This window comes from Suncus etruscus, chromosome 16 (genome assembly GCF_024139225.1).
Source record: "Suncus etruscus isolate mSunEtr1 chromosome 16, mSunEtr1.pri.cur, whole genome shotgun sequence".
In the NCBI taxonomy this organism is placed as follows: domain Eukaryota; kingdom Metazoa; phylum Chordata; class Mammalia; order Eulipotyphla; family Soricidae; genus Suncus; species Suncus etruscus.
Genome location: NC_064863.1, coordinates 6,631,827 through 6,700,826, shown reverse-complemented (window position 1 = coordinate 6,700,826; position 69,000 = coordinate 6,631,827). Strand labels below are relative to the sequence as shown.

Sequence of the window (69,000 nt, the reverse complement as noted above, 5' to 3'; positions counted from 1 at the left end):
GGGCACGGCATGCGCCCCATACCTCTGATGAGGGCGCTAGATTCTTTGCTCAGCCCCAGCAGCTATGGAAGGAGGCACCTTCCATATTGGCATATAGGCACCTGCAAAATGGGCCCACTGCTTCTGCGGCTCCTAATTGCCTGGACCCAAGACAGACGCTTGCATCTGACCTTTTTCTTTTTTTTTTTTTTTTTGAGGGGGTGGGGGGTTATTGGGACAACACCTGGCAGTTCTCAGGGGCTACTTGAAGCTCACTGCTCAAGGCCCGCTCCTGGCTATTGGCCACAAGGTTGAGTCCTGTCCTCATATTTTCACAATACTTGACCATTGTATGACCAAAACTCAATTTACCTTTCAAATTAAATAGCAACTAAACAAATGCTATCTTTTTTTTTCTTTGGTTTTTGGGCCACACCCAGCGGCGCTCGGGTTATTCCTAGCTATCTGCTCATAAATAGCTCCTGGCAGGCACGGGGGACCATATGGGACACCGGGATTCGAACCAATCACCTGGATCAGCTGCTTGCAAGGCAAACGCCACTGTGCTATCTCTCGGGGCCCAACAAACGCTATCTTGAAACAACTTTGTAACTACCTCACGATAATTCTGTTTTAAATTTAAAAATAAATAACTTGGGGGACAGAGAGAGAGAAAGAGCACAGCTGTAGGGCATTTGCCTGGCATGCAGCCAATCCAGGACAGACGGTGGTTCGATTCCTGGCATCCCATATTGTCCCTTGAGCCTGCCAAGAGTGATTTCTAAGCGCAGAGCCAGGAGTAACCCTTGAGCACCACCAGATGTGACCCAAAAAGAATAATAACGACTCAAGACTGGAGCAGTAGCATAGAAGATAGAGTGCTTGCCTGGCACACTGTTGTATTAAATAATTAAGGATGGGGCTGGATGGCGATGGATGGAGGCCTTTGTGCTTAGGCCCCAGCCATGTGGCTTCATCCCCCATGCAGCCGGTGGGTCCCAAGCCCAGGTGATCGGCGTAATGAAGACTCACTCACAGGCAGGCTTAGGAACCATCAGCTTTATTCATGCCCTAGCCACCACGTGTGTGTGGCCTATCTCATAACCTTTTAAGCATTCAGCCATTCCAGGCTACCCTGCGTCTAAACCCTTTCAGCCATCTTCCTCAGAGCGCCCAGCAGGGCCAAAAGGCAAAGACCCTTAATCCACTGGCTTCCGGGTTTATTTACCTATTCCAAGACCCCTCCCAGGAATGGGCCGGGTCTTGCAGGTAAGGTCACACCTAATATCCGGTTCCCAAGACCCCTCCCAGAAATGGGTGGGTCTCAGGTCGCTACACGTAAATCCAGGGTGGAGTAACAGCACACAACTGATCCAGGTTCAATCTCCAGCACCCCATAAGGTCCCTTAAGCACTGGCAGGAGTAATTCCTGAATCACAGAGCCAGGAATAATTTTTGAGCATCTTTAAGCATGGCCACAAAACAAAATTTTAGTAAGTGTATATATATATGTATATATGTGACATAGTCATACACACATACCCCCAAAAAGGGACTACCAAGTGGACTTAGGAATTAAGATCAAAGCATGATGGGGCTGGACCCCCCAAAAAAAACACACAAGCAGGATCAGTGCCCCCAAAGGCTCCCAGCTGTCTTTTGGACAAGGTCTCACAGGAAACATCCTGGCAGGCCCACTGTGCCCTGTGCGACTCTCCTGCAGTCCATGAGAGTCACGAACTTTCTTACACTCAGCTGGACTTCTCCCAAAACACCACACTGAACACCCTTTATCTGAGTGAGGGCCTGCTCCTGGGTTGGACTTCATCCCGAAGTAAACATCTCCCTGTCTTAACCTCTCATCCAGAGATGTGGTAGCTAGGAGGAGGTGCAGAAGTGGGGTGTGGGGTAGGGGTGGGCCTTGTTGAGAGATGGATCTCAAGTATGGGGAGGAGTGTCAGGAAGGTTGATGCAAATTAGGAGCAGCCAGATTTATGTTGGCCTTACCGGGAAATAATGTCACCGGCATTTACAGGACACGTCCAGAGAAAGCTAATCAAGAGGGGAACGCAGGGCTGGAGAGAGAGCACAGCGATAGGGCATTTGCCTTGCATGCAGCCAATCCAAGACGGATGGTGGTTCGAATCCCAGCATCCCATATGGTCCCCCGAGCCTGCTGGGAGTGCCAGGAGTAGCCCCTGAGTGCCACCGGTGTGACCCAAAAAACAAAAATTAAAAATGGGGAGAGCAGAGATTTGAGGGTCTGGGTGGGCAGGAGTTGACATAGCACAAGTCACTGCAAAGGGGTATGAGTTTTGCAGGTTGTGATGGTGAATTCCCCCCCCCCCAAAGCCAAGGGCTGAGATCGCACAACTTTGAAGGACGAATAATCGTCCACTTGAAACAAGTGTACTTTGTGGTGTGGAAATTGCTCCTAAAGGAATCTGTTAAGAGAAGATAAAAGGCTGCATAGCTGGCAGATTGAAAACGAGCAACTGGCATGAACTTGAGGAAGTGAATGACTCAATTCACTCAATAAACCTAATTCAGAGAAGGTGGAATGACAAGGCAGGAAGAAGCTGAATTGAGGCCGCCACAGAGTCTCCCGACCAGCCTAGGGCTAGGGCCATGAGCCCCACAGCCACCCCCACAGATCTTCCCTGAGGGTCACTGCCTGCCAGGTTCAGACCCTGCAATGTCACTGCCCACTGGCATCAGGAAAGGCTGTTCCCTTTGGCCCAGAGATTCTATTTCCTGCCGCCTAGTCCCAGGAAGGATCCCAAGACTGGGAGAACCATGGGCCCACCTCATCCTGGCCAACCAGCCATATGTGCGTAAGGGTGTGCATGAGGGGCCTGAGCGATAGCACAGCAGGTGGAGCATTTGTCTTGCATGCGGCCAACCAAGCTTGATCCCCAACCTACCATATAGTCCCCTGAGCCTGTCAAGAGTGATTTCTGAGCATAGAGCTAGGAGTAACCCCGGAGCAAGAGTGTAAGCAGAGTGTATGCAAAGATGTACACTCAGAAGGAAGGACGATGGGCCACTTAAGTGTGGAGTAGTATACAGCTGTCAAAATGATATAGATAATGAAAAGAAGTGCTGAAACTGGATTGCAAAGGATGGAGGAAATGAGAACTTCAGGGCAAGGTAGGGGACCTGGGTGTGATCGCTAGCATCCCATATTGTTGGTTCACAATTTACAACTTGATTTCACCTAAAACAAAGATTTTCCTACTTACCATCTTGTTTTACATGTCTCAAGCACACCTAAGTGGGACTGGCTCAGGATAGAAGGTCTGTACTCCCCTGCCCAGGGGTGGTCTCTGGACTCAATAAAAATCTGCAACTCTGGCAGGCAGCCGGCTCTCACTCCACGAGGCAGAAAGCCACCTGACCACGTGTGATTCACCCCTTCAGCCTGGTTTGGATTATTTCCTGCAGCAATCCCTGCTCCTGACCTGTTTTCCCAGAGCATGAGATGACCGCATGTGGAGCCATTACACCATGTGTCCTTTGAGCGCTGCCAGGAGTAAATTCCTGAGCATTTCCAGGTGTAATGAATATTTCTTCCCAGCTAAAAGGAAAGAATGAGTAAAGTGAGAACTTCATATACTTGATGAAGTTGCTTTGTTGAATCCTGTGATAACACTTTTGAGCCTTCTCTCTCTTTCTCTCTCTCTCTCTCTCTCTCTCTCTCTCTCTCTCTCTCTCTCTCTCTCTCTCTCTCTCTCTCTCTCTCTCTCATGCTGATGCTGGTCAGATAAGATAAAAGTGGAAATTGTGGGGCCAGAGTGATAGCACAGTGGGTAGGGCATTTGCATTGCACATGATTGACCTGGATTTAACCCCTAGCATCCTATGTTTCCCCAAGCCTGAAAGGAGTGATTGGCCAGGAATAACCTCCAACATCTGTGGCAAGAGAAGAAAAGGAAGGGAAGTTGAGAGGGAGGGAGGAAGGGAAGAAGGAAGGGAGGGAGACAAAGCAATGGGTTTTAGGTAGCTTTCTTTTTCCAAAAGCAAATAAAATCAATTTACTACCCTTCTTATTCTCAGATTGGAAGCATGCCCTTAATTATTTGAGGGAGGGTCACACAAACTGTTGCTCCTGGCTCTGCACTCCCCCAGTCAGGGGAACTCTGTGTGCTGCCAGGGATCTGACCTGGGTGCGCTATGCAAGGCAAGAAAGTCATCTGCAGGGCCGGGAGAGATGGCACAGCGGCATTTGCCTTGCAAGCAGCCGATCCAGGACCAAAGGTGGTTGGTTCGAATCCCGGTGTCCCATATGATCCCCCGTGCCTGCCAGGAGCTATTTCTGAGCAGACAGCCAGGAGTGACCCCTGAGCAATGCTGGGTGTGGCCCAAAAACCAAAATAAAAAAAAAAAGTCATCTGCAGTAGGATCACTCCAGCCCGGACTCTTTTTTTTTTTTTTAATAACATATTTATTTAAACACGGTGAAACCAAACATAATTGTAGTTGGGTTACAGTCATTAAAAGAACCCCCCCTTCACCAGTGCAACGTACCACCACCAGTGCCCCATCTTCTCCCACCCCCACCCCTCGCCTGTATTATAGACAGGCTTTGTACATCTCTGGCATTGTTATAATTCTCAACACAGTTATTTCTCTCACTGTGCTATTTCTCTAACTCTTTGTGGTGAGCTTCATATCTTCAGACCCTAATTCTCTGGGGATTATTGCAATGTCTTTAATATTTCTTAAAATTAGATGAGTAGGTGAGTGAGACTGTTCTGCATCTATCTCTCTCCCTCTGACATTTCACTCAGCATAATAGATTCCATGTCCTTCATGTATAGGAGAATTTCATGACCATCTCTCCTGACAGCTGCATATTATTCCATTGTTTATATGTACCACAGTTTCTTTAGCCATTCATCTGTTGAAGGTTATCTTGGTTGTTTCCAGAGTCTGACTGTTGTAAATAGCACTGCAATGAATATATAGTGTGAAGAAGAGATTTTTGTATTGTGTTTTTTGAGTTCCTGGGGAACTCTAGGAGTACCCTAGAAGTGGTATAGCTGGATCAAATGGGAGCCAATCCAAACGCTTAACTCCTGCTCTAGACCAAAATCACTGCCTTGGTTTCTCTGGCTACATCTTCCTGGTCTTAGTTTTACATGTGCAGAGCCCACTTGCTGCACTCGCTGCCCTTCATGTGCATCCTGTGGAACCCAGCCCCTTCCTTTGGTAGTCAGAGTTCTGTGCGTCACCCTGATTGTAGTCTAATCATGCCTTGAGTAACTACTTTCCATTTTTTTTTTGTAATCTCCATTTACTTATCATCCAATTGTGCATTCATCCAATTAATATTTCTGTGTGCCGGAAGCTAGGCAAACAGTGAGACTCATTAATAAGGGCTATTTTGTTTATGCAACTACCATGGGCATTCTACCTGCTACTGACTTTGGGGACCTAACTTCATGATCATGTGTGTGTGCGTATGTGCGCATGTGTGTGGAAATCACAAGCTCACAAGCTAAGTCTACACACATAATCACTGATTTTTTTTCCTGCCATAAGAACATTGAAGACGAGGCTGGCACAATAACACAGCTGGTAGGGCATTTGCCTTGCATGCAGCCAACTCCCTGGCATCCCATATGGTGCCCTGAGCACCACCAGGAGTAGCCCCCAAGTATCACCAGATGTGGCCCAAAAACAAAAACAAAACTCCCCAAAAAATAAAAATAAAAAACATTGAAGCCCTCTTCTGTGTGTGATACTGCAAACTGTGCAAACAAACTGTGAGGTCAGCATATCTCTCTTTGTCTTTGTTTATCTCTGTCCCTCTGTCTCTCTGTCTCTTTGTTTCTGTCTCTCTCTGTTTCTCTGTCTCTCTCTCTCACACACACACACACACACACACAGTAGCAGTAGAGCAGGCTTGACTGGTTCTGCTCTGCCCAGCTATCACTACCGAATCTTATCTGGGGTCAGACTCGCTCATCACCATGTTAGCCACAGTGCAGGCCACCAGGGGTGCCAAGGTCTGAGGGGGAGACTTCCAGCTCCTCTCAGTTACCCTGCAGAGCTAGATAGAGTCTCTGTCATTTTCCCTGTAACAGCACTTGAGAAGCGGCCACTTGGCTCAGGCCAAGCAGCCCAGAGGGAGGGCTTCTGGGACCCTTCCCACCTGGGCTTGTGGTTGCCTGTCCACAGCAGGGAAACTGCAGAGCAGAAGCCACAGGCTGGGGCAAGTTGCCAGGAGCCATGCCCAGGGCATCATAGGCTGGCAGGAGCTGTGGGAGCAGAGGCCAAGGGCAATGAGTGTGGGCAGCAAGGAGATTGGCTGTCGCTGAGTCACACACAGCGGGAGGTAGCCCCAAGTCTACCTTGTTGGGCAGAGAGAGAGAGAGAGAGAGAGAGAGAGAGAGAGAGAGCCTGCCTGGATGGAGCAGTGCGGCCCAGAGCCTTAGGTCTGCACGCACCCAGGTCAGTGCTCCTCAGGGAGTAAGCCGAGCAGATAAGAGGCATGTGATAAAGTGGGGTGTAAAGTAAAAATATCCACGTGTCAGTGAGTTAAAGATTCATTGGAGTTAGTCTGCTTTTTTGATTCATGGTCTCTGTGTGTGTGTGTGTGTGTGTGTGTGTGTGTGTGTGTGTGTGTGTGTGTGTGTGTGTCTGTCTGTCTGTCTGTCTGTCTGTCTGTCTCTCTCTTTCTCTCTCTCTCCTTTTAAACACTGGCTTCCAATATTGTTACTGAAAGTGCATCATGCTTATTACTTTACTTCCTTTCAGCATCCACTTGTCCAGAGTGATCATTCTCAATGTTCATAGTACTCCCTTCTCTGCCCTGACTTCGAGAAATCCATGCCAAGCTTCCTACCGTGGACTGGTCCTCCTGTTGAATGAAACTTGTGCTTTACTATGCAACCACAGGCTGGAGAGCCAATAGCACATGTGCCTCTTGGCTTACATGTGTCCAGTCCCATTTTGATCCTAGGCACCACATTTTGATCCTGGGTCCTGCCAGGGCTCACTTCTGAGCACAGAGCCAGGCGTTAATGACTCCTGAACACTTGAGTGTAGCCCCTGGTGGGATTCAGGGGATCACATGGGGTGCAGGGCATAGATCTGTGTTAGCCGTGTACAAAATAAGCGCCCTCCTTGCTACAGTGGGACCAGGTCTGAGTGCAAGGTAGACCCCATCAGGCAACGTCTCAGACTCCTCCCTGATCTTCTGCAGGCCAGCAAGACAGCTTAGGGGGAACAACCCACCCCACCCCCTGTCATTAGCTTCCCAAAGCAGCTCAGCACCCTTGGGTCAGGAACCCACTGGGGGTACTTCTCAGACTTGGCCCAGAAGCAGCGCCTACTCGCTACGCTATTTCTCGAACCCAGGATTGTGTGTGACCTTTAAGGATGAAAGACAGTCCCCGAGAAGTCAGGAGTGTTGGGACTATACTCAACCTTGAGTGGACTGCCCAGTAGGGTACAGGGAGAGGCAGGCAGGCAATTCAGCTCAAAGCTGGGGGTGGGAAAGCTTTCGTGAGGCACATTTCAGGATCAGGAGAAATGGGGGTCTAGGGAGACAGACAGGATTGCCTTCCCTCCCTGCAGGGAGGACCTGCAAGGCTCAGTATGGAGGGTGCCACACAATGGATGGAAGAGGCTCCAATACCCCAGTGCCTGTGCCAAGGCGGAACCTACCATTCTCAGCTGCATCACCGGGTAACCCCCAGGGACCACACCTGGTAGGGCTCAAAGCCAGGGTGCAGGTCAACTCCTCAGACCCCACCAGCCTCTTGTGTGTTGAGCCTGAGGTTCTTATGCCTTGCAAGTAGGTCTTCACTGGTGACATCAACATAGGGACAGTGAGCCAAGAGAGGGACTCAGGTGGAGCTGTGAGAAGTGGGGGGCTTGGGGCCAGAACAATAGTACAGCAGGTAGGGCATTTGACTCACATGCAGCCAACTTGTGCTTGATCCTTGGCATCCCATATGATCCCCTGAGTCTACCAGGAGTAATTTGAGTGCAGAGCCAGGAGTAACCCCTGAGCACCCCATTGTGGCCTGAAAGCCAAAAAAATGGGGGGGCAGGTTCTGGAGGAAGAGGCCAACCCAAGTTCAATACCTGTCATCCCATATAGTCCCCTGAGCCTTTTAGGAGTAATTTCTGAGCTCAGAACCATAAGTAACATCCTGAATGCTGCCAGATGCTGTCCAAAAAGGAAGGAAGGAAAGGAAGGAAGGAAGGAAGGAAGGAAGGAAGGAAGGAAGGAAGGAAGGAAGGAAGGAAGGAAGGAAGGAAGGAAGGAAGGAAGGAAGGAAGGAAGGAAGGAAGGAAGGGAGGAGGGAGGGAGAGAGAGAAAGAGAGAAAGAAAGAAAGAAAAGAAAGAAAGAGAGAAAGAAAGAAAGAGAGAGAAAGGAAAGAAAGAAAGAAAGAAAGAAAGAAAGAAAGAAAGAAAGAAAGAAAGAAAGAAAGAAAGAAAGAAAGAAAGAAAGAAAGAAAGAAAGAGAAGAAAGAAAGGAAAGAAGGAAGGAAGGAAGGAAGGAAAGAGAGAAAAGAGAGAGAGAAAGAAAGAAAGAAAAGAAAGAAAGAAAGAAAGAAAGAAAGAAAGAAAGAAAGAAAGAAAGAAAGAAATAAAGAAAGAAAGAAAGAAAGAAAGAAAGAAATAAAGAAAGAAAGAAAGAAAGAAAGAAAGAAGAAAGAAAGAAAGAAGAAAGAAAGAAAGAAAGAAAGAAAGAAAGAAAGAAAGAAAGAAAGAAAGAAAGAAAGAAAGAAAGAAAGAAAGAAAGAAAGAAAGAAAGAAAGAAAGAAAGAAAGAAAGAAAGAAAGAAAGAAAGAAAGAAAGAAAAAAGAAAGAAGAAACAAACAAGAAAGAAAAACCAAGAAATCACATCATTGGTGCTGAGGCAGCCTGGGTGATGGGTCATACATGGGGGTTCTAGTTGAAGAGCCACCCCATTGGGGTGCCATATTCCATGGACCTCCACATTTCTTTCTGCTCTCCAGATCCTCCGCTCTCTTTACTCAACCCCCTCTCTGCCTCTTGGGAAACAGGGTTTATGGCCAGAAGCTTATGCCGTTGCTGGAAAGCCAGACCCCGCAACTGGTCCTCTTTTCCGGGACCCGCAAATAGCACCTGCATTCATGTTGGGTTCCTTTCCAGGGTGCCCAGCACCCCTGTTTCTGCTCTTTACCCCTGGGCCATACATCAGTCCCCAAACCCTCACCTAACCTTGAAAATTGGTCAGAAGAATTGAGTTAGCATTCCCCCATGCTCTCTGCACAGTCCCTGCAGCTCGGGGTGCCTCTAGAAAAAGGTTTGGGGAGGTGCATGGCCTCTGACCTGAAGAGAGCCAGCCAGAGGAGAACAGATGCCCATCAGAGAGGAAAGTGCTGGCAGCAATCGCCTGAGCACCCCAATTCCCACGACCACCCCTGTCCTGGTCCTGGAGATTTTCTCTCCTCGTTCTGCCTTTAGCACCAACCTTCCTCACTGTCCTTCAACCCTGAATTCTGCCATGTGCTAAATTAGCCATCCCTCATCCGGCCCTGCCATCCATGCCATATGGGCTGCTTTGGGCATTTGAAAGCAGGGTGGTATCCTCACGCAGGAGTGGCGCCTCGCCTAGCTGATGCCATCTCTGCCCTCCGTGCCACAGAGGAGCGACGCTCGCCTGCCCCAGATGCTGAGCAGAGGTCGGAGCAAGGTGTTAATCATTTATCTCATCAACAAGGCTATTGTGGGCTGAATGTTTATCGTGACAGCTGGATGCTGTGTAATCATTAACACTGTTCGCTTTGACAGTTTCCCGGGGTGCGTGGGGGGGGGGCTGATCATCTATCTTGGGGAGCTGATCCATCTATGAGGTGTATTCTGTAAGCTGCTTCCACCCGAATAGACCAGCCAAACTGAGCAAGCAGGTAAGCCAGGCTCACAAACTGGGAGCAGCTTTGGAAATGATTTCAAGGATGGTGGAGACCCTCGTAAAGCCTTTGGCACAGGATATGCGAAAGCAGAGCAGGTGTGTGTGTGTGTGTGTGTGTGTGTGTGTGTGTGTGTGTGTGTGTGTGTGTGTGTGTGTGTGTGTGTAAATCCATAAAGAGAGGGTACTTATGGCGTTCAGTAAGGAGTCTGGAATGTCGTGTAGACAGAATGCTGCTGTTTCAGAGCAATTTGGGGTCTAACTCTGATTCTACCTGTGACTGATGATCCAATTCTCACCTTCTCTCTATTCTCCCTTCCCTCTTCTCCTTCCTCCCTTCCATCTTCCCTTCCCTCTTTCTTTTGGGCTCTTTCTTTGAAAGTCACCGTCTCCCGCAGCCCGTTTCCAGTCTCTAGACTCTTGTCGTTTGGTTGGATGCTTTGGTTTGGAGGCCACACCCAGAGGTGCTCAGGGCTTACTTCCAACTCTGTGCTCAGGGATCACTTTCATACGGGGTCAGGGATGAAACTCAGGCAGGCCACAGGCAAGAGAAGACAGCACCCAAGGGTGCTGGCAGCCAGACACTTGGGCCAGGGCTCCCTTTGGCATAGCTACTCATGTTCTATTTCCTCAGCCCTCTAATCTCTGGTTTTACAGCCAGCCTTTGAGTTCAGCCGAGATTGAGCTGAGCAGAGGAAGCCAAGGCAATGATAACTTGGGCACCGGGCAGTGCAGAAAGTGACAGCCACGGTGACTCAGAGACACAAGGAACAAGGTGCATGCGGCATGTCCTGTGTGGACCAGAACCCCCACCCCAGCTTTGCTCAGCACATTGACTCAACCCTGGGAGGAAGTAGCCAGGTTTGGGGCACAGGGTTCCCCTCACTGTGTATGATCATTGGGAAGGGGTGATGTGAGTTTGCTTCCTTATCCTGCAGTCAGACTTATGGGACCCTAAAGCTGAGGATAGAAATGCCAGTGAGCACTGCCACCTGTGGCATGTGGGCCAGGCAGTGCCCCAGTCTCAGACACCACAGCCACAGAACACACCACACGCCTGCTGGTTCACACAACAGCACCAAGACAGGGGAGGAGCAGGGGAAGATGCCAGGAGCGGTTGCTGGGATCTGAGCCGTCTGCACTAGATTGGTTTCCTCTTCACTTTCCAATTGCCCTTCTGGGAGGAAAACAAAAGCAAAACAAGAAAACCCATAGAGTTGATGGGGAGAGGCGGATTATCCGCCTCTACAACTAGAGAAAGAAGTTTCTGGAAGGTTGAATGAAGCTTTAGGGCAGGGGTCTTCAAACTAATGCCCACGGGCCACATGCGGCCCGCAGAGGAGTCTGATTCGGCCTGCCAGCAGTGAGCACTGTTTGGTTGCCAAGATACCTGCCAGCATAGACACTCAGTGTATATCCAAATATCAGGAACCATGCACTCAAAATGGTCACCATCTTTGGTAGCACTTATGCCTGTGAACAGACTTTTCAAGAATGAAATATCTGAAATCTTCAACCAGATCAAGATTAACTGATGCCCACTTGCATCACTTGTTACGGCTGGCAGTGACAAATATGGAACCGGACATTGACCATCTCATTAGCCAAAAGCAGGCCCACAGTTCCCATTGAAATACTGGTGTGTGATCTGTTTATTTATAAATGGTTTTCATTTTATTTATATAAGATATGTGCAGTGTGAGTAGGAATTAGTAGCTCATATAGTTCGGCCCTCCAGCTCTCTAAGGAACCGTAATCCAGCCCCCACTTTAAAAAGTTTGAAGACCCCTGCTTTAGGGCATCAGCCAGCCTGGGAGATTTCAAATACAATTCTAGAAGAATCCATAGATCATACAGGAGGAGTGTGGGGTGAAGACATTTCTGGCTGCAGTAGCCAGCACTGGAGTGGACATGCCATGCCAGGCACTGCAGTGTAAAATCAACCCACGTGCCAGATCTCCAAGCCCAGGTGAACGAGTCTGAATCAGGGTCGAGTGTGAAATAATCCAGACCAGGCTGAGGGTGAAACACGTGTAGTCTGGCAGTCTTCTACCTCATATCTCCAGCCAGCTACCTTCAAGAACTGCCATTTTTATTGAGTATAGAGGCCACCCCTGGGTGGGGCAGTTAGGACAGAGTAAGGGCAGATAGCTCAGGCTATCCTGAGCCAGTCCCACCCAGGTTTACAGACCCAATAAGACAATCTATTTGGGTCTAAATCCAAGTTGTAAACAAACATAGAAAAGAACCAGGGATGATCTTTGTTTTGGGTAAAATAAGGTGTAACTTAACACTGGGGCTCATTGGATCTCCTTGGCTGTGGTCTCGAAGTTGTCCTCGGGGGCCACAAAGGTCTTTTCTGTCCCCCACATCTCATGTTGTCTGGGTTTGGGTAAAGCCCAACTCCATTCCTGCTGCTCATTTTCCAGCAGCCTCCCGAGCCTGGTGGCAGCCCCTGACATCCCCTGGTGGTGCTTTGGTTTGACTGGCACGCAGAATCTGTTGGCTTTCAGCAGGAACACACCCAAGACATGACTGAGCCCTGGGGAGTCATAAAAGGCTTAAGTATAAAGACCGAGGATCCGTGGAGAGGAAGGAAATGTTGGTTCAACAGCACAGCGCACAGGGGCCAGAGAGATAACACAGCAGTAGGAGTTTGCCTTGCCTGCGGCCGGCCCAAGAGCAACCCGGTTCGGTTCCTGGCATACCATATGGTCCCCCAACCTGTGAGGGGCGATTTCTGAGTGCAGAGCCAATAGTGACCCCCCGAGCACTGCTGAGTATGGCCCAAACACCAATCAATCAATAATGTTTAAAGAAAAAGAATAGGGGCCGGAAAGATAGCATGAAGGTGGGGTGTTTGCCTCGCATGCAGAAGGTCAGTGGTTCGAATCCCAGCATCCCATATGGTTCCTGAGCCTGCCAGGAGCGTTTTCTGAGCAAAGAGCCAGGAGGAACCCCTGAGCACTGCTGAGTGTAACCCCAAAACCAAAAAAAAAAAAAAAAAAAAAAAAGAGCACCACACAATCCCAGTGCAGGTAACCACAGACTCCGAAGCTTACAGCCAGCCTTGCTGCAGTCTAGTCCTGCTAGACTGTCATACAAGTTGGGGTTCACTAGCCCCACAAACTATAGAGGCCAATGCCTTAAAATACTGCTATCGATGTCTATAGCCAAATATGTATGAAAATTATCTATATTTCTGTCTACATATACACATGTTTTTTTGTTTTGGTTTGGTTTTTGGGGCCACACCCGTTTGATGCTCAGGGGTTTCTCCTGGCTAAGTACTCAGAAGTTGCCCCTGGCTTGGGGGGACCATATGGGATGCCAGGGGATTGAACCGTGGTCCTTCCTTGGCTAGCGCTTGCAAGGCAGATACCTTACCTCTAGCGCCACCTCGCCAGCCCCCACAGGGCCATTCTTAGGGAGACTTGCAGTGCCAGGGCTTGAACCAGGGTCAGCACATGCAAAGTATGTGCACCTGCTATTAGCACATGCTAATCCTTGTTCTACCTCTCAGACCCTGCCTGCATCCATACATGTACCTGTATCAATATCTGCAACAAGTGTCTAAATCTGGGTTATATATAGCTGCATATCTGTATATTTCTATATCTGTATGTCACCTATATTATGTGCATGTTTGTATATCATGTACATCTACATATATACATCTGTGTATCTGTGTGTAATCTCTATTATCTGTATATCATATATGTACAGATATTATCTACATAGCTGCATATCTGTGTATCACCTCATATATGTATCATTTATATATCTGCATTTCTACATATTATATATCTGCATATCATCCATAGATCATCTATACACACATATCTTTATATCACTCATTATCTACATATCCGTATATCATGTATATATTTATATACCATCTATATATCTTCTTATCTGTATTTCATCTCTATATATTTGTACGTGTGCCCATATCTGTGAATCTCTCTTTATCTGTGTCTTCATCTCTTTCTCTGTGCCCATCTGCATCGCTAAATTACAGCTTTACCTGAGTCTAAAGGATGCTTGGGGCATAGCTAAGGTCCCAACCTGGCGCCTGCTCTGAGATCACACAGAGTACATGCATGAGAGCCATGAAGGAGGCGTCCGCCCAGAACCCCTGGGCTGGGACCAAGGGAGTCAGAAGGACTGGGCTGGACCTCCATCTGCCCTCTCCAGAAGATGCAATTTCCTCCACACTAAGGCATTCTGCCTTGTCCGTGTAACTGCAGGTGACGCTATGTGTGTCCCCGGTGAGAGTGCAACAGGGTGGCTCTGTGCTCCAACAGTGAGACGGAACCCAGGATTTGGAAAGACGGGCAGAGGGCAAAGAGTGAGGCTGTGAGAGTCAGATGTGAGACCCAGGACCAGAAAACCAACCTCCGAGTCTGCTTCCGTCAGTCCCACAAAGCTCACTCTTCCCTCTGTATCTTGCTAGTAGAGGGACATTTTACACTCCTGGCCCTTGGAATCTGAATAACAGTGACCCTTCCACAGAGCCGCACAAAACCCCAGAAGCGAGTGAGTGGGGAGGCAAGAGTGGGGGGCAGTGGAAAATTCCGTTTGGAACTCCTGGTACCTAAGATGTGTCTGTGATATCCCAGTGCAAGAATGGGGCACACAGCCCTGGGGTCCAAAGAGAGCTGGGGGAATGGTTCATTGACACACAGTAGGTGTAACCCCCACATAGGAAGGACAGAACACAAAGAGCACGTTGGCCTCAATGTGCTCCAGTGCTGGGACTGCAGATTCAGAGAAGGGGTAGTTGGCTTGTTTCATGCACAGAGAGTCTCAGCGAGGCACCAGGATGTAGATCAGTTATGTGGGGACCAGGGGACACGTGGGAGTAAGACTGCCGGGCTGGACTTGGCCATGAGGGATGAGCCCTTGCCACCCAGCCCGGTGGAAGAGAAGGGTTATGAAGGGCCATCCTAATCTGCTCGAAGTGCTGATGTCCTGTGACTGGCACACATGAGGAAGGGCACCAGGGCGAGTGACAGGAAGGGCAACCAGGGAGGGTGGCAGAAAGGGCAGCCCATTGAGGGGCCAAGCCAAGCTTCCCTTGGGGCTGCAATTAGAGGAAGACTGAGGAAAGGCATGACCCCAGCCAGACTCTAGAAAGGGCGCTTAGGTTGGGAGGGCATTGCCTGCCCTAGTCGGAGTCACCTAGCCATCAAGGTCAGAGCAGATGGGTGCTTGCAGGGGAGGGCGTCGGACAAGAGTAGAGGCTGACCACTTAGACATGTGCTGCAGAGGCTGACCCATCAGAATGTGTTTGCAGAGGGGGTAACCAATCAGAACTGGCTGCAAAGGAAGCTGCTCAATTCGAATGTTACTGCAGAGGGGGATAGCCAAAAAGAACACGACTGCAGGAGTTGACCAATTAATCCGAGGATGTGCTGCAGAGGCTGGCCAATCAGAATATTTCTGCAGAAGGGGGCTGGCCATTCAGCACAGAAGGAGTCAACCAACCAGAGTGTGATTGTAGAAGGGGCCAGCCAATCAGAGTGGACTGCAGAGAGAGCTAACCAATCAAAGTGTGATTGCAGAAGGAGCCATCCCATCAGAATGGACTACAGATATATAGAGAAAGATGACCAATCAGAGTGTGATTGTAGAAGAAGCCAGCCAATCAGAGGGGACTACAGAGGAAACAAACCAATCAGAGCAGGTGTTACAGATGCTAGGCCAGAGAAAGTGATAGGGGTTGGGTGCATAGACGCTGTCTCTACAGGCTGGATAAAGGCCCTGTTGGCACAAGGGGCCTTAACCAGGGATGGGGGAACAGCATTCCCATGGTGGGATGCCCAGGGCAGGGAGGCATGGTGGCACTGAGAGAAGGTGTGTCTTGAGGGTCCTTCCAGTTCCCATGCCTGCTCCTGGGCTTCCAGTTAGGAAGGGGACGGGACTGCCGAGACCAGAAGAAGCTCCAGCCTCAGAAAGAACAGAGTTCTGAGGCGGTGTCTCAGCCCACAGAGACCCCCACAGAGCTGGGCCCCACATCAAGAGATGGGACAGAAGCTGACACCCTGCACCCTCTTGCTTTCCCCTCTGTGCCCCTGTTTCTCCATGCGTCTGGGATGAAAGCGGGGTTGTGTGAGGACCCAGCGACTGCCCAATTCTGGCTCAGGCTCACTACTCCTGGGCATGAGCTGGTGGACCCAGAGGGATAAAGAGGAGACCACCTGGAAAGGGGGCCCTTCACAGACGGTGCAAGGAAGCAGGAGGGGGACCATGTGAGTTTGAGTGGAGACCCCTAAACCACCTCAGAAAATGTCTCTAGGGTGTGGCTAGAATAAATGCACTCACTTCATTTGTGCCTGCCCACACACGCAACCACTCATTCATGTATGCATGCATCCTCCAAAATACTATTCTGATCCTTCCAGTCTACTAGGTTGCTGCTTTTTTATTCCTTTTGGTTTTGGGGCCACACCCAGCGGTGCTCAGAGTTACTCCTGGTTTTGCACTCAGAGGATCTGTCAGACTCAGAGGACCCTTTGGGATGTCGGGGATCAAACCTGAGTCAGCGACGTGTAAGACGCATGCCCTCCTCACTGTGCTATCACTCCAGCCCCAGAAGCAGCTGTTTTCTAAACCTGCAATTCCAGAGGTGCCCAGCCCCAGTGCCTGTGACAGCGATCCCTATCCATGCCCACCCAATCTCTGGGCTGGGAATCTACCAGGCACCTGCACCTGCGTTGCACCTGGGTCAAAGAGCCCACAGAGAACCTCATGGAGCCCCATGCAAGACATTGTCCAGGGTCAGGGGTGACCTGCCAGGTCTCTAGGCAACTCTCGCCCATCCCATCTGAGGCCCCCGGACGTGAGTATGTCCCTGAAGGTCAGAGCAGGGTTGCAGGACAAAGCTAGAAATCCTTGGCAGTGCCAGGGTTCGCCAGGAAGAGATCTGCCAGCATCCCACTCAGCTTATGCAGGAGGCCCCCAGACACTCTGATTCACTTCCTCCTGCTTAGCTCTGGCCCCGGGGCCACTGTCCTGTTGGAAGGTCCCAGAGTCTCTGTACTCTTGGTGCACAGAACTGGGACCCACCTTGGTTTTGCCAGTTCAGCCCCTTCTGCTCTTTGCCCCTGTGTGGGATGAGGTGCTCCCCTTCTGAACCCCAAATTCACTGTGACTCTACTTGCCACGCATGCTCATCTCCAGAGGTTCAGCTTCACCGGGTCAAGTTCCCTTTGGGCCACAGAGGCAGAGGCAGAGGGCCCAGTAAATCCTCAGTGGTGTAGAAGTAAACACTGGGGCAAAGCTTTCTCTGCTTTGAGAACGACAGGCTCAGGAGCCCTTCAGGAGCTGCAGGTTCTTAACCTGTCCGTGGATCCTGGATGTGCACTGGCACGTCCTCCTTTCTCCTTCCCTTCCTTCTCTTCCTATCTTCCTCCTTCTCCATTCCTCCTCGTCCCATCTTACTCTTCCTCCTCTTCTTGCCCTTCTCTTCCTCTCCATCTCCTCCTCCCCTCCTCCTCCCATCCTAGTCCTTTTCCTCCTCCTCCCTCCCTTCCTCCTCGTTGGCTTCCTCCTCCTTCTCCTCTCTTTCTCTTCCTCCTCTCCTTGCCCTCCTTTTCCTCCCCTCCTCCTCCTACTTCCATTCCTCCTCCTTGTCCTCCTCTTCTCCTCCTCCTCTCCTCATCCTTTTCCTCCTTTTCCTCCACTTCCTCCTCTTCCTCCTCTTCCTTCTCCTCTTCTCCTCCACTTCCTCCTCTTCATCTCCCTCATCTCATTCAGAAGAAATGTCTGTCGAGCCTTTCCCTGAGCTGCTCAAAGTTCTGCCCAAGCTTCAGCAGCAACCTGGCAGGCAGGAACTGCACCACCCCTACCCCAGGGGGGGGGGGGGCAGGTCTTTCTTCCTCAGGCCTATGCAGCCAGCCACAAAGCAAAAGGAACTCAGCCTGTCCGACCCGTGGCTCCCCTCCAAACTCCCACGGAGCTCTGGTCCCCTTGGCAGACATTGGGAGCACACTCACATGGGTGGCTGTTTTCCTGTGGCATTTTGTTCTGGTTCCCGACGGCCCCATAGTCAAACTTCCCAAGACAGGCCCATTGGATGAGTAAGTGAGCTAACAGGCCAGCAAGTTGATTCTCCGATGAAAGACCTGGGAGGCACTACAGAGGTGTGTGGAATGTGGGGCACAGGCATGATTCCACACCCCTATCCTGTGCCTGGAAAGCACCCAGGTCAGAGAAGGGGTGAAATGGGAGGAACCCTGGTGTTTGTTCTTGGGGAGGTCCCCATCCCTGTGAACTCACCAGGACCCTCCCAACGCCACTTCCTCCAAGATGCTGCCTTTGAGAAGGGGAATCCCTTCCCCCTTTTGCAGAAAGAGACACAACGAAGGGCCCTGTTTTTGGTTTCTGTTTGGCAGGAGCAGAGAAGCCAACCCCAAAGCTGATCATGAAGATCCAAGACACGGCTGCAGGGCAGAACAAAGGGACCGGAGATGAGCCCAAGACCAGACCGGTCAGTGGCAGCCTTAGTCCCTGCCCCTACCCACCCCCTGCCGCCTGAGGGGAGGTGGGATTGAGGCGTGGCCAGGCCAGAAAAGTGAGGGGCAAAGGGACACTCTGACGCCCACCACTGCCACCTCCAGGATGTCCTTAATGACTGTGGACCCGGGGACCCACCCAAGCAAGGAATATGTGCTAAGCAGCAGGAAGATAGGAACACCCCACACACCCCACTGCAAGTGCTTCAGGGTGAATTCCACTTTTGGGGAGTCACAGGGCTTGAGACCCAAGACTTCCCTCACCAGCTCTGCTTGCTCGCCCCTTCGGTTCTCATGGCTCAAAATAAGATTTCGGGGGCTGGAGCGATAGGAGAATGGGGAGAGCACTGGCCTTGCTTGAACCTACTTGGGTTCGATCCCCAGCATCCCATGTGGTTCCCTGAGCCTACTAGGAGTTGTTCCTGAGCACAGAGGGCTATGGGGAAGGGAGATTTCTCCCAGGGCGGTGAGCAAAGGCAGCTTCAGCAGACCCCAAACCATAGCAGGGCTCAGTGCAGGGATTGCCTGGGTGCCCCTTCTCCCTCACTGTCCTTTAGTACGGCAGGGCGTGCCAGGCACCTGGGAGAGGTCGGTCAGACCCGGCAATGCTCAGAGTTCACTCCAATATCTGTGCTCAGGAATCCCTCCTGGGACAGTGCTCAGGGCTTAATCCTGGCTGTGTTCAGGTGTCACACCTGGCTCTGTGCCAGTGGGGAGGAACCATCTGCTCTCTCAGAAGCCTGCCATGCCTGCCGTTGGGGTACAGGGGTAGGAACCCCACACACTGTACAACAATCTCTTCGGGTCTTGCTCTGATCTGCGAGTCAGAGGACGGTGGTGCAGGCACCCAGCTGGCTGTCACCCCAGGATGGCCCCATTCTCCAGAGGACCCCCTAACCTGACGAGGCAGAAAGGCCAGCCGCCCATCCTTGTTCTCATGGGACCACCCCATGCAGGGTGGGTGGAGGGCTTAGCTGCCCTTTTTGGGACCATTTCGGTCCCCACAGCTGCACAGGTTGAGGCGACATGCTGGTTCCCCTCCCTGCCCACCTCATTCCTGCACCCCTGGCCTTGATTCCAGTATGCCTCCCACCCCAAATCATCCCACAGGCTTCCTGTCTCGGTTGGGAGAAATACAAGACAAGCTTTGGCCTTCTGGGAGCTCTGCTGTCCCAAAAATATACCTACCTGTCCAGTGCAGAGACGGCAGTGTCCAAGGCACTGACCCAGGGTCCCCACCATCACGGAGAGCCACAAAAGGCTGTGCAGGGCCCAGTCACACCCAGCGGGTGACACTGGGAACTTTGTTCCTCTGGCCACAGGGCTGGGCTGGGCTCTCTCCTGGGCGTCTGGAATCCACTGCAGACTGTCCTGGGGCTAGTGCTGGGGTGACTGGAGGGTTCAGGGGTGCAAGGGTGGGTGGGGCTGCTTAGCGGAGGCTCCAGACCAGGTTTCTGGGAGTGCAGTGATTTGGGGAACCTTCCCTCCCTCGGAGACTGGCCGGTCCTGGGTTTGGGCCAAACCCACCCTGTCTGCTGGGACCCTTTCAGAGGAGAGTCAGAAGTGGACCATGCACAGGGCTGTGAGTTGGGGTGCGAGGGGCCCCCCAGGGGGACAGTGACCCTCCCTGCTCCTGCCCCAGAGATGGGGGGGTGTCCCCAGCTCGGCTTCCTCCACCCCACCCCTCCCGAACCCGATTGCCACACTTCTCCCCGCCCTTGCCCGGGCGCGCCTCCGCCTGCCCGCCCTCCAGGCTGGACTCTGCCTCCTCTCGCCCGCCGCCCGCCCGCCCGGGATGCTCCGGCGGTGCCCGGGTCCAGGGTCCGCCCGGGCAGGCGCTGGCCATGGACTCCCGCGACGTGGGCGCGCAGGCCCTGGCTCTGGACCCCAGGCCTGGCCCGGGCGCCCCGGCGGGCCGCACACCCCAGCCCCAGCCCAGGGGAAGGCAGGTAAAGCGGGGGGCAGAGCTCCGGGGACTCAGCCCAGGCTGCGGGGCCTGAGTGCTGAGGCTGAGGGTTGGGTGCTGGGTGCAGGGTGCACTCGGAGTCCTGAGTGCTGGTGTCCTACTCTTGAGTGCAGGCTTCTGAGTCCTGAGTGCTGGATTCTGAGTCCAGGGTGCTGGAGCCTGAGTGCTGAGGCCAAGTGCTAAGTGCTGGGGTCTGAATCCTGAATGCTGAAGTCTGAGTCCTGAGTGCTGGATTCTGAGTCCTGGGTGCTGGGGGCCTGAGTGCTGAGGCCAAGTGCTAAGTGCTGGGGTCTGAATTCTGAATGCTGAAGTCTGAGTCCTGAGTGCTGGGGCCTGAGTCCTGAGTGCTGAGTGCTGGGATCTGAGTCCTGAGTGCTGGGTCTCTAGAGTGCTGGGGTCTGAGTCCTGAGTGCTGAGGCCAATTCCTAACTCTTGGGGCCAGAGTCCTGAGTACTAGAGTCCCAGTCTTGAGTGCTGGGATCTGAGTCCTGAGTGCTGGGGTTAGTGCTGAGGCCTAAGGCCTGAGTGCTTGAATCCAAACCCAGAGTGCAGAGGTTCGAGTGCCAAGTGCAGCATCTTTGGGGGACCCTTCCCATGCCGTAGACCCTTCCCTGGGGGTCCTGGGCCTACAGTGTCCCCGGTAGGGCTGTGCTTACAGGCTCAGGGTCACAGGGCAAGGGTCAGCCTTGCCCATACTAGGGGCCTTTCCTTTCTCCTGCCACGGCCCTCTTTCTCCCCCAAGGTGCTGGTGATGGTTGGGGTGGGGGGGTGAGGGGACCCTCCAGGGAGGCAGAGATCTCCCCATCCCGACGGGGCAAGGCCTGTGAAATGTTTGAACTAGACCCAGGCCCAGACAGGGAATGCAGCTGGTGAAGAGGGCCCTGTCACGTCCAGACTGGGGTCCCAGGGCCAGCGAGATAGCATGGAAGTATTGCATTTGCCTTGCATGCAGAAGGATAGTGGTTCGAATCCCAGCAACCCATATGGTATCCCAAGCCTGCCAGGGGCGATTTTCTGAGCATAGAGCCAGGAATGACCCCTGAGCACTGCTGGGTGTGACCCCCCCAAAAAAAGACTGGGGTCCCGAGTCCCAAATCCAGCAGGCCCAGCTTCCCTCTCGCTGCTGCTGCTGGGAGGCATTCAGGCCATAGGGGTTTGGTGCCTGCTGACGAGGGCACTGGGGCGCCTGTCATGCCATGGACACAACGAGTGCAGACCCAAGACGACCTACCTCAGTTTTCCTGCCTGAGAATACAGGATGGAGATCACCCCCCCGACACGCCCTACACACACACACACACACACACACACACACACACACACACACACACACACACACACATCCCGCCACCCCTTCTTCTAGGAGCTCCAGCTAGATGCAGTTGCTTCATTGGGCTCTGCTTTGTACCTGTCCAGTTCTGTGTAAACCCCAGCACATAGCCGGCCAGCTGCAGGCCAGGTCAGCGGGACTGCTCCCCAATATTCCTGCAACCTGGTGAAGGAGGGCAGGGGCTTGGCCACAGACGGAGGTCAGGAACCCTCCTCCTGGGGTCCTAGTCTTCAGTGCTGGCATCTGAGTCTGAGTGCTGGGGCCTGAGACCTGAGTGCTGGATCTCAGACTCCTGTCCCTGCCCCTGCCTCCACTGCCTGCTCTGACCCTCCGCTGTTTTCCCTCCCCCAGGCCTGGTCCTGCTCCCTCCTTGTGGCCTCCCTGGTGGGTGCTTTCGGCTCCTCCTTCCTCTACGGCTACAACCTGTCCGTGGTGAACGCCCCGACCTCGGTGAGTGCCTGGGGTGCTCGCTCACTTGTGGGGTGGTCAGCAGAGGGCGCTGCAGACACTCGGCCAGTCGACCTGGGTACCACTCCGGATGCTGCTAAAGATATGATCATGATGCTAATGCGAGTATCCATCTGCGGGCAAGCGCACATGCGTCTCTACACTGCCCGTACCCAGCTGGACCATCTGGAGGTGGGGGGCGGAGGGACGGAGAGTGAAGCAGCCCTGTCGTTGGGGGTCAGGTGGGAGACAGGGGAAAAAGCGATGAAGGTGATGTGAGGGGCTCCTTTCTCGCATAGGCCCTAGAGTGGGTGTCCAAGGGAGCAAAGAAGAGAAGGAGAAAGGGAGCAGGGAGGTCATGGGGAGGAATCATAGTGGTCAGGACACACGCATGGCATGCGCTGACCCCAGTCTGACCTCTGTACCGCATGGCCCCACGAGCAGTGCTCTGGAGGGGGTCCCTTAACACTCCCTACCTGGTCCCTAAGTTGCTCTGTGAGGGCTGGAGCGATAGCACAGCAGTAAGGCATTTGCCTTGCACTTGACCAACACAACACAGGATGGACATATGGTCCCCCGCCCCTCGAGCCTGCCAGGAGCAACTTCTGAGCACAGAGCCAGGAGTAACTCCTGAGCGCTGCCGAGTGTAACCCAAAACCCCCCAAAAATTTTCTCTGTGAGTTGACCAGTATTTGGTGGGAGTGCCACCTCCCCATCTGCTGTAGCCCTGCTTGGGGTGTCCTTCAAACACACCCCACACCCAAGAAATGATCCATTGTTGATTTTGGTCTTATCCAAGAACCAGGACCCAGGGTGCCCCCAACTTCTCTGGGTCCCTCAGTGCCCTCAACTGGGTTTTGGGGTTTTGAAATCATGCACTGCAGGATGTACAATGACCACGCTACTGGCTTTTCTGCACCTGTGGAGTAAGGTAGAAAGGAGAGGAGATGAAGGAGGACTGCCTGGAGGAGAGGGTCTCTATGTTATGCCAAGAAGGTATAGTCTAGAAGTTGGGACCCTGGAGAAATGTAGGCTGAGCCCTCCCTGCTCAAAACCCCAAATCACCCAGGAGGCCCTGCTGGTGTGGCCAGCCCCCAATCTGAGTCATCTTGAAATCTTAGAGCTCCCAACGGAACTCGAGTCATGGCTGAAAGCAGAAAGGCAGGGAGAGAGGAGGAAAATAGAATTTTCCATTGGGGTCCAACCTAGGTCCTATGTCCGTTACTACTGCGAAGCCTCCGGCATGGGAAGGCCAGCCCTGATGAAAGTGACAGCAAAGGCTTGTCTTTGGAAGGCAGGTGGGCCAAAAAGCTGCTGAAGACAAAGAACAGAACTCCCATCTCATACAGGGCTTGGGAGAGACACAAACCCTCGGAACCCCAGAGGAAGGGGACCTTTCTCTCATGCCCATAAACCTGGCCCTGAGTCCCATGATGAAACTACAGAATAAGACTAGATGGGGGGACGAAGCAGTGGTACAGCTATAGGGCATTTGCCCTGCATGTGCTAACCTAAGACGAAACGAGGTTCGATCCCCCGGCGTCCCATATGGTCCTCCAAGCGCAGAGTCAGGAGTTACTCCTGAGCGACACTGGGTGTGACCCCAAAACAACAACAACAACAACAACAAAAAGAAGACAAGACGGGGGTATGGAAAGGGGGCAGGTTGGTAAATGTAAAACAGAATCTCCCCCGTGGTTTTACTGCATTTCTGTCTTTAACAACAATGACAAGGACAAACATTTCGGTCATTTGTATTTCTTTTATTTAAGAAAGAAAGAAAGAAAGAAAGAAAGAAAGAAAGAAAGAAAGAAAGAAAGAAAGAAAGAAAGAAAGAAAGAAAGAAAGAAAGAAAGAAAGAAAGAAAGAAAGAAAGAAAGAAAGAAAGAAAGAAAGAAAGAAAGAAAGAAAGAAAGAAAGAAAGAAAGAAAGGTATGCCACTGTTCCAACTTTGACAAGAAAGAAAGAAAGAAAGAAAGAAAGAAAGAGAGAGAGAGAAAGAAAGAAAGAAAGAAAGAAAGAAAGAAAGAAAGAAAGAAAGAAAGAAAGAAAGAAAGAAAGAAAGAAAGAAAGAAAGAAAGAAAGAAAGAAAGAAAGAAAGAAAGAAAGAAAGAAAGAAAGAAAGAAAGAAAGGTATGCCACTGTTCCAACTTTGACACCTGACAGTACTCTTGGCTCTGCACTCAGAATTCATTTCCTGGTAGTGTTTGGGGGACCACATGGGATGCTGGGGATCAAGCCCCATACGTCCAACCACATGCAGAGCAAATGCCCTCCTTGCTATGCTATCACTCCGGCCATGTCTGTACAAATTGTTACTTGGGTTGTCTTTTTGTTAACTTGCTGGAGTTCTTTATATATTGTAGATATTAGTCCTTTGTAAGTAGGTATGTTACAGCTATCTTACCTTCATCTAAGGCTCATCTTTTTGTGTGTGGAAGATATATCTTGAGGGTGGGAGTCTTTCATATTCTTAAAAATCCAAAAGAATTTCTTTGGGGTTTTTTTTGGGTTTTGATTTTTGGGCCACACCTGGCTGTCTGCTCAGAAATAGCTCCTGGCAGGCACGGGGAATCCTATGGGACACAGGGGTTCAAACCAACCACCTTTGGTCCTGGATCGGCTGCTTGCAAGGCAAACACCGCCGCTGTGCTATCTCTCCAGGCCCCAAAAGAGTTTTTTTTTAATTATTCTGTTCATGGTTTGTATTTCTCGTGTCTTACACCTTTGCTTTCTCGGGTGTGGCGAAGAATTTCTCTTACCTTAGATCTATGTTTTGTGAACACAATTTGCACTCGATCCTGCTGGGTGCTGCAGCCGGTCATGCCAGGCTGAGAGATTCCAAGGTTCCCACTCAGACCTGGACTTGAATACCAGCTTCACTAGTAAGTCAGTGAGGCTCCTTGTCTCCCCGAGCCTCCATTTGCTGTCTGTAAAATGGGCCACACAGGGAGGCTCCCACACAGTTTGCTGGAAGGGCTTGAAGAACCAAAGCTCCAACAGAGTCTAGCTTGAGGGCAGCGCTCAGGGAAAGCCAACAAGCGGGCTGGTTTCGAGCACAGGGTGTGGTGCTTATTTCATTGTTTAACCCAGTGTGTTGTTTATTTTCAGTACATAAAGGCTTTCTATAATGAATCGTGGGAACGAAGACACGAAGACCCTATGGAGCCAGACACCCTGACTCTGCTCTGGTCCGTCACGGTGTCCATATTCGCCATCGGAGGACTCGTGGGGACACTCCTGGTGAAGCCGATGGGGAAGGTTCTTGGGAGGTCAGTGGAGGCTTCTTTGTTTGGTGGACACCCCCCCCCCCCCGCTCTGTGCGGTCCCAGTGTATGTGTGTCGGAGATAGAATCCCAGCAGGCAACAGATTTTCACTCAAGACCCTTCAACAGGAGGGAATTTTCGTTTTGTTTTGTTTGAAGTCCACACCTGGCAGTGCTCAGGGGTTACTCCTGCTCTTCATTCTAGGAATAACTCCAAGTGAGGCACAGGAGGACCATCTGGGATGCTAAGGATTGAACCTGGGTCGGATGTGTGCAAAGCAAGCACCCTACCTCCTGTATTATCGCTCTGGCCCCCCAGGAGAGAAATTTTTGTTTGATTTTGAGTGTGTGTGTGTGTGTGTGTGTGTGTGTGTGTGTGTGTGTTTTGAGTGGGAGGGCACACCTAGCAGTGCTCAGGGATTACTCCTGCCTCTGAACTCGGGAATCATTTCCAGTAGAGCGCAGGTGAACTATATGGGATGCCAGGAATCAAACTTGGGTCAGCTGTATGCAAGGCAAGTACCCTATTTGCAGTACTATTGATCTAGCCCTACCAAACAGGAGAGATTTTTAAAGATAGGAAGGCAAAGAAAGAGGCCAAGGAGACAAAGAGAAAAGGTGGTGGGGCAAAAGCTGGCTCCCTGTGTGTGACACCAGGCGGGGAAAATCCGCGAAAGTACACCGGCCCAGTGGGGCTCAGCTGTGAAAGACTGTGAGTGTGACCTGTCTATGTCTGTCTACTGTCCTCTTGCGTGAAACTCTTGCGAGTGGGGCAAAAAGAGGCTCAGAGGAGCACGGCCGCTCCGCTTCGCTACGCGGCCGTGCACTCTTCCTAAGGAAAGAACTCCATTGCAACAAGAAGGAAAAATCACACTAAGAACGGTGCTATATCACAGAAGCAAACATTTCTCTCTGGACTGTCTTCTCTGTTACATGCTCGGGCCTAAGATTTGTCCCAGTGTGAGGCTTCATCCACGGAGGACTCCCCTCCCTTAGAGGCAAGTCAGCCCATCCAGAAAGGGAGGAGCCAGAGGAGTGTGCTGCCTACATCATATAGACAATGAATACCACTACAACACGTAGAAAAACCCACAATACAAGTGTGACAATGGGGAAACAACGCAGGCCAGCATCAGACATAGAGAATGAAGATGACAATTCTGAGGACCAGATAATGACTGAACAACTAATCAACCTCTCAGATAAGGACTTTAGACTAGCAATATGGAAGGTGCTCAACAGATTCCAAGAAACCATGGATCGAGTTGAACAGAACACTAATAAGAACCAAGAAAATATGAAGGCAGAAATGACAAAACTCCAAACTGAAATAACATGTCAACTAACAGGACTGAAAAAGTCAGTAAACGAAGTGAATGACAAAATGGATAAGCTCTGGGACAGGGTATCAGAAGCTGAGAATAGACTTGGTGCTGTGGAAGATGAGATACATAACAATTCCATACAGCAGGAGAGATTGGACAAAAAACTTAAAGCAAATGAGCAGACAATGGAAAAATTAGTCAAAGAATGGGAACAGACGAAAATAGAAGTCTATGATAAGATCAACAGAAACAACTTAAGAATCATTGGAGTCCCAGAGACCCAGGAAGAAAATTTCCAGGAAGAATCAATGGTCAAGAACATCATTAAAGAGAAACTTCCAGAGCTAAAGAATATATGTGATCAAATCCTGCATGCCCGAAGAGTACCAACCAAAAGAGACCCCAGAAAAACCACCCCAAGACACATCCTAGTCACAATGACAAATCCCACAGATAGAGACAGAATTCTGAAAACAGCAAGATCAAAAGGGGAAATCATGTTCAAGCAAGCTTCCCTGAGATTTACAGCAGACCTGTCACCAGGAACGCTCAATGCCAGAAAGCAGTGGTGGGATATTGTGACAAGACTGAATGAAATGAATGCTTCACCCAGAATACTATACCCAGCAAAACTCACTTTCCGGTTTGATGGAAGAATACATGGTTTCACAGACAAAAAACAGCTCAGAAACTTCACAGACACAAAACCAGTCTTAAGAGAAAAACTGAAAGACCTAATCTAAGACAAGACTACCCAAAAGACACACCAAATTTTGAAATAAAGATGGCGTTAAATCCCAGGACAATTCTTTCTCTCAACGTCAATGGACTAAATGCACCAGTTAAGAGACACAGAGTGGCTAAATGGATCAAAAAACTCAATCCAACCTTCTGCTGCCTACAAGAAACGCACCTGAATAGTCAGAACAAACATAGACTCAAAATAAAAGGCTGGAGAAAAGTTATCCAAGCAAACAACACCCATAAAAAAGCTGGAGTGGCCATACTAATATCAGATAATGCAAACTTTATACTCAGGAAGGTTGTAAGGGACAAAGACGGACATTTTATATTAATCAAGGGGGTACGTTAGAGCAGGAAGAATTCACTCTCCTAAACATATATGCACCGAATGAGGGGCCAGCAAAATATTTAATACAACTGTTGACAAATCTGAAAAATAATATCAACAACAACACAATAATTGTGGGGGACCTTAACACGGCTTTGTCAACACTGGACAGGTCAACCAGACTGAAACCCAACAAGAATATACTAGACCTGAGGAGAGAAATGGAAGAAAGAGGCCTAGTGGATATATATAGGACACTCCATCCCCAGAAACCTGGATACACATTCTTCTCCAATGTACATGGGACATTCTCCAGGATAGACTACATGCTGGCACATAAAACATACCTCCATAAGATCAAGAGGATAGAAATTTTGCAGACTACCTTCGCTGACCACAAGGCTCTGAAATTATTTGTGAACTCCAAAGGGACTCAGAAGAAACACTTTAACACCTGGAAGTTAAACAGCCTCATGCTCAATAACCAGTGGGTCCGAGATGAAATCAAGGAGGAAATCAAAAGGTTCCTGGAAACAAATGACAATAAAGACACAAACTCTCAGAACTTATGGGACACAGCAAAAGCAGTACTGAGAGGAAAATTTATAGCTTTGCAAGCACACATCAGGAAGGAAGAAGGAGCTTACCTGAGTAGCTTAATGACACAGCTAATAGAACTAGAAAATGCTCAACAAAAGGACCCAAGAATAGGAAGACAGAAGGAAATAACAAAGCTGAGAGCAGAAATCAACGAAGTGGAAACTCAAAAACAATCCGAAAGATCAACGAAAGCAGAAGTTGGTTCTTTGAAAAAATAAACAAGATTGATAGACCACTGGCAAACCTAACAAAGAAAGAGAGAGAGAGAAACTTGATAACTCGTATCAGGAATGAAAAAGGAGAGATCACTACTGATATGACAGAGATTCAAAGGGTAATCAGAAACTACTTTGAAAAACTCTACGCCACTAAAAATGAGAACCTGGAAGAAATGGATAAATTCTTGGACTCTTATAATCTTCCACGGTTGAAGGAAGAGGATGTAGCATATCTAAACACCCCCATCACCATTGATGAAATTAAAACAGTAATCAAATGTCTGCCGAAAAAACAAAAGCCCAGGTCCAGATGGATTCACTAATGAATTCTATCAAACTTTCCAAGAGGAACTACTGCCAATCTTGGCAAGACTCTTTCATGAAATTGAACAAACAGAAACACTTCCAAATAGCTTTTATGAAGCCAACATCACCTTGATACCTAAACCAGACAGAGACGCTACCAAAAAAAGAAAATTACAGACCAATATCACTGATGAATGCAGATGCAAAGATCCTCAACAAAATCCTGGCAAATAGGATTCAATGCCTCGTTAAGAAGATCATCCACTACGATCAAGTAGGTTTCATCCCAGGAATGCAAGGCTGGTTTAACATCCGTAAATCTATCAACATAATACACAACATCAATAACAAGAAAAATAAAAACCACATGATCATATCAATAGATGCAGAGAAAGCATTTGATAAGGTCCAACACCCATTCTTGATCAAAACTCTCAGCAAGATGGGAATGGAAGGAACCTTTCTCAATATAGTGAAGGCCATCTACCACAAGCCAGTGGCAAATATTATCCTCAATGGAGAAAAACTGAAAGCCTTCCCTCTAAATTCTGGCACAAGACAAGGCTGTCCTTTCTCACCACTCCTATTCAACATAGCACTGGAAGTACTTGCTATAGCGATTAGGCAAGAAAAGGATATCAAGGGAATCCAGATAGGAAAGGAAGAAGTCAAGCTCTCACTGTTTGCAGATGACATGATACTCTACTTAGAAAACCCTAAAGACTCTATCAAAAAGCTTCTAGAAACAATAGACTCATATAGCAAGGTGGCAGGCTACAAAATTAACACACAAAAATCAATGGCCTTTCTATATACCAATAGTAATAAGGATGAAATGGACATTAAGAAAACAACCCCATTCACAATAGTACCACACAAACTCAAATATCTTGGAATCAACTTGACTAAATATGTGAAGGACCTATACAAAGAAAACTATAAAACTCTGCTCCAAGAAATAAGAGAGGACACACGGAAATGGAAACACATACCCTGCTCATGGATTGGCAGGATTAACATCATCAAAATGTCAATACTCCCCAAGGCATTATACAGATTTAATGCCATCCCTCTAAAGATACCCATGACATTCTTCAAAGAAGTGGATCGGACACTTTTGAAATTCATTTGGAACAATAAACACCCTCGAATAGCTAAAGCAATCATTGGGAAAAAGAATATTGGGAGGAATTACTTTTCCCAACTTTAAACTGTACTACAAAGCAACAATTATCAAAACAGCATGGTATTGGAATAAGGATAGGTCCTCAGATCAGTGGAATAGGCTTGAATACTCAGAAAATGTTCCCCAGAGATACAACCATCTAATTTTTGATAAAGGAGCAGGAAATCCTAAATGGAGCAGGGAAAGCCTCTTCAACAAGTGGTGTTGGCACAATTGGATAGCCACTTGCAAAAAATTAAACTTAGATCCCCAGCTAACATCATGTACAAAGGTAAAATCCAAATGGATTAAAGACCTCGATATCAGCCCCAAAACCATAAGATATATAGAACAGCACATAGGCAAAACACTCCAGGACATTACAGGCATCTTCAAGGAGGAAACTGCACTCTCCAAGCAAGTGAAAGCAGAGATTAACAGATGGGAATATATTAAGCTGAGAAGCTTCTGCACCTCAAAGGAAATAGTGCCCAGGATACAAGAGCCACCCACTGAGTGGGAGAAACTATTCACCCAATACCCATCAGATAAGGGGCTAATCTCCAAAATATACAAGGCACTGACAGAACTTTACAAGAAAAAAACATCTAACCCCATCAAAAAATGGGGAGAAGAAATGAACAGACACTTTGACAAAGAAGAAATACGCATGGCCAAAAGACACATGAAAAAATGTTCCACATCACTAATCATCAGGGAGATGCAAATCAAAACAACGATGAGATACCACCTCACACCCCAGAGAATGGCACACATCACAAAGAATGAGAATAAACAGTGTTGGCGGGGATGTGGAGAGAAAGGAACTCTTATCCACTGCTGGTGGGAATGCTGTCTAGTTCAACCTTTATGGAAAGCGATATGGAGATTCCTCCAAAAACTGGAAATCGAGCTCCCATACGATCCAGCTATACCACTCCTAGGAATATACCCTAGGAACACAAAAATACAATACAAAAACCCCTTCCTTACACCTATATTCCTTGCAGCTCTATTTACCATAGCAAGACTCTGGAAACAACCAAGATGCCCTTCAACAGACGAATGGCTAAAGAAACTGTGGTACATATACACAATGGAATATTATGCAGCTGTCAGGAGAGATGAAGTCATGAAATTTTCCTATACATGGATGTACATGGAATCTATTATGCTGAGTGAAATAAGTCAGAGAGAGAGAGAAAAACGCAGAATGGTCTCACTCATCTATGGGTTTTAAGAAAAATGAAAGACACCCTTGTAATAATAATTTTCAGACACAAAAGAGAAAAGAGCTGGAAGTTCCAGCTCACCTCAGGAAGCTCACCACAAAGAGTGATGAGTTTAGTTAGAGAAATAACTACATTTTGAACTGTCCTAATATTGAGAATGTATGAGGGAAATGTAGAGCCTGTTTAGGGTACAGGCGGGGGTTGGGGGGGGAGGAGGGAGATTTGGGACTTGGGTGATGGGAATGTTGCACTGGTGATGGGTGGTGTTCCTTTTATGACTGAAACCCAAACACAATCATGTATGTAATCAAGGTGTTTAAATAAAAAAAAATTAAAAAAAAAAAAAAAAAGAAAAGGTGGTGGGCAGATGGTGGCTGATATAGGGCAGGGTTGGACATCAGTTCTAGGAGAACATGTGACGAGTTGGATTCAAATTGAGTGTGTGTGACTCAAGGTAGTTGGTGGGAGTGAAGCATGGTAGTGTGGCCTTCAGGCTTGACCTGGCTGGGGAATGGAGGCAAAGCGGCTATTTCTATCTCCACTTCACTGGGTTTTCAATTTTTTATTATAACACCATGATTTACCAAGTTGCTCATAATATAGTCGTTTCAAGCAAGAAATGTGCAAACGTCAATCTCACCACCAGTGTGACTTTTTCTTCCCCAGTGTCCCCAATCCCCAACCCTCCACCATAGACACAAATTTTACTTTATACACCAATGTAACATAATGATCAGAATTTAGATCAAAAGGGTCCATTTGAAATCACTTGTGTGGCTCTCTGTGATTTTACTCAAGTCAGTGTCTGAGGATTTCCTGGGCTATGGTTGGTCTTGTTGAGCCTTCCATGTTACTGTTCAGGCTTGGTAGATTTCTTTTTTTTTTTTTTTTTGGTTTTTGGGTCACACCCAGCAGTGCTCAGGGGTTCCTCCTGGCTTTACGCTCAGAAATCACTCCTGGCAGCTCAGGGGACCATATGGGATGCCGGGATTTGAACTGATGACCTTCTGCATAAAAGGCAAATGCCTTACCTCCATGCTATCTCTCCGGCCCCAGGCTTGGTAGATTTCTATGAAACTTTATCCATCAGATTTTCTGTGATGAAGGAGCCAGAGAGATAGCACAGCGGTAGAGCAATTGCCTTGCATGTGGCCAACCCAGGAGGGACTTGGTTGATTCCCGGCATCCCATATAGTCCCCTGAGCCTGCCAGGAGTGATTTCGTAGTGCAGAGCCAGGAGTGACCCCTGAGCACTGCTGGGTGTGGCCCCAAAACTAATCAATCAGTCAATCAATAAAGTTTAAAAATTAAAAAAAAAGAGATTTCTTGTGATGTTACTGGGCTGACACTACTATGAGATTTTAAGGCCCAGGAATTTTAGGTCTGAAATGAATTTGGTGGCGAGGCAGTTTGATAAGGTTAAGTCGTGGAGCTGAGAGTTTCTGTCAGAGGTGTAGGGGGTGTTATTGGGCTGCTATAGTTCAAACAGAAAAGGGCAATTTGTTTCCACCATTCTGAGAAGGCCACGGAGGTACCAGCCTGAACCAGGGTACTTGGGAAGAGTTGGTGGCCATGTGCATGGGGGCAGGGCCTGGCCCAAATCCATTCCAAAAGTAGTCTCAGAGTCAGAAAATAATTTTTGTTTTGTTTTGCATTTTTTAGACACATCCAGTGGCGCTCAGGGGTTGCTTCTGGCTCTGGACTCAAGAATCACTCCTGGCAGTTCTCCAGGGACCTAATGGGATGCTGGGGGTCAAACCTGGGTCAGCTATGTGAAAGGCAAATGCCCTTCCTGCTAAGCTATTGCTCTGGCCCCAGAAAAAAAATTTTTTCGCAGTCAAAGTGCACCAGCTGGTCTTGGGAATTGCTTAAAAGTAGATATGGCAGATGGCAGAGCCTGTACTCATCTAGGATGATGGTCCCCAGCACTTTAGACCTTCTTTTGGAGGTCTTGGCCTCCCATCACCCTCTCGCTCATCATTTTGGCAGTTCCAGGATGTAAAAGTGAGGCTGGAACCGAAGCAATAGCACAGTAGTAGGACATTTGTCTTGCATGTGGCTGACCAGGGACAGACCTGGGTTTGATTCCCAGCATCCCACTTGATCCCCTGAGCCTGCCAGGAACGATTTCTGAGTGTAGAGTCAAGAGTAATTCCTGAGCGCTGCTGGGTATGGCCCCAAAACAAAAAAAGAATTAATTTGAGGGTCTGGAAAGATAGCACAGTGGTAGGGTGTTTGTCTTGCACGGAGCTAATCCAGAATAGATGGTGGTTCAAAACCCGGCATCCTATATGGTCCCCAAGCCTGCCAGGAGCAATTTCTGAGCACAGAGCCACTGGGTGTGACCCAAAAACGAAAAAAAGGAAGAAAAAAAGGGGGGGGCTGGAGCAATAGTATAGAGGGTAGGGTGCTAGTTTTGCACGTGACCAACCCAGGTTCCTTTCTGGCACCCATAGGGTCCTTCAAGCACCGCCAGGAGGGAGTGATTTCTAAGTGCAGAGCCAGACTGAGCACCACCAGGTGTGGCCCAAAGGGTTGGGGGGGGGGGGAGAAGGTGTTAAAGGGGTTTGGGGAAAACCCACCTGTCTGCACAGTTAAATCAGCTGTTCCAGGTGTAGCCTCCAGGGGGCGCTGGGGTTCTGCTCCTGGCATCATTCTGCCTGCTGATTTCTGCATTTCTCACCCTGAGCCCATGTATGAGTCAGCCTTGTGAGTGATTTACAAATGTTGTGCCCCTTATTCCGGGACACTGCCAGGTGAGGGTGATTTGGGGAAAGGAGCGTGTTCATCTGAGGAACTTGCTGGGTGTCCCAGTGTTTTTTTGGGGGGTGGGTTGTAGCCCCATTTGCAAATGTTCCACACCACTGCTGAGACATTGGCATCATCCTCAAGGCACCAAGGACAGTGGCATCCTTTGGCCGTAGCTCAGACCATGGGCTTCAGTGGTATCCTCTCCTCTCCTTCCTTTGCCTTGTGTCCACCTCGGACAGCAAGTCCCGGCCACCCTGGACCCCAGAACAGAACAGCCCTGCTGGATCCCTCCACCCAGAACCATGTCTCCCGTTGCAACTTCCACAGCTACTTCTGGTCAGCTTCCTGCTCCCTTACTTTCTGCTCACATTCATCATAGCACATGGGGGGAGCTTGAAGTATTTGGGACCCTGCCTCTCCCTTCTCAGTACCCTGGGACTGCCCAGGCCACAAAGGTTCAACCTGGCTCCCTTCTTCTTCTTCTTCTTCTTCTTCTTCTTCTTCTTCTTCTTCTTCTTCTTCTTCTTCTTCTTCTTCTTCTTCTTCTTCTTCTTCCTCCTCCTCCTCCTCCTCCTCCTCCTCCTCCTCCTCCTTCTTCTTCTTCTTCTTCTTCTTCTTCTTCGCAAACACCCTACCACTGTGCTGCCACTCTGGCCCTACCTGCTTTTTCTTGAACCCACTATCCCCTCACCCCTGCACTAACCCATGGGGGTCTCTTAGTGCCTCTCTGCCAGGATTGCTGCTCCCCCTTCCCCATGAGACTTGTCTCCTCTCATTCTTCAGATCTGTGCTCAGAGATGCCCGCCTTCCATCTTCTCAGGAGAAAGCCATGTGGGTCACGGTTCTGTGACATGCACATCCCTCCCTGCACCCATGTGCCCTGCAGCATTGCTGTCATCTGCCAGTGTGTGGGGGGGGCAAATATTCTCCTTTTACCTATGCATTGATTGGGGGGGCACACCCAGTGACACTCAAAGGTTACTCCTGGCTATGTGCTCAGAAATCATTCCTGGCTTGGGGTACCATATGGGACACCAGAATCAAACCAAGGTCCATCCTGAGTAAGACGCATGAAGGCAAATGCCCTACCACTGTGCTATTGCTCTGGCCCCTTGCGTGTGCATTGAGAAGGGTGTCAGGGCTGGCACTTTGCCAAGGTCAGGAGTCCAAATCAGAATGGAGGAGGGTTTGCAGCACCTGGGCCACTCACAAGGATTTGCTCATGGAGTGAATGAAAGGCAGCTCGATGAATGGAAGAATGTGGGGATGAGAGGCAGGGGAGTGACTTGATGCTGGAAAAAAAGGAAATGCAGCTGAATGCCTTGGTGCTAGCGAATGAGAGGAAGAAGGTGAAAGAGAGATAATGAAGAATAATGAGAGAGGGGGGAGGAAGGAAGGAAGGAAGGAAGGAAGGAAGGAAGGAAGGAAGGAAGGAAGGAAGGAAGGAAGGAAGGAAGGAAGGGAGGGAGGGAGGGAGGGAGGGAGGGAGGGAGGGAGGGGGAAAGTAGGGAGAGAGGAAGAAAGGAAGAACATGAAGGAAAAAGAGAGAGAGGTAGGATTAAAGGCAGATGAATTAATGAATTATGAAGAATAAAAGGCATTGAGTAAATGAATGCCTGCTGGGTGTAAATCACCCTACGCGCCCTATCTCCACCCTCAGGTGAATGAGTCTGAATCAGGATCATGCGTGAAATGATCCAAACCAGGCTGAGGGTGAAGCATGTATAGTCTGGCAGTCTTCTACCTCATCTCTCCCCCCAGCTGCCTGCCAGAACTGCCATTTTTATTGAGTCCAGAGACCAACCCCAGGTGGGGCAGTGAGGACATATTAAGGGTAGAATGATAGCTCAGGCTATTCTGAGCCTGTCCCACCATAGAAGACAATCTTTATTTTGGGTGAAACCAAGTTGTAAACAAACAGACACAAAGAAACCAGGGATGATCTTTGTTTGGGGTAACATAAGGTGTACCCTAACAGCTGGGGAATGGCTGGCAGATGAATAAATGAATGAATGCATGAGGGTGAAGGGCAGGGGAATGAACGAATGAATGAATGCAGGGGAATGAAGAATAGACAAATGAATGCAGGGGAAAGAAGTGCAAGTGAGGGGCCCGGAGAGATAGCACAGCGGCGTTTGCCTTGCAAGCAGCCGATCCAGGACCAAAGGTGGTTGGTTCGAATCCCGGTGTCCCATATGGTCCCCCCCTGCCTGCCAGGAGCTATTTCTGAGCAGACAGCCAGGAGGAACCCCTGAGCACCGCCGGGTGTGGCCCAAAAACCAAAAAAAAAAAAAAAGTGCAAGTGAATGGCGTGAAGTGGAGACATCAACTTCGTCCCAAGCCCCCGAGATTCCCAAGGCTCTGAATCGCCTTCTCTCTGCAGGAAGCAAGTCCTGTTAGCCAACAATGGCTTTGCCCTGGCTGCCGCCCTACTCATGGCCTGTGCACTGCGGGCTGGAGCCTTCGAGATGCTTATCGTGGGGCGCTTCATCATGGGTGTGGACGGAGGTGAGTCTTCATCAGGGATGTGTTGAAACGTGAGGGGAACTGGGGCGGGGCGGGGGAGACAGGAGACACCAATCTGTGCCAGAGAGTGCATCAGCCCTGGGACAGACCCACACCTGCTGCAGAAACCCAGGCTTGGCCTTCAGGAGTCTCTTGGGCAAGCACTTCCTGGAGCACCCTCAAAGGTTGTCGATTATTGGGGAGCCAGATGGTAGCTGATAGGGGAGCACTGAGGAGGGCAGGAGGAGAGCTGCTTTAGATAGGCCTATCAGTGAGGACTGCTTGGAGGAGGAGGAAAGCGATGAGTAGAGGTTGGACTGAGTGAAACCAGGGAAGAGAAGAGCACAGAGACCCTCGCATGGAAGCAAAACTGACATATTCAAGGCAGCGCAAGGGATAGGTGAGGAGTCATATGTGTCAATTATTGAGTTCGTCTAAATTGGGGCTGAAGTGATAGAACAGTGGTAAGGTATTTGCCTTGCATGCGGCTGACCCAAGATGGATGCAGGTCCGATCCCCAGCATCCCATATGGTCCCCCAAGCCAGGAGCGATTTCTGAGTGCATAGCCGGGAGTAACCCCTGAGTGTCACTGGGTGTGGCTTAAGAAACTAAACAAACAAACAAACAAAAAATAGAGGCTGAATCTATATTGAATAAGAAAACAGTGGAAGAGTGTGTGTATGCACACTATGTACGCACTCACACAATCATGTGAACACACAGAGGGAGTAAAAAAGAAAATTTAAATATATGGCAAAAATAGCATAGAAAACAGGAAGCCACTGAACAGAGTTCAATTCTTTAATTGTCTGGGCGATGATAAAAGTACCTCATTTACACTCAATCAGATTCAGATATGTGACATAATCTGGGGGGGCAGCTCCTCAAAGAAGAGAAAATACCTCATGACAATAAACACAATTCCAAAGAGGCACGAGAAGAGAGCATGGAATAGAGAACAGTGATCTGTGTCTGCACCAACAGCAAGATGTTATATTTAAACACGAATCTCTCTGTGTAATTACGCCAGTGTAAACAGGCTCACCTCTTGACTCAAAGATGATGCAAGGGGTCAGACTGGGCAAAAACAACTAGGCAGTTGTTTATGCCACTCATACGAACACACCTTAGAAATGAGGGCATGGAAAGACTGAAAGGGAACATAATAGAAAAAAATCTCTGCAACGTAAGACCCATGGCTGTCATAGAAATGTCACAGTGAAAAAAAATGGGGCCAGAGTAATGGCACAGCAGTAGGACATTTGCCTTGCATGTGGCTGACTTAGGATGGATGGCAGTTTGATCTCCTGTCTTCCCATATGGTCTGCCAAGCCAGGAGTGATTTTTGACTGCATAGCCAGGAGTAACCCCTGAGCGTCACTGGGTGTGACCCAAAAATAAAAAAAAAAAAATGTCACAGTGGCCAAGGAGAGTTTAAAAGCACAAAGGAGCCTGAACATAATGAAGAAACTTTCTAGCCAGGAAACTTTCTATTCACCAGGGATATAACCAATGTGAATTTGTTGCACTAAAACATCATTAAAATATATAATGTGGGGCCGGAGAGATAGCATGGAGGTAGGGCGTTTGCCTTTCATGCAGGAGGTCATCGGTTCGAATCCCGGCGTCCCATATGGTCCCCCGTGCCTGCCAGGAGCAATTTCTGAGCCTGGAGCCAGGAATAACCCCTGAGCACTGCCGAGTGTGACCCAAAAAAAACACACAAAAAATATATATATAATGTGGGGGCCAGAGTGATAATGATGTATTTGCCTTGCACACAGTCAACCCAGGTTTAACCCCCAGCATCCTGTATGGTCCCTTAAGCACTGCCAGGAATGATTGCAGAGCCAGGAGTAAAATCCCTGAGCACAGCCATTGTGGTTCAAAAACAAAATTAAAATGAAGAATGAGCTTTCTGTAAATGGCAGAGTAAGTCGACACCAATAGTATATTGAAGTTGTAGCTTATTGAAATAGCACAATTGAATAAAGATGAATTAATTAACTTAGAGGGTATATGAAACCCCCTAATGATAAAACACACATCCATCCTAAGAGACACAGATTGTTTATAAAAATTGACCTTGTGAAGGAACCGGAATGATAGCACATGGGTAGTGCACTTAATGTGCACAAGGCCAAACCCAGTTCAATCCTCACGACCCTGTATGATTCCTTGAGCACCGAGCCAGGAGTCAGCCTGAGAACCACCAGTTGTGGCCAAAAACTAAACAAACAAAGCAATCACTCCCTGCAATTAATAAAATCTAAAATGACAATGTGCTGGGCTGTTTCAATTACGAAAGATTGGGTTAATATTTGAAAAGCAGTTATCACACTTAGAATACATGCTAATACAGAATCCTTTGATTGGTTTTGCTTCTGTGGAAAAAAATCATTGATATCATATATGGAAGTTTTATTTTAAAAACACACATCATAGGGCCGGAGAGATAGCATGGAGGTAAAGCACTCGCCTTGCATGCAGAAAGTCAGTGGTTCAAATTCTGGCATCCTATATGGTCCCCCAAATGAGCCTGCGAGGAGTGATTTCTGAGCATAGAGCCAGAAGTAACCCCTGAGTGCTGCCGGGTGTGACCCAAAAATCAAACCCCCCCCCAAAAAAAGCACATTATCTGGGGCCGGAGAAATATCAGCAGGTAGGGCGTTTGCCTTGCATGATGCCAAGAAGCCAGGTTCGATTCTCGGCATCCCATATGGTCCCCTGAGCCTGCCAGGAGTGATTTCTGACCACAGAGCCAGGAGTAGCCCCTGAGCATCACTGGGTGTGGCCCAAAATATCTAGATAAATAAATAAAAACACCCATCCATAGAAGGAATAGAAGGACATTAGTCAAACTGATAAGGCCACCAAATCCCATTGCAGCCTTCCCATTTGGCACAGGCATGAGTTTTGAATTTTGATTTCCTTCCCCGAGCTCAGGGGCATGAGTGGGTGTGTCCCCCTCACACTCTGAGGCAACATAGTGGGACAGATCCAGCTACAATGATCAACACACAAGGTTGTAAAAATAGGATGGTAAGAATGGACAATGAGGGCCCGGAGAGATAGCACAGCAGCGTTTGCCTTGCAAGCAGCCGATCCAGGACCTAAGGTGGTTGGTTCGAATCCCGGTGTCCCATATGGTCCCCCGTGCCTGCCAGGAGCTATTTCTGAGCAGACAGCCAGGAGTAACCCCTGAGTACGGTCAGGTGTGGCCCAAAAACAAAAACAAAAACAAAAAAAAAAAAAAAGAATGGACAATGAACAAAAAGGAACATCTCTCATGGATAGAATAAGCACATAAAGCACAGGAAAGAATCTGTAGATGGCTTAGGACAGTAGCCAGGTTATAGAAATATCCCAAAAGTCCAACAACAGATGAATGACAAAAGAATTGTGGTCTAGAGACACAGTGGAATAGAGTGCAACTATAAGAAAAGATAAAATTGGGCCGGAGTGATAGCACAGCAGGTAGGGTGTTGCCTTGTACATAGTTGACCCGGGTTTGATCCCTGGCATCCCATCCCCTGAGCCTGGCAGGAGTGATTTCTGAGCATAGAGCCAGGAGTAACACCTGAGCGTAGCAGGTGTGGCTCAGAAACCAAAAAGAAAAAGAAAAAGAAAAGATGAAATAATACAGTTCACTATAAACCTTTCCGTTAAGCAAGAGAATTCAGAGCAGGACACATGCTAGGTGATCTCTCTCATCTGTGGAGCATACAGAGACAAAACAAGGGAACAGGCCACACCAATCCATGAACAACACTTGGCCTGGGGACACAAAACTGAATCCCAAGCACTGGGGATGGAGGAAATGAAGATTGAACTAGAAGTAACATAGGAACCGTGTGGGCACTTTGGCGAGGGGCTGCAGTAATTTTGCACGTTCAAACCATAAACTTTAACATCACTATTACCGTGTTACAAAAATTACACTAAAAGTATAATTAAACACACAAGGAATCTATAAATGAACTTCAGAAACAATTTGCCTAGTAGGGTCTCTGGATCACCAGTCAATTCACACTTATTTATAGCATTAAAGCAATTGGCTTCTTCTCTGTGACTTTCAATGGCACTAGAGCGATTTGCCTTCCTACGTAGAAAAGGGAGTATGCAAACTGCCACTTAAAATATAATGAAAACAAAAAAAAATAATGAAAACAACTAAAGGGGTCGGAGAGATAGCACAGCGGTAAGGCATTTGCCTTGCATGCTGGAAGGACCTGGTTGGATTCCCGGCATCCCGTATGGTCCCCCGAGCCTGCCAGGAGCTATTTCTGAGTGCAGAGCCAGGAGGAACCACTGAGCGCTGCCGGGTGTGACCCAAGAACAAAACAAAAATAAAATTGTATCCTTCTGGAAACATAGATTCTGTAGGTGATTAGCCAGGAAAGGATTATTAATACATGCCATCCTAAAAAGGAGGCTCACTTTCTCTGTGTGTGGTCGCATGAACTGTTTATTTATTTTATTTTATTTTATTTATTTATTTATTTATTTTGTGTTGGGGCCACACCCAGCGATGCTCAGGGGTGACTCCTGGCTGTCTGCTCAGAAATAGCTCCTGGCAGGCACAGGGATATGGGACACCGGGATTCGAACCAACCACCTTTGGTCCTGGATCGGCTGCTTGCAAGGCAAACACCGCTGTGCTATCTCTCCGGGCCCGCATGAACTGTTTATAGCAGAGACTTCTGTTAGCATTTCTGCAACCATCACATATGTAAATTCTATGTAAGCTAGAAGTGCATTGCTGCCATATTGGTATCCGTGTCTTTGTTTAAATTTTCTCAGCAGCCTCTCATTGGGAGATTGTCCTTGGGGGTGAGGGACAGACACGTGGTCCAGGATGGCCCAAGGCTGCCTTTACCTCCACACTTTGACATTTTAGTTTCCTTAAAAGGGAGCTTTGAGGGGCCGGAGAGATAGTTCAGCGGTAGAGCATTTGCCTTTCTTTTTTTTTTTTTTTTTTTTTTTTTTGTGGTTTTTGGGTCACACCTGGCAGTGCTCAGGGATTACTCCTGGTTCCAGGCTCAGAAATTGCTCCTGGCAGGCACGGGGGACCATCTGGGATGACGGGATTCGAACCGATGACCTTCTTCATGAAAGGCAAACGCCTTACCCCCATGCTATCTCTCCGGCCCCGGCATTTGCCTTTCTAATTTCGATGTCCCATATGGTCCCCGAAGCCTGCCAGGAGCGATTTCTGAGCACAGAGCCAGAATTAACTCCTGAGTGCTGCCGGGTGTGACCCTCCTCCACCCTCAAAAAAGTGGGGAGTTTTGAACATTGTTAATCCTCTCGCATGAAAATCAATGCCAGGAGCTGGAGCGATAGCACAGCAATTGCACTGCTAAAATTGCAGCCCACCCAGGTTTGATCCTTCACATCCCTTGAGCCTGCCAGGAATAATGTCTTGAGCACAGAGCCAAGAGTAACTCCTGAGCGCTGCCAAAAACGAAACAAAAACAAACCAAAAATTAATCAATGCCAGATAGATGTCATCACTGACTTTGAAAGGGAATACAATAAATATTCTAAGATTTACCTGTTTGTGGTTTGGAAAATATTTCTACAAGAGGATAAAAAAGGCTTTAAAGTAATTAAATCAATAAACTACATGAAAATGAAAGGCTTTCATTCATTTTCAAAACACTATTTATGAAAAGACAAAACATAGAAAACAAGGAAATGTTCACAGTCATTGAAATTGCCAATGGGCACATATCCAGAGTACATTAAGAGTTCTAATATTGGGGCCGGGCGGTGGCGCTGGAGGTAAGGTGCCTGCCTTGCCTGCGTTAGCCTTGGAAGGACCGCAGTTCGATCCCCCGGCATCCCATATGGTCCCCCAAGCCAGGAGCGACTTCTGAGCGCATAGCCAGGAGTAACCCCTGAGCGTCACCGGGTGTGGCCCAAAAACAAAAACAAAAAAAAAAAAAAAAGAGTTCTAATATCAACTTAAAAAAAAGAAAATCTATTACGCAAAAAATATCTGAACAGACATTTACAACAATGGCCAATGAGACATAAAAAGAAAATTTTTTTTCTGATTTAATGTTAGTATGTACCTAAATATTACTGTAAATGATATGTAAGCCACTATGATTAAAATAAAATTATATTTAAAAATATATAGAATTTTTTATAAACTCCAATGGAAAAAAATTTTTTTTTTTTTTTTTGGTTTTTGGGCCATACCCAGTAGCACTCAGGGGTTACTCCTGGGTCTGCACTGAGAAATCGCTCCTGGCAGGCTCGGGGACCATATAGGATGCCAGAGAAATATAAATTAAAGCACAAAGGTGAAAATAAAAAATCCTGGGGCCGGGCGGTGGCGCTAGAGGTAAGGTGCCTGCCTTGCCTGCGCTAGCCTTGGATGGACCGCGGTTCGATCCCCTGGTGTCCCATATGGTCCCCCTCGCCAGGAGCGACTTCTGAGCGCATAGCCAGGAGTAACCCCTGAGCGTCACCGGGTGTGGCCCAAAAACCAAAAAAAAAAAGAAAAGAAAAGAAAAAATCCTGATACTATTAAATTTGATGAACATGTAACCAAAGGATAGTTTATTCATCTGCTGAAGAGATATAAATCAGCATGATTCTTTGGAGGACATGATATTATCTGAGATATGTCTCACAGCTTCGTGTATTTTCACCAAAAACTTGCACAAGAATAGTTATAGGGGCACAATTCGTGTTAATCCCTAGTTGGAGAGCATCAATGCTTTCATCAGTAGTGGGAAGAGGGTAGCTTCAGATGTATCTTCACTTTGGGATATAGCACAATGCAAGTGGCCACTTTACAGCCACACGTTGTCGTGCAGATGTGCTTCACTTAATTTAAGAAGATTGTCAAGAAAAGTAAATAAGAGGCCAGAGAGATAGCACGGAGGTAAGGCATTTGCCTTTCATGCAGAAGGTCATTGGTTCGAATTCCGGCATCCCATATGGTCCCACGTGCCTGCCAGGAGAGATTTCTGAGCCCACATGGAGCCAGGAGTAACCCCTGAGCGCTGCCGGGTGGGACCCAAAAACCAAAAAATTAATTAATTAATTAATTAATTAAATTATGTAATAATATGGGAAGGATCTCTGTGGGTTGGTAATGAATAGTTATTCTCATTTTCATTATGACCATGACCACTGCAACCACTATAACCAACACCATGCCCACCACCATTTCTACCACCACCACCATCATGGCCATACTTATACCACCACCAACTCTCATCACCATTCCTACAACCACCACCATTTTTACAATCCCTATTGCCACAACCATCATCATCACCACCCCTACCACCCATCACCATCCCCACCACCAATGGCAACCATCATCACCATTCCCACAACCAGCTATCATCACCATCCCTACCACTACCACCAACCGTGATCTCCATCACAATCATCACCACCACCCCAATAACCGTCTTGACCACTACTATCATCATCTCCACCATCACTGCACCACCATCATCTCCATCACAATCATTACCACCACTCCCATCACCATCACAACCACCACTCCCATCACCATATCTGCCACCATCACAATCACCACCATTAAATCTACCACCCCAGAATCATCCCTACTACCATCACAATCCTTGCCACCAATATCTCCATCACAGTCATCACCGCCCATCTTCATCCCTACCACCGCCATCATCACCATCACTATCACCATTATTTCTCCACCATCCCAATCATCACCATCTCACCATCCCCCCCACCACCATCATTATCCCGTAATCACCAGCACTGCCATCATCATCACCACTATCATCAATGCTTTTGCTAACACCTTCACCATCCTCATCACCACCATCCAACAAACCATTACCACCACCATCACACTGCCATCCATCACCCTCAGCAATAGCAGACCCACCTCCCTTAGCTCTTTCCCCTTCTAGGAAATCTACCTTCCAGCCATACCACATGATCCTAGTAGCCCTTATCCTGGAGTGGACTTCAGAGTGCTGGGGATGTGCACAGTAACTCAGGCAGCCGCCATGACCATACACTGCTCTTGTTCAGAGCACAACTGGGAACAATGCCATGACCTGCCTTCTCTGGCAGAACCAGCTAACCAGCTATTTCTCTCTCTCTCTCTCTCTCTCTCTCTCTCTCTCTCTCTCTCTCTCTCTCTCTCTCTCTCTCTCTCTCTCTCTCTCTCTCTCTCTCTCTGTCTCTCTCATGCCTGCTTCCTTCCCAGGCATCTCCCTCAGTGCGTTGCCCATGTACCTGAGTGAGATCTCGCCCAAGGAGATCCGTGGCTCCCTGGGCCAGGTTACAGCCATCTTCATCTGCATCGGCGTGTTCTCTGGGCAGCTAGTGGGCCTGCCCGAGCTCCTGGGAAAGGTAAGAATGAATTCCTTGCTACCCAATGTTTGGGGCCCACACCAGCTGAATAAAACCAAAATCAAACACAAAAACAGGAATCTCACCATCATAGCTGTCTTCTCTGGTCCAGGGTTCAAATCAATGTTCGAGCATCAGTTTGCAGAAATATGTATTAATTATAGAGTCCTGGGTGGTTGTGGATGATGGTGAGAAGGTAACATACCCCATATCCACAAGGTCATTATCCGAAATAGCCAGACCCACATCGCTCATCTGTTTTCAGGAGCTGAACGTAACAAACACACTTTCCTCATGTCAAACAGGAGTTTTCCTGACAAAACAGGTAGGAAGGGAAGCCAGTGCCTTATAGCATGCCATTCAGAAAGTCCAGCCAGTCCTCAATACAACTGCCAATATTACTCCAACCAAAAACTCTCCACCGGTAACTCTCCCCCAATTACTCTCCTCCCTATAGGCACAGTATTCCAGCAAGGGTTTTTTTGGCCACACCCCTCGGTGCTCAGGGGTTACTCCTGGCTGTCTGCTCAGAAATAGCTCCTGGCAGGCAAGGGGGACCATATGGGATGCCGGGATTCGAACCAACGAACCAACCACCTTTCGTCCTGAATCGGCTGCTTGCAAGGCAAACATCGCTGTGCTATCTCTCTGGCCCCCAGCAAGGGTTCTTTCTTATGTGCCAGGGCAACTGCTTCTCAATTTGACACTGGAGTTTCTTTTTTTTAACTTTATTTATTGATTGATTGTTTTGGGAGTCACATCCAGTGGTGCTCAGGAATCTTTCCTGGCACTGCATTCAGAAATCGCCCCTAACAGCCTGGGGGACCATATGGGATGCCAGGAATCGAACTGGGTTGTCCCAGGTCATCGGCAAGCAAGGCAAACACCCTACCGATGTGCTATCTCTGGCCCCAACACTGGAGTTTCTAATGGAGAGGACCCTGTACACATAAAGTGAGCCTTTATTTTGCTCTCTCTCCAAGATATACCCAGATGCTCTCATTTTCAGAGCAGGTTATAGTGGTTTGGGGCGCCAATTCAGCAGTGAGTTACATTGTAGGTGTGGGCTTCTAAACTGTCCACCTAAGAATCTAAAAATGCTGCTGCAGGAGTTCTGGGATCACATGGTCAAAATTCTGAGCAATGATTTGTTTGAAATCAGCAGATACCAGGTGTATGCTCGCCATCAAAATGGTTGGAAATCCAGGGTGAAGTCCTTACCTCCCTTCATTCCTCAGTGTGCCCAGGACAGCAGACTAGATCTGGGTACTATGTTCGTTTTTAAAGATGGAATCTTAAAACTTAACGTCTGCCAAACATCTAGGGTAAACCAGATATACATTTCAAAACACTGTCCTAGCCCCATCCTGAGGCTTCCTTTCTGTCACTTGGCTGGTGTCAGTTGTCAGTGGAAGGCAGCTAGTCCTGGAGCTCAAAGTGAATTCGTGGAAGCCAAGGCTGGATATCGCCACACTTGGTCCATTCTCAAGGTTCAGCTGAAAGTAGGAGCCTGAAGGATGTGACTTGTGAGTGATAGTCTGCAGCAGCAAGGATGAGATTTGATTGGTGATAACGATGGGCCAGAGCTGATATAAATGCCTGTGCTCACAGCGATGGTCTTAACAGAGGATGCTGAGCAACTCTCAAAGCTTGGAGGTTACAGGCTTCAGAAAAAGGAGGTCAGGTCCTCTGAGTATCATTGAATTGTTCCTTGAACCAACTTTCAATTGTGATGGGAAACGGTTGCTTATGCTTAACTCATCTGAAATCTTAGGAAAAATGGCTACTTAACTCATCTACTTAATTCAGTGTTTTCACTCTGGGACTTCCAGATAATGTCAACTGTCCAAGTGTCTCTCACTATAATTCCAGGAATATGACACCTACATAAATAATTCCTTCTATAGTTCATGGTCACTTTGTACTCTGAGTTTAGAACTTTGTCTCTTTTGAGGTCTCAATGAACCATATAAAAGTTGATCAGACTGAGTTATGGTCTTGATCAAGATGATAGGCAAATATATTTTGAACTAGTTAGAATTGTTTCCTTGAATCAGAAAAGCTACATAGCCTTACAGTGATTCTATCGACCTGAACCTATAGGCTTTAAGATGATTTTGATTTTACTGATAAGGACATTATGTTGAAAATTAAGTTGTGGAAAATTAAGTATGTGTGCCTATAAAAACTATTACCATAGCATGCTGGGAGATTTTACTATTATCCTCCTGCATCTATATGGGAAAAACAGTGACTGATAATAGAGCTTTGATTGAATATCAAACAAGAGTTTAAGGCCAGCCTATTGCTGGTCCTATTCACGTGTATGTGGATAAAGATGTGAGTCTTTGCTTTGGCTTCAGGACTATGATGTGCAGATATCACCTTGCTTACAGAGCTCTTAGGAACCAATGGCGCTGCTCCTTTATGGGAACCAAACTATTATTTGTATTCCTTTGTAATACTTTTATTATGACTGTCAATCCTTTCCTTTATATAACTGGAAAAGTCACTTAAGGTCCATATTAAACCGTCACTTCCCAAAGACATGTTAGTTGTTGCTGCCTGTTCAGTGCAAGGTCACATTATGTCACTGACCTGTTTCTCTCCTTCCTTCATACTATGGGCCAGTAAGCCTTGTAGCTGAGAAGCAATGTTTGGCACAGCATTATCTAGCAGTAATACCTCTGCCTTAGTCTTTACTTTGCATTTTTGTCTTACAACTGAAGTGAATGCATATAAAATCCATCCCTTGGTTTTTTAGAGAATTTCTTAGGATGATCAAAGTGAATTGCTAAGACAGGCATAAGGGCACTGCTGACCATTGTATGTGAATGACATCTCTTGGATAGGATGCCTGTAATAAATGAGACAACCCTCTGAATATACCTGTTTTCTCTCAAAAGGTCTCCAAGCCCTAGAGGTAGATGGCAGCTTCCTGACAAAAAATTAGTAGTATTTTGCCAGAGCAATAATAGCACAGCAGTAGGGCATTTGCCTTGCACACAGATGACCCGGGACAGACACAGGTTCAATTCAATATGGCATCCCATATGGTCTCCAGAGCCTTCCAGAAGTGATTGCTGAGCGCAGAGCCAGGAATAACCTCTGAGCGCTGCCAGATGTGGCCCAAACCCTCAAAAACACAAGAGTAATTTTAATGACATCTGATATGTCATCTCATATAAGACCTAACCAGTCAGGTGGCTATACCATCTGTATTTTAGATTACTTCATCCATTCAAAACATATTTGGAACTCCATCAAATGTCATGAGTTATTCATAGAACATTTTTTCCTGGGGCCGGAGAGATAGCACAGCAGCGTTTGCCTTGCAAGCAGCCGTTCCAGGACCAAAGATAGTTGGTTCGAATCCCAGTGTCCCATATGGTCCCCAGTGCCCGCCAGGAGCGACTTCTGAGCGTGGCCAGGTGTGACCCCAAAAAAACAAAACAAACAAACAGAAAAAAGAACATTTTTTCCTTTCTCCTTTAAATATTTTGGAGTCTAATATCTCTTATAATATATTTTTGTCTACATAAACAATGTCACTGGCCAAACATGAACACACTATTCTGCCTGTAGGAAAATCTGGTAGAAGACACTACTTTATATTGTGAATAAGTAAGCCTATTTCCCCAAGAGGCAGCCACTCCCATATCCATTATTTATCTAGTAACCCTGGGCTATATATTTCTTGCCAGTATAACTTCTTCCAACATTGGTCAAAAGCTGTTGACAGACTGGAAAGACATGAGGGAGAGAAGAACATAGGGTCCAGGGGCTTCCAGCCTTGTGGGCCAAGCCCAGCTGAGCCCAGCTGAGTTCTAGCTATTCTCTCTGTGCAGATCTTTTATTGACTAGACTCAGTCCATCAGGGGGAGAGGGGGCAACATAATTAATAGATAAAAGAACTTATTTAATGCTAATAAAACCTAGGTGGGTCCTTACATCTCAGAAAGGGTGGGTGGAGGGAAAGGGAAAACAGGGTGTGTGCTCTAAGAATTAGCTACAGGTATGAGTGTGCGTGTGTGCGGGGGGGTGGGGGGGTGGGGGGGTGGGGGGGGCTTGGCCCAACTCCCTACCCAAAAGAACATTCCAAACTTTCCAACCCTGTGTTCCCATCTCATTGGAGCGTATTTAGCTGCCTCTATGCTTTCTTTTCTTTTCTAAGTACACTGTTATCTGAAGACACTTTTAGTTGGTCTTGGACCACACCTGGCAGAGTACTATGGTTGTTCCTGGTGGTGATATCTGGGGACCATGGACCATGCCTTGCTATAAAGACTAAACCCAGTCCTCACACAAGCAAAGCATGGATTTAGTCTATTATCAATCCCTGAAGAATTTTTTAGTAATTATTTTATTTAAACGCCATGATTGCAAAGTTGTTCATGACTGAGTTTGTTAAACCTCTGATCTTTTTTAGTTTGTGTGTTTTGTTTTGTTTGTTTTGGGGCCACACCTGCTGCTACTCAGGGGTTACTCTGGCTCTGCTCTCAGAAATTACTCCTGGCAGGCTCAGGGGACCAAAGAGGGTGCCAGGGATTGAACCCCGGTCAACTATGAGCAAGGTGAACCCCCCCATTTGCTATCACTAAGGCCCCTACCCTTAAGCTTTTTTTTTTTTTTTTTTTTTTTTGGTTTTTGGTTTTGGGGCCACACCTGGCGATGCTCAGGGGTTACTCCTGGCTGTCTGCTCAGAAATAGCTCCTGGCAGGCACGGGGGACCATATGGGACACCGGGATTCGAACCAACCACCTTTGGTCCTGGATCGGCTGCTTGCAAGGCAAACACCGCTGTGCTATCTCTCCGGGCCCCCCTTAAGCTTTTTAAACTACTTGCACAGTTCCTCTCCTTGGTTCAAACTCAGGTTGCTGTCCAGCCCTGCTGGGTGCTGAATGCGAGGTGGGTCTGAAAAGTTTCACCCAGCCCTGGGCAATTCAGCACAAACACACACAGTCCCTCTCCAGTGGTAGAAAGGAAGCTCCATCGAGCAACTGCCATGAGTAGATAGACTTGGGGTCCTCCATGTATGAATCTGGGGGTCCACAAAACTCCCTGTGTTGTTCATATCTCTACTTAATATAAAACACACAAAGTCAAAGCCAATCCCTGATCCCCCACGTTAGACACTTGGATTTTCAAAATGCTTGACAGAGAAGGGCAGTGTCTTAGTAGAAACAGGGGGCTGAGGCTCAGGGGGTACTAGCCTCCACATGAACACTTGAGGGACTGGGTCCTTGCTTCAGGAGGTATGGGGGCAAGGCTGTCTATACTGGACTATTGTCTAAACTTATAAACAGACTCTGTGTAAGAATCTTCTCCCAAATAGAGTAGGTGATAAACCCCACGGCACTCAGAGTTGGGGGGGATTCTGTTCTCTCTGATGTCTGGGCCTCTGCCAGCCTAGAGGGGTCTTGCTCCTTCCCTGTTTTAGGAGCCCAGCTATGGACACTGGCTTTAGGCCATGCTTACAAACCCAACAGAGAGACATGCAGGATGTGGGCATCCCCAAGGTGACCCCATGAATAAGGCAGGTGCAAGGAAAAGCTCTCCAGAAGCTGTACACGCCCAGCACTCTCACCTCTGGCCTGAAATGTCCCCACCAGGCGTGAAGCACCCCCACACTCAGGAGCCAGAACCCATGTCATCAGGGGGTGTCCAGAGAAAGGGGATCCAGGCTCCCCTGATTCTGGCAAAACCCTGACATATATGGTAGGGAGATACCCAGGTGTGTCAGAGAGACAAAAGGGTGATAGGCCAAGGGTCACAGTGAGGGGTCAGAGGTAGAAGGCCAGGGAGGTATCATAGATGGAAGTCCAAAAAGATGGAAGAGTCCAATGGAGATGAGTCAAATTAAAACATCAGATGGAGGGGGTCACAGGTAGAGGTCAAATGGAAGACTCATGAGTTACGTCAAAGGCCAGCCCTTGGTGGCCTCTGCACCATGTGGAAAGGTCAGCACCCCCCAAAACTGCACAGTGGCCTCAAGGAATTAGGGTAACCATTAGGCTCCAAACATCAGGAGTCAGGCAGGACCACAGCCCCTATACCCAGAGAATGTTCCCAGCGAGGGCCCCTCCATCAGCCTTAACTTCTGGGGTCTCCCAGCTACATATTCCTGGCTCGACTCGGTGCCCCTCACACCACCCCATACCTGTCCCCTTCAGGAGAGCTCCTGGCCTTTCCTGTTTGCCCTGATTGCAGTGCCAGCTCTGGTGCAGCTGGCAGCCCTGCCCTTCCTGCCTGAGAGTCCCCGATACCTGCTCCTTGAGAAGCAAGACGAGGCGGCTGCCATAAAAGGTAGAGTGGCTGCTCCTAAGGGATACTGGGGGCTGGAGAAAAGGGAGGTACAAAGGACTGAGGGCAGTCACAGATGAGACCCTTTCCTGTCTGCAGGGGCTGAATTTCGGGACACCCCACATCTTTCATATTCCCAGCACCCTACTCTGGGCAGGACCCCAGGCCACCTCATCTTCCTGGGGTGGGGTTCTTCCATCTCTGCTTCATGGTCTCCTCACAGAGGTGACACAAGGCAGACCTCTCCAAGGTCAGGGTTCGGCCTGCCCTCTCCTCTGTTTGTCCATGACGTCATTGTCCAGGTCCCCTGTGGAACCAGATATCAGGGAGGAGAAGTTTCAGGCTCAGGGGGAAACCAGGTGGCCATGGTGGAACCTGGCACTGACCCAGCCCAGCAGCCATTGGCTTGCCATGAGAGTTGACACAGCCCAGCTTCCTGGGTGCCCAGGGGCCCAGCTGAGCTCGGGCTTGTAAAGCCAGACCCCGAAATAAGACCAGAAGCTTCATTTTTACAGGGTTCCCATGAGGAGATGGGCCAGTGCAGGCAGCAGGCTTGGAGAGTAGAGAAGCAGAAATCCCCACGTTTGTCATTTGCCAAGTATAAATGAGACTCTCTTGAGGCCGCAGGGATCCCAGGATCACATCCACTCTGCAGCTACAAAGTGGGGCTGTGGTCCACTTTGCAAGCAATGTGTGGGCTACACAGTGACCCCAGACTCAAGCTATGCCTGAGGCTCCTGCTGCCCTGGCGTTTGTGTGTCTGAGGCTGGCTTCTTGTTTCTCCATCATGGCCAGCAAGCACTCAATCAGCTCAGTGGGTGCAGAGAGGGGACAGATTGTCAAGCAAGGCTGGGCTGCATCCAGGTAGCTCTGGCCACCCCACACCCCATTGGGAAGAATGGGAGGAGTTTTAAAGCACTCTCAGGAGAGGCCTATGTGGAACTTCTATGGGACAACATAATGGAAACTGGACCATGGGAAACTTTGTACCTGTCTATCTCATGAGTGATTTGATTTAAAAATTATTTGGGACTGGAGCAATCGCACAGCAGGGAAAAATGCACGCCGACCTGGGTTCAATGCCCAGCATCCCATAGGGTCCCCCTGAACATGACCAGGAGTTATTTTTGCTTGGTTGATTTTGGGGGGGGCACACTTGGCAGCACTCAGGGGTTACTCCTGGCATGCTTGGGGGGCTTATGGAATGCTGGGGATTGAACCCATGTCGGCATGCAAGGCAAATACACTTCCCTCTGTGTTATCACTCCAGCCCCTCCAGGAGTGATTCTAAAGTAGTCAGAGGGGCTGTTGAGATAGCACAGTGGTAGGACATAAGCCTTGCATGCGGCTGACCAGGAGGAAGCAGGTTCAATTCCCAGCATTCAATATGGTACCCCAGCCAGCCTCAGACAGAAAAACTGTTGGCTGAACTTGCTGATTTGTTGTTTCTATAGCTCCTCCTGCCTTTTCCTCTCCTCTGATCGTCTCTCTGTCTCTTTGCTCTGGTCTTAACCACCCCCTCTCTCTGCCTCCTCTCTCCTCTCACTCTTTGCCTTCTCTCCTTCCTCTCTCTTTTCTGGGAGGGCCCTGGCTTCCTACCCTGCCTGTTCCCATATTCAACCCAGTCTCCAGAAAAACCCTCTCGTCAGAGTCATGCCTGCTGAGCCTCTGGCAGAGCAATTGGGCTCCGGCAGTTGGTGCCCAAAACAGATGAGCGATGTTATTTTGGCTAGGTCAAATAGTGATCTTGTGTAACAAGGTTCTAATCTCATTTTGGACCAAATCTTTATTCATATTCTGGTTGTTAAATGAGTATAACACCAAAGAAATATTAATTTTTACTGATTAGGATAATGGTTAGTTGGAATATTTATCTGAAAATAATGCTAAGAAAGAACAACAGAATAATAATTGATTTAATTAAAAACATCACCCTTCAGCCCCTCTCAGGCCCAGCCCACCAGTAGAGGAAATGTCACAGCAAACCTCAGACCAAACCTCAGAGCAAATACCACTCTTAGTCTACCCTGTGCCAATGCCTAGAATGAAGATACTTTCACCTGTGCCAACTAATCAATTTTCTTTTTTTTTTAAGTTTAAACCTTATTGATTGATTGATTGGCCTTTGGGCCACGCCCAGCAGTACTCAGGGGATATTCCTGGCTCTGCACTCAGAAATAGCCCCTGGCAGGCTGGGGGACCATGTGGGATTTTGGGAATTGAATCAGGTCCCTCCTAGGCTGGCCGAATGCAAGGCAAACACCCTTCTTCTGTGCTATCTCTCCAGCCCCTAATTAATCCAATTTCATAGAGGATGTTACACAGGAGAATTCTACAGAGCCAGTACCAAGACCAGGGAGAGAAGTTTACCCAGTTGAAACCAGGGCCCAGTCTCAAATCACACCAAGGCCAGACAGCATCATTGACACAACTGGCAGAAGCCCAGAAAAACCTGCATCTCCCAAGCATGATACAAATTCTAGCACTTGGGAAAATGAGCCAATAAGTGTATATTCATACTCAGAGTCTGAAAATACTCTCTCAAATAGAGAAAGATCAGAACCTACCAGATCTAAGCCTCGTGAACTGCCTTCATATCAAGGGCTAAAGGTTCTCTGGGCAACTTTCAGAAAGCTTATGCCGGAGATATAGCACAGCAGTAGGACATTTGCCTTGAATGCAGCCGACCCAAGATGGGTGATGGTTCAAATCCGGGCATCTCATATGGTCCCCCAAGCCTGCCAGGAGCAAATCCTGAGTACAAAGCCAGGAGTAACCCCTGTCTGCCACCGTGACCCCAAAACAAAACAAAAACAAAAAGACCTTCGGATTACATCTCTAACCACTGGTCAGACACAGCCTTTTGTCTCCAGCCCAAGGCCTGGGGCATCACTCACATCCCTGAGAAAACAGGAACTTGCAGGAATGTTCAGAATTTAGAACAGGGACCTGAGAGATAACACAGTGGTAGGGCATTTGCCTTGCACACAACCCATCCAGGATGGATAGTGGTTTAAATCTCAGCATCCCATATAGTCCCCTGAGCCTGCCAGGAGCGACTTCTGAGCGTAGAGTCAGGAGTAACCCCTGAGCACCACCAGGTGTAACCAAAAAATTAGAAATAAAAATAAATTAGAACTTAGGACAGGGATATCTGAAATGCAGCTGTGCGTGCAGTGGTGGGCCCATGGCTTCCTCACGCTCGGACCCCACTGAGGGCCCTGCCCATCTCATCTCGTCCACAGCCTTCCAAACATTCCTGGGGAAAGAAGACGTGTCGCGGGAGGTGGCAGAGGTACAGGCCGAGAGCCGCATTCAGAGGAACCTGCGCCTGGTGTCGGTGCTCGAGCTGCTGCGAGATCGGGCTGTGCGCTGGCACGTGCTCACCGTCGTGATCACCATGGCCTGCTACCAGCTCTGTGGCCTCAACGCGGTGAGCAACTCGGACCCGGGCAGAGGGAGGCAGAGCGAGGGCCCTGGGGATGCCAGCTCCCAGGCACCAACCACACGGAGCACGCCCAAGCCTCAGTTTCCTTGTCTGTGAAATGCAGTGATGGGAGGTGGGGGGGGGGAGAAAGAGTCTATGCCCAATGCCCCTGGCTGGCACAGCCTGCCTCCCAGGCCAGGCCCTCTGCATTGGCACAAGTCCTGCTTCTAACAGTCTGGCTTTGTTTGTTTTTCATTTGTTTATTTGGAGGCCATACCTGGCAGTGCTCAGGGATTACTCCTGTCTTTGTATTCATCATTCATTCTTGCCTTTCTGCTCAGGACTCACTCCTGGCTCTATGCTCTCCTAGCTCTGTGCTCAGAGCTCACTTCTGGCTCTGCTCAGATCAGGACTCTTAGTAGGGCTCAGGGGAGTGACCGGAGGGGGTGCAGGGAATGACAGACACCACGTCGACACATGCCAGGCAAACACCTGACCCACTACACTGTCTCTCTTGCCCCAAGTGGTGCCTCTCACCCAGATGAACACTGGAATGCAGAGTCTCTGAGGGGGTTTCCATAACAGCTCTGATTGGGCGGCCTCACCCCTGTTCCATTCCAGCACAATGCAGGAGCCTCAGCTATGCTTCATCCTACGGGGGGGGCCTTGTTCTCAACCATTCCCTCCCAGCCGTTGAGACGAGCCCCTGCTCTCCCCTGCACTTTGTCTGCTTGTCTCAGGGAAGATGAGCTGGCAGACACAGGGACATCTAAGGATGGAATCCCCAGAGGTTCCCCCCAAGTAGCCATATGCATTCTGCTCCCCCAAAACACTCAAAGGCAAAGAATTCTAGGCCCGTCGGGGCTATTCCAGGAACCTGATCATGGCAGGTGCCTTGGGAAAACTGGTGACTGCCAATGGGCCCCAGAACCCCTTGCACATAGGTGCATAGTTGAGATGTGACTTGGAAGCACAGCCCCAAGGCCCCCAGTCACGGTCACTCAGGATGTGGCTGGGCCTAGGAGGGGCAGAGTCTCCCCAAGAGGGGACAGAGAGAGCACAGTGGTAGGACATTTGCCTTGTATGCAGCTGACCCAGGAGAGACCCGGTTCAATTGCCGGCATCCCAAATGGTCCCCGAGCCTGCCAGGGGCAATTTCTGAGTGCAGAGCCAGGAGAGACACCTGACCCCAGAAACCAATCAATCAATCAAATGAAGTTTTAAAAAAAAAAGTTCCCCAAGATAAATTCACTCCTCACATTCCCAGCAGAGAAGTAGGGAGGCTGTTTGCTGTGGAACCTTTCTCTTGTTGGAGAGTATTGTTGGGCCTGTAGCAGGGAATAAGACCTGCCCACCCCTGTTCCCAGAAGGCCCCAAAGTTCTCAGCCCTGAAACCAGCCTACCTGCTCTTTGTCCTCTTAATTATTTCTTTTCCTGTGCAGGAAAGTCTTGGCTTGATGTACACCCGTTTGTCTCTTTTCGCTTTTGTTGCCCAGGCTTTTGGTATTTGCATCCATAATAAATATATTCTTTAATTTTTCCCTTTCTACTGATGGTCTTTATACTTTTGTTTAGTTCTCTTACAGCGAAGAATTTTGTTTTGATGTCCTATTTATCTGTTTCTTTTTTTTTCTTAATCTTTATTGGTTGGTTGGTTTATGGGCCACACCCAGCAGTGCTCAGGGTCACTCCTGGCTTCTGCACTCAGAAATTGCCCCTTGGGGGGCCAAAGAGATAGCAAGGAGGTAGGGCATTTGCCTTACATGCAGAAAGATGATGGTTCGAATCCCGGCATCCCATATGGTCCCAAGTGCCTGCCAGGAGAGATTACTGAGTGTAGAGCTAGGAGGAACCCCTGAGGGCTGTCGGGTGTGACCCAAAAGCCAAAAAAAAAAAAATCACCCCTGGCAGGCTGGGGGACCATATGGGATGCCAAGAATTGAACTGGGTCCCTCCAGGGTCGACTGCATGCAAGACAAACGCCCTACCACTGTGCTATCTCTCCTTTCCCTATTTATCTGTTTCTGCTTTTGCTTTTGTGACTCTTGCTTTGGGGGTTATTACTAAAAATATCATACTCAAAACTATCTCCATGAAGATTTTCACCTCGAGAGATTGTCTTCAAGTTCAAAGACTTAGGTCTTCGAGTCCTACAGCTTAGGGGGTTAAAAAGATGAATTTTTTTTTAGTCCATTTTGAGTTTGGGAAGGTGTCCTCATCATGGTTTCTTGCTGTTGTGTTTTGGGCCATATCCGGTGGTAGTCAGGGGTTACCCTTGGCTCTGCACTCAGAAATTATCCCTGGCTAGCTCAGAAGACCCTAAGGGATGCTGGGGATTGAGTCGAGTGCAAGGCAAACACCTTCTCTGCTGTGCTACCACTCCAGCCTCAAGATCATGATTTTGTTGGATGCCCCTTCCCCCCCCCCAACACCACTGATCAGCGATATCTCCTCCCCATCAAGTGCTCTTGGCTCTGCTGTCTATGATGGGGTGACGGTGTGGGTGGGCTTACTTCTGTTCCCTCTCTTCTAGTCTCTCAGACCACAATTCTGTCTTCCTCTACCAAACTGCTTTCATCACCGGGAGATTAAGTTTCTAAGGTCTCTAGGCTGTCGGGAAGGGTTGACCATGTTTGAATCAGGAGAAATGCTTCCGGGTTGGCCAATTTTACCTGCATAGGCCCTAGAACCAGCAGCCTTTCAAGGCTTTCCCTTTCACCATCATGTCAAACCCTCAGCCTGCACCTGAGCTAAAGAGCATATGGCCCAGAGTCTCTGCCCCCATTCAGCTCCCAGCAACGTACTTAGAGCAGTAACATGAACCCTATCTCTCTGGCCTGCTGATCCCTGGATGTGAAGTGGCAGCTGGTAGGTAAGGTAATCAGTAACACTCACACATTGTGGGTTCAGAGACTCATAAACATAGACTCGTGCTGGTCAGCAAGGACATGGGCTCCTTCAGACTTCCTGCTCAGAATCTGAGAGGCTGACAGGTTACCTGGAACCCACTATTGACTATTTTGAGAGTTTTCTAGTGGATGACAGTGAAGAATAGAGATCTCTTTCTTTCCATGGCCACAAAGTTACCATGATACTCATAAAAAAAAAATTTTTTTTTTGGTTTTTGGGCCACACCCGGCGGTGCTCAGGGGTTACTCCTGGCTGTCTGCTCAGAAATAGCTCCTGGCAGGCACGGGGGACCATATGGGACGCCAGGATTCGAACTAACCACCTTTGGTCCTGGATCGGCTGCTTGCAAGGCAAACGCCACTGTGCTATCTCTCCAGGCCCAATTTTTTTGTTTTTTATTGGGGGGGGGGGTCACACCGAGTGGCACTCAGGAGTTACTCCTAACACTGCGCTCAGAAATCGCTCCTGGCAGGCACAGGGGAACCATATGGGATGCTGGGATTTGAACCACCGTCCATCCAGGATTGGCTGTGAGCAAGGCAAATGCCCTACCACTGTGCTTGCTCTTTCCGACTCCTCACAGCAATTATTATTGCTCAGAATACCCTGTGATATAAAAGGTGTGCTTAAGCTCTACCCATCACATCCACCATCCCCTCAGCATGAAAGAGGGAGGGCAAACAAAATACCTCCTTGCTGAAAGCTTCTTTTAAAGAGACTTTCCAGAATTGCCCCACTAGTGATTCTGTTTTGAGCTCATCATTGCTTGGCACGGTTGGTCACATCATCCCCAATTATGTGGTTTTCTTAGTGAGAATAAGGGGGGGGGGGGACAGTTCAGTGTGCTGAGTGCATGCTTGTGGACTGGAGAGTCAGGTTCAATCCCCGACACCTTCCTGGGCCTCTGAACACTGCCAGAGTCTTGAGAGGATGCTGGAAGGAGTTCCCAAGCTCTCAAAATGAAATAAAAATGACTAATGAAGATGAAGAGTCAGGAAGGAGAAGGAAGGAGGCAGGTGGCTGCTCACAAGACATGCTCCTCACGTGCCTCCAGCCTTAGTGACAAAACTCAGGGTCCCCCCTCCCCAGGCACGCTGTCGGGGTTTGACAGTGAATGCTGGACGCCCCCGCCAACTTCCGCTCCTTCCTCTCTTGCACATCACAGATTTGGTTCTACACCAGCAGCATTTTTACGAAAGCGGGGATCCCTCCCGAGAAGATCCCCTACATCACACTGAGCACGGGGGGCATCGAGACGCTGGCTGCCATCTTCTCTGTAAGTGACTGGGGGTTCATGGCCATACTATACCACAGGGACCCCCACCCAAAGAACATCAGCCTCTTCTCCCCAGAGCCTTCATTTCAGAAGCAGTGCCTGCCTTGCCCGCTGTCCCACACACTGGTGGTGCCTTCTGTCACTTGTGCCAAGCTCCACCTTCTCATGGCTGTGACCCATTGGCTGGATCGTTCTAAAACCATTAGCCCAGTGGGTTATTGCTGCAGATGGCTTAGCGTTGCTAAGCAGAACCTTCATGGGGTCCGGGAACCTTTCACGGAGAGAGAAGCGTGAGCACGAGTGGACGAATATGAAATATGAAATAAATGAGACCACGCAAAAATACATTGTATGGGGACCCTCACCCAAGGGACGAGAGACAAATTTATATTTCAGCCGATGACATTTTATAAGGACAGACTCTGGTATGCAAGGTGTCCTCAAAGAGCAGGAGAGCAGTATAATGGGGAAACAAGCCTTAAATTAACATATTAAAAGACCATTCTTCAGGTGAGAAAGAACTCTGCTGGAGGGCAGTGAAATCAGAACTGGGGATGTTTATGGTTAGCAAAAAGCAGGTTTTTCAAGATACCAGGAGGAGAGAGACAGAGATATTTTTGATGTCTAAGTAGTAGCCGCAAAATAGATTTTTTGGGGGGGGGCGGAAATAATTGTTTACCATCATAGAGCTAGACTCAGAAAAACAAGCTGTTGGTGCCAGGTTATACGAACTAGCCAGCAGGGGATTTTTGGCAGGCTTTTGGTAGTGACATTTCTTTGTAGGAGAGCTGAGTCTGGATTTCTATAGTGGCCAAATAGAGAGAAAAATGTAATGTTACAGCCATGTTGGAATTACCGCCAATGATCCACGCAAAGGGTCAAATGATTGACTTCGCTAAGCGGGCCTTTTGGCAAATAATTCTTTTAGAAGAAGGCACTGCACCAGGGAAGGAACAAACCACGTCTGGTGCATGCTTTCCTTAAATGGGATGTAACAGGTTATTTTCGCCCTCCACTAGTCCCCCCCCAACTTCTGCCATCACATGATGCTTGTGGGGTTGATCATCCTTATTAGCAGCACATCCCCCAGCTAATCTGCACTTTAAATCAAGGCAGGTACTTTTCGTCAAATCAAATTGTTGCATTTGGGGGACTCAGGTTATTTCAGCATAGAAGTGACCAGCGCAGGAGAAAGGCACTGAGGTCTCAGGAGGAGGCATGGGAGGTCACAGAGGCTGATTTAGAATGTCAAGGACTGGCGTGCCCACGGTTCCTTTCTCTGTTTCTTCTTTAGAGCTCAGATGCTTATTCATGACTCCCTGGCCAAACACATACACACACACACACACACACACACACACACACACACACACCACATGAGAGTCCCTGTGGTTCTCACGAGATGATGGTGCCATGGGCCACACATGGGCTCATAAAATCCCATTCCTCTCCTGGGGATTTGACCTTGTCCTAATCAGGTGGCCCGCATTGGAGGTTGTGGACATCAGGCAAGTTTGCTGCTACATCTCTATCTCTGGCAGTTTCTCCAAACTACTACACAGCTCAGGAAGGAGAAAGAACTTTTGTTCAGTCCATCGGGCTAACAGGCAAGATGGAGGGCAACTTGAATAAGTGGCAGTGCCCCCAAAGAAGACATAGCTCAGCCTTTGCACTTTCTCAATCTCCAATACACAAAACAGAACATTTTGGGAGAGAGGGTGGCAGAAGGTGGGAGAATTTAGGGTCTAGAACAGTTTGGCGGGGTGAACGGAAACCAGATATGATTTCTCACTCAGCACCATCCCGGCTGTGTGATATTAGTCAATAAACACAACCTTTCAGAGCTTTGGCTTAAAGTAAGTTTTGGAACCAGGGTACACATTTCTTGTCCTTCTCTGCCCTGTTCTTCCTTTATCTAACATATCCTGGTGTCCTGACTTGGTTCCCATGATCTCAGGATCAAGGTTGACTGTTCCCTGGGTCCCCTTGGCCATAACAACCCTAACCATCTCTGTGAACCCTGCCCAGGGCTTGGTAATTGAGCGCCTGGGACGCAGACCCCTCCTCATCGGTGGCTTCGGGCTGATGGCGTTCTTCTTTGGCACCCTCACGATCACACTGACACTGCAGGTGAGAGGAAGTGGCTGCCGCACAGCCCTGGGGCTGACTTCCTACTTCAGTACACCCTGCCCAGGGGCTTTCCTGGGAGGCTGGTATTGCCCATGATCTGCATGGTTTCCCCAAGGCATGGCAGGAGGAAGAGCTGGTGACCCTCACCAGATTGAGGGGGACATGAGGGTCCAGGATTCCTCTCAGGAGTTGTGTGATCTTGGGCAAGGCACATCCCCTCTCTGACTTTAGCCATGTATGGAACTAAAGGATTGGATGTGCCCTCTGGCCTCACATTGCATCATGGAGCAGGGGAGGGAAGGGTGACACTGCCCCAAGAGGAATTGTTATGGTCATTACATCATTGCCTTGTGGCCACCAGAGGGGCTCTGGAGCTAGGATACTGGATTTGGGAGTCCTGGATTCCCAACTCTTGGCCAGGAAACTTTCTGCAGGTCACTTAGCTTCTCTCATCAGGCCACACTGTTGTCATTCTGCACCTCTGCCTTCCAGCACAGCTTGTTCATGACAAACTGATAAATGAATGAAAGTCGGGGTGGATAGATAGGTGGATGGACAGATGACAGGTCTGGAGGTTGAATGTATGGATAAACAGATATAGACTGATGATTGGATGGGTGGTGATGGACAGACAAATGTATTAAGGGATGATGAAAGAGTGAATAGGGGGCCAGCGAGGTGGCGCTAGAGGTAAGGTGTCTGCCTTGCAACCGCTAGCCAAAGAAGGACCGCGGTTCGATCCCCCGGCATCCCATATGGCCCCCCCAAGCCAGGGGCGATTTCTGAGCACTTAGCCAGGAGTAACCCCTTAGCATCAAACGGGCGTGGCCCGAAAAACCAAAAATTAAAAAAAAAAGAGTGAATAGATGAATGCAGACTAATGAATGGACACATGCATAGATGGATGGTTGTATTAAAGGATGGTGGATAAAAGGATGGATGAATGATGATGGATGGGTGTATGGATAGACTGATAAGAAGACGGGTGATGGGGGCTGGAGAGATAGCATAAAGGTAAGGCGTTTGCCTTGCATGCAGAAGGTCGGTGGTTTGAATCCCGGCATCCCATATGGTCTCCCCAGCCTGCCAGGAGCAATTTCTGAGCAGAGAGCCAGAAGTAATCCCTGAGCACTGCTGGGTGTGACCCTCCCCCCAAAAAAATGAAGATGGGTGATGCATGAGGGTTGGATAGAGGAATGGATGAATGTATAATGAATTGATGTAAGGATGAACGAATTGATGGTGAATAGATGAATGGATTCATCAGTGGATTGGTGGATGGATAGATTTGATAGGAAGATGGGTGAATGTATGCATGGATGATGGATGGATAGATGGGTCCATAGATGGATGGGTAGATGAGTACATAGAGTGGTTGATGGGTGCATAGGGGAATGGATGGCTGGGTGCATAGATCGGATGGCTGGGTGCATTGATGGGTGGGTGTATGGATGGGTGCATAGGTAGTTGAATGAGTGCATAGACAGATGGACAGGCACATAGGTGGACAGATGGCATAGATGGAGGGATGGGCGCATTGATAGACTGATGGGTTGTAAGTGGACCAATGAGTGCATGAGTATAGCAGTGAGCCTGTAACAGCTACCCTAATTTCCTGGGCCTTCCAGCATGGGAGGGTGATTCTCCCATTTCTGCCCCCACCCCCTACTCCATGTTTTACTCTCACCTCCCTAGCCATGCTGTGTCTCTATCAAGCAGAGATGCTCCAATCTCCTACCTTTACCTTCCTTCTGGGCTGACTCAGACTCAGTCTTTTAATATGAGCACCCCTCTCCTCCCTAGAAATCCTGGCCTGGATTCTGAGGCCTTCCCAGAGCACCTGACTCTCTGGCCACAAGCTCATTGTCCCAGAACTGGGGCCTCTCCATCAGCAGTTGTCCAGTTGGCTGGTGTGAAAGCAAATTCCTAAATTTCTTTTATTTTCTTTGTGTGTGTGGTGGGATTGGGAGGGCCACACCCAGAGGTGCTCAGGGATTACTCCTGCCTCTACACTCAGGAATCACTCCTGGCAGGCTCATGGGACCATATGTCATTCCAGGGATCAAACTGCCGATTGGCCACGTGAAAGACAAGTGCCCTACCCACTGTGCTATCACCCAGCCCCTTAAATTCCTGAATTCCTTTCCAAACCCTGAACCAAGCCCCTCCCAGCCAGTAAGACAAATGAGACCCTCCAAATGCATTGAGTGACTTATTTCATTCCCCCAACTCTTCCCAGAATGGCGTGGGGTAGAAACAGTGTTTGATATCTAACACTGATGGCTGATACGTTTCAAATGTTTGTGAGAATTCCTCCTCACACAGCAGACAGGCCTCTCGACCTGTTGTTGATAGTTGTTCCTTCACCACTCAGTATCCACACCTGCTATATGCAGAGGGCAGTGCTGGGTGCTGCTGGTCTCATCCCTTTCCATCCTCCATCTGTACAGTGGGTGTTTGGCTCCTTTACAAGCACTGAGACTGAGACTCAGAGACCTACAGATGCACGGAGGAAGGACTGGGGTGGGGTGGGACATGGGTCCTGAACATGCCACCACCTCTCACCTACTCATGTGCTGCTCCCCGGAAGGACCGAGCCGACTGGATTCCCTACATGAGCATCGTCTGCATCCTGGCCATCATCGCCTCCTTCTGCAGTGGCCCAGGTAAGATGCCCGCAGCCTTCCACAACCAAGGAGGGGCACGTAGCCCCAACATGAGGGAGAGATGGTCCCCTTTCCTTCACTTCCCTATCACAGTCATGGGTGATACTCTTTCTTCTGTGTGCAAGAGGCCAGGGGCATGGCACTTGGAGTTTCATGGGTTGCATTTTACTGGTGGGTTGAAGAGCAGCAAGAAGGGGCCAGAGCTGTAGCATAGCAGGGAGAGCATTTGACTTATACAATGTAGGCCCAGGCCAACCCAGATTCGATCCTCAGCATCCTATATGGTCCTCCGAGCACCACCAGGAGTAATTTCTAAGCGCAGAGCCAGGAGTAACCCCTGAGCACTGGGTATAGCCTAATCCCCCCCCCAAAAAAAAAAGAACAGAAAGGAAAATTACATTGATGCACTCACCCCACACACACACACACCCTCATGCACACACAAGCACATAGGCCTACCTGAGCCCTGAGCAGCTAGCAACAATCCCCTTCCACCCTTCCAGTTCCTGGGAGCTATCAGGCAGAGGTGCAGACTGGAGCAGCCTGTCTGGTCCCCCGTGTCCCCGTTTCCCCCACAGCCCTGAGGTCTGGCGCTTGCCTTAGAAAGGCCAGCTTGGGGTTTACACTAATCCTGGTCTCTGTGGCTGCTGCTGTTGGCTGAGAGTGAGTGCAATGGGGCCTCAGGGATGGGGAGAGAGGGGTTCTGCATTATCTTCCCAGGAATGGGCAGTTCTGAGTCATCCCCAATTGGTCCTGCTTCCCGGGAAAGCCCAGTTTGGCCATTTGCATCTAGCCATCGAGTTGCTTTAGTGGAAGAAACTGGACTTGGATTTTCATGGTTCCCAGAGTATGTACTTGCACCAGCAGACTCAACACATGTACACACGAGCGGTCTCAGCAAGGACACAAAGGAGCAGGCTCAGTGCATGCGCACATGCAACCATGATGATTTTTTTGTTTTGTTTTGCTTCATCCCTGTGTCAGACTCAGCTCCACACTTTGCACTCAGCCTGGAGACTACACTGAGCTGTTCCCCATGCTTGGCACTGGCATCTCCAGAAAAGGCAAAGCCACTACTTCCCCCGACCAAAAAAAATAACACATACACACATGCGCATATACACTCAGCTCCGTGCTTCACCCTGAGGCCCATCATTCAGGCTCTCCCAAAGTATTTTTCCCCCTGCTGTCTCTTCCCTTTGCCCATTTCATGAACACAAGCACCTCCATGAAGCCATCAAGACCATATGAAGCTGGGATGCTGCAGGTCACCTGGAGTACCTGGGGCAAGAAGGGACACGATGTGGTCCAGCTGTCTCCAGAAGGACCTTCCTTGCAAAGCTCAGAGACACTGTGTCTCCCAGAGAAAGGCAGGGACAAAGATTTCCCATCATGGCTGGATCCCCCAGGGGAACCACTGGAGCCAGGGTCCCTAGAGGCAGGGAAGGGGGAGCTGCAGGAGGGGTGCCATGCCCCTCTGTGGGCAATGCAGCTGATATCCTGAGGATATTTCTGGACCGAGCTGGGAAGACCTGTTCCAATACCTGGGAAGATGCCGAACACCTGGGGAGTCGGGGAGAGGAAGCAGCTGGCCAAGCTCCTGTTCAGGCTGAACCTACCCCTCACTCTGCGTTGTGTTGCCACAATTGCTCCATCTTTGGGTGGACATCACAGGCAGACGGATATGGGAGGTGTGGCCCAAGCTCTGCCTAGCTCAGGGCTCCTCTGAAGGTGAGGTCACTATCCATCCCTTCACTGGACACTCGGAACACCTAAGTTCTAGCAGACCCCATGGCTTGTGTTTGTAGCATCCTGTCTACATGGGTGTTGAACATGCATGAGTTGGAGGTCTGTGCTGCCTGAGGGTGCCTCCTGGCTCAGTCTTGCCTGCTGTACCCACAGGTGGCATCCCATTCATTCTCACGGCCGAGTTCTTCCAGCAAGCTCAGCGGCCCGCTGCCTTCCTGGTGGCAGGCACCATCAACTGGCTCTCCAACTTCACCGTGGGCCTGCTCTTCCCTTTCATCCAGGTACTGGCCAAGACTCAGCTGACAGACAGCAGGGCAAGGCTTGGGCTCAGCTTGAGACCCACCCAGTCTGGTCCCTTCTCTCTCAACTAGAAGCTGCCATCCTTGGCCCAAGATTGGCCTTGATGATGCTTTGGTCTCCTCCCTCATGTCCTTCCTGCCATCACGTCCAGGAGCTCCCCTAAATGCCAAGAGGCTGGCCCAGAAAGAAAGAAAGAAAGAAAGCCCTCAAATCCAGCCTCCAATCAATCTCCAGCCAACAGCCTACATATATATTTTTTTGTTTTTGTTTTGGAAATCACACTAGCAGTTCTCAGGGGTTACTCTTGGCTCTGTACTCCTGGCAGGCTCAGAGGACAAGATGGGATGTTGGGGAGTGAACCTGGGTTGTCCACATGCAAGATAAACATCATCCCTGCTGTCTCATCACCAGGACCCCTGTTTTGTTGTTTAATGAAGACAGTCATTTTCCTCCTCTTGGTCAGGGGCTGAAGGGACTTCTCTGTATTCACATGACCGAATTTTGTGCCTCATCCCGGAGACCCCATGTTCTATAGATCCCACACCCCATGTGAGGCTTGAGCCAGAAATAGGGAGAGGTGAGGTGGGGCCCTTACAGACTCTATCCAGAGGCAGTTTCCGAGCTAGTTGGGTGAGTGTCCATATGCCTCACTTTTCTCTATGTTTTTCCACAGGAAAGTCTGGGCACTTACTGTTTCCTGGTCTTCGCCAGCATCTGCCTGGCTGGTGCCATCTACTTCTATTTCATCCTTCCCGAGACCAAGAACAGAACCCAGGCTGAAATCAGTCAGGCGTTTGCCAGAAGGCGCAAGGCAAAGACCCCTGAGGAGAAAATCAACCCCATGACCCCCGATGACAAGATGACCAACGGGTCAGAGCCAGGCTCCTCCCCGGCTCTGGATAACTACACCAATAATGAGCTTGTATAAATGGACTACGCATGGACAGGAACCCCAAGACTTTCTTTCCATAGCTGGTGGAGAGCACGTACACAGGAGCCAGGCACTAAATTATAGTGAACTATTGTAAATAAACCTCGGCTGATCTGTCTGACCCCACATGTTTCCAGGTTTTGGGGTAAACCCCCACAACCCTGAGTCTTCCCGGAACCGCCAAGAATGCCCTAATATTCGTGAAGACTCAGCTATCTTCTGTATTGACAGCCCTGCCTCCTTCATGATTGAATTCGTGGTCCCTGGATGAAGTGGCAGAGATGAATGTACATATTTCCTCAGAAGACATCAGAGCCCTAATGGAGGCCTGCATGGGCTGGAACCCAAGGGGCTGTCCACCCTCCATGGTCTTTGCTGTACCCACAGGCCCAGGGGTCTCAGGAGACCTGAATTCCAAATGCAAGTGTCCAGAATCCAGCAGTAGAGACTCGCACCTTTTAATAAATGCCTGTTACCAATTCCTCTGCCTGGTGGGTCTCAGGTCTGGGGAGATCCTGGTAGCAGCCCAGGATCCTTCGGGGTTAGTTTCTAGAGGGGCAGGTCCCTGGGGCTTCTGTCCTGAAATGGTCTTGACATCAAGGTCTGAATATGCTCCCAGAGGACACAGAGACGAGCTATCTGTGAAGTAGATCTTACATGACTCCTGGGTCTTCACCTTGAACCTCTTCCTTGGGAAGCAGATTTCAGATGAGTTGGAGGTGAAGCATAGGCTTGGTGGGAAGGGAATGGCCAGTGATCAGGGGTGTGGGAGTGAAGGCTCAGCCAGGGTACAGGACAACAAAGAAGTCATCTCTGCCCTTCTTGGCGGGTTCAGCACTCCCCACTTTCGTAGGGGAAGGACTATGGTGGGGTGAGTCATAAGCTGGAGACCAAAACAGGTTCCAAGGCATCTTGGGCTCCTTGGAGTCCTGGGGCTCCAGATGCAAAGTGGGATTAAGAACTTCTAGGAGGGGACTGGTGCCAAAGCACAGTGGAGAGGGCTTTTGCCTTGCACACAGGCCACCTGGGTTTGGTTCCTGGCATTTCATATGGTCCCCTGAGCTTGCCAGGAGCGATTTCTGAGTGCAGAACCAGGAGGAACCCCAAAGTACTGCCAGGTGTGGTGCAAAAACAAAAACTTCATAGGAACCAAGTTGATGGCACCTTTCTGGGTGTGTGTGGCAAGTCAGAGCTGTGTGTGTGTGTGTGTGTGTGTGTGTGTGTGTGTGTGTGTGTGTGTGTGTGTGTGTGTGTGTGTGACAGAGAGAGAGACAGAGAGAGACAGAGAGAGAGATGCTTTGGAGTCAGATTCCTGCATGCATGAAAGGAAGAGTGGGGTGCTCATGTCCCTCAGAAAGGATCACCAAAGAGGTTTCTGTCCACACAGGCACAATTTGCTAATAACCTGTTTGTTTGTCTGTCTGGTTTGTTTCCTTGTTTAAACTGGAAGAGCTGCCTCCAGATATACTCAGAATTGTAAAATAAAAACAAAAATCCAAGAGTTGGGGAGACTGCCCCCAGCACCGTGTTTCTAACTCCTTAGGCAGATGGCTCTGATGAAGCAGGGTAGCAGCAAAGAAATAAGCCAGTGAGTTAAAGATGCATTGGAGTTAGTTTGCTTTTGCCTTATGACCTCTTCCTCCCTCTCTCTCTCTCTCTCTCTTTCTCAGGTGCTCTCTCTGCAAAGCCTAAAGCCAGACCCCTTTCTTTTTTTTTATTTGAAACTTTTTTTTCTTATTTAAACATCTTGATTACATATATGATTGTGATTAGGTTTCAATCATGTAAAGAACACCCCCTTCACTAGTGCAACATTCCCACCACCAATGTCCCAAATCTCCCTCTAACCCACCCCACCCCCACCTGTACTCTAGACAGGCTTTCCAGTTCCCTCATTCATTCACATGATTATGGTAGTTCTTTGTGTAGTTATTTCTATAACTGCACTCACCACTCTTTGTGGTGAGCTTCATGAAGTGAGCTGGAAGTTCCAACCCTCCTCTCGTTGTTTCTGAGCATTGTTGCAAAAATGACTTTTATTTTTCTTAAAACCCATAGATGAGTGAGACTATTCTGCATCTCTCTCCCACTGACATATTTCACTCAGCATGATAGATTCCATGTACATCCATGTATAGGGAAATTTCATGACTTCATCTCTCCTGATGGCTGCATAATATTCCATTGTGTATATGTACCACAGTTTCTTTAGCCATTCATCTGTTGAAGGGCATCTTGGTTGTTTCCAGAGTCTGGCTATTGTGAATAGTGCTGCAATAAATATAGGTGTGAGAAAGGGGTTTTTGTATTGTGTTCTTGTGTTCCTAGGGTATATCCCTAGGAGTGGAATAGCTGG

General features: G+C 48.8%; 1 protein-coding gene across 2 annotated transcripts; it reads left to right on the top strand.

Annotated features, from left to right (window-relative positions):
• The first annotated feature begins 19,958 nt into the window (after positions 1–19,958).
• SLC2A9 (solute carrier family 2 member 9) lies at positions 19,959–67,100 on the top strand. 2 transcript variants are annotated; one of them, XM_049789794.1, is made up of 12 exons: positions 19,959–19,976; positions 22,042–22,140; positions 25,249–25,409; positions 36,456–36,580; positions 44,806–44,951; positions 51,126–51,258; positions 54,501–54,688; positions 58,758–58,868; positions 60,897–60,998; positions 63,589–63,664; positions 65,567–65,694; positions 66,387–67,100. In XM_049789794.1, exons 1-12 carry the CDS (start codon positions 19,965–19,967, stop codon positions 66,639–66,641), a joined length of 1,536 nt encoding a protein of 511 aa, XP_049645751.1. In that variant the 5' UTR covers positions 19,959–19,964; the 3' UTR covers positions 66,642–67,100. The 2 variants fall into 2 exon arrangements, with proteins under 2 accessions (XP_049645751.1, XP_049645750.1); XM_049789793.1 differs by lacking the exon at positions 19,959–19,976 and adding an exon at positions 20,222–20,343.
• Positions 67,101–69,000: the final 1,900 nt, after the last annotated feature.

Excerpts from the sequence above, each read along its gene's own strand:
- SLC2A9 (XM_049789793.1), top strand. The coding sequence starts at position 20,239 with ATGGACTCCCGCGACGTGGGCGCGCAGGCCCTGGCTCTGGACCCCAGG. Across the intron at positions 58,869-60,896 it reads CGCTGGCTGCCATCTTCTCT|GGCTTGGTAATTGAGCGCCT; the intron begins GTAAGTGACTGG and ends AACCCTGCCCAG. Across the intron at positions 63,665-65,566 it reads CTCCTTCTGCAGTGGCCCAG|GTGGCATCCCATTCATTCTC; the intron begins GTAAGATGCCCG and ends CTGTACCCACAG.